Consider the following 72,089-nt stretch of genomic DNA (forward strand, 5'->3'; position numbering starts at 1 on the left):
TACGGACTCTGCAGTCCTGGGTTCAAATCCCAGCACCCCCACTCACTGGCCACGCAACCTTGGCAAGATAATCAAGTCTCCTTTTGTTCCGTTGTACACCGGGACCGATAGTAACCAACCTCAAAGGTTGGAGGGTTCAATGAGTTAAACAGAAAGTGCTTAGAATCATGCCAGGCCCATCGTCAGCACTCAGTAAACCTCTGTAATTAGCTATTGCCATTTATGCTACCATCTCTATTATCTATTTAAATATTTTCATATCCACACAATTTTTAAAAGCTTAAATGCATTTATTGTAAAATAAAATTGTCTCTCACTACCTTAATGGGCAAGCCAAAACTGCTAGCCGTATAAAGAAGCCGTAACTCCAGACATAAACGCGTAAGTGGAAGCACCTGAGGCCCCATTTACAGGGTGCTGACCCTCGTGTTGTGCGGAACCTCGCTGTTCTACATGAATAGAAAGACTCAGACAGGGAGAGACAGGATGGGGGTTGGATGGGGGCTGATTCGTGACTGGTCTGGCTGCAATCCAGATCTAAACACATCACACCATGCCCTAGGGCCACTAGAAAAAAAGCCGTTGGATAAAAGCAGAAACTTCCGAAGCCTGGCCCTTCACAAAGTAGGCGTCTCAAGGCCTCTGCTGTTGTCACCCAGTCTGGTCCTCAGCAGGCAGGCAAGGGCTATGGTTAGGACCATACTTTGCTCCGGCTCTGCCCCTCGGGACAAGTCACATCACCCCCCTGAGCCTCAGTGACACTATTTGCAGGAAAGAGGCATCATATTGATCTATGTCACCCTGTTAAGTTTCATCTTCTAAATAAAATTTTAAAATATTAATAGACAATAAAATCAAGGCCTCATAATTCCTGCCTCTCAGGATTACTAAAGTCACTACAAGATAACTAAGAAGGGACAAAGGTAAGCACGTGCTGTAACCTTCAAACCATCAAAACATTCATGCTCACCGTCTGGCCTTTTCAAGCCAAGAACTATTTCGTGGAAGGGTTTTCATCACTCAGGTGGAAGTGATCTCGCTCTCCAGCCTCAATTTCCTGGGTGAACCATGAAGGCTATATATCAGAAAGCTCTTTAGAAGGCCAAGAAGGAAATGTTAATTTTACTACTTTTAAGCAATTGTTCTTTTTCCTTTTTTTTTTTTTTTCCTGTACTTGAAAACCTGGGCTCCCACCTAAAAATACCTTAAATGTTGAGTTTGAATCATGGTATAAACTTCAAGTGACAGGCTCATAATACAATTAGAACAGCTGCTTATTATCTCCCCTTGTCGAATAATATGTTCGTTAATAGTTCTTCCCTTTCTTACCATAACATTCCCCTGCTAAAAATAAACATAAACACCAAGACCCAGGATGACTGAGAGCTGAACTCAACCTCACAGTGGCCAGTGGCAGCAGCACTGCTTAAGACCCAAGAGATGTGCAGTGAGCATGACCAAGTACAGCCTAATTCAGGGGCCCCCGTACGCCAGGCCGTGCAGCAACAGCAGGAATGAGGGGCCCTGCATGTGATTTATCTGGTGTCATCCTAATCACACCCCTGCACACCGGGTATTATTGCCATAAATCTGCATTCACAGATAAAGTGACTGAGGGTCAGCAAGGTCCCTTGACTTGCCTGCCCAAGCCAGCACAGCGAGGAAATATCAGAAACAGCTCGGAAACCCTGCTCTCCACTTGGCAAATGTGTGGGACTGAGCGTGTGCTGTTTCCCATCAGGGCCGCCCTCCTTGTCATCCTCCTCCCCCTGCTGGCTGCCTCCTGCTCGCTCCAGCATGAGCCTCTCTGTAGGATTGTGAGACTGTGCCTGTCTCCGTGCTCAGAGCTTCTGCCCAGAAGGGCTGTGCTTTCTCCTTCCTGGGGCTGAAACTGTCTTTGTGGAAGGAAGAGCTGGAAAGCCATAGAAATAGCTCCGGTACCTGCCAACGGCCACCTTTAAGCTCTGATGTCACAGTCTCCTACCCAGAGATAACTCAGGGGTTCAGGGAACAAGAGGCCTCCACTTGCAGAACCTTCCTTCCCAAGACAGCGAGGAGTCTCTATCCAGAATCCTCTTCATCCTGCTCCTGGCCTTACCCTCACTTCCCTCGGCACGCTCCTGTCCATTATTCCCATTTATACAAGAGAAGCTTGAAGCTCAAGGCAAGGCCTGCTCTCCAATTCATAGATGAGGAAATTGCACCAGCAAATGTAATAGTTAATGTTATGTCAGCTTGATCAGGCTCTGGCGCCTGGTTGTCTTGGTCAAGCATTAGTTGCTATGGAGATATTATTTAGATATGACTGACATCTACAATCAGTTGACGTTAAGTAAAGGAGATTACCCTCCATAATGCGGGTGGACCTCATCTAATCAGTTGAAGGACTTAAGGGCAAAACTGAGGTTTCTTGGAAAAGAAGGAATTCTGCCTCAAGACTGCAACATAAAAACTCTGCCTGAGTTTCCAGCCTGCTGGCCTACCCTACAGATCTTGGACTTGCCCGCCCCCCACCACTGTGTGAGCCAATTCCTCAAAGTAAAGAAATTTAAATATATATATTTAAATGCATGTTTAAAGCAATAAAAGGAACATCTTGGTTTGTGTATGTCCCAGAGCTATATCTTCATGCACGGGCTGAGATGGGGCACCAACAGCATCCTGAGGGTCTCCACCAGAAGGCCCCCATCTCTCCTCCAGGTGGTGATAACATTCTCCAGCTCTACACAGTGACCATCACCTGAACTGTGATAACTCCTAGCTTTCATCATCTGAACTGCTGATAGTTCCTACTGGAAAGATAAATCCTCCTCTATGTTCCGAAGCTTAGCACTAAGGCTCTTGGGCCTGACCAGCACTGGGACAGTGCATACAGTGTCAGCCCGGAATGCTGAGGTCCCCAGTTCAAAACCCTGAGGTTGCCCACTTGAGCATGAGCTCGTCCGCTTGAGCGTGGGATTGCCAGCTTGAGTGTGGGTCACAAGCTTGAGCGCAGGGTCTCTGGCTTGAACAAGAGGTCACTGGCTCAGCTGGAGCCTCCCAGTCAAGGCACATATGAGAAGCAATCAATGAACAACTAATGTAACACAACTCTAAGTTGATGCTTCTCATCTCTTTCTTCCCTCTCTCTCCCTTCTTATCCCTCTCTCTTTCTCTCTCTCTAAAAAAAAGAGTCTTGGGACTGGCTTGGCTGTCTTCTCTCTTACCTGAACTAATTAAGATGCAACCCACTGTGAAGGTCAAGAGCCTGACCGCCTAGGTTTAAATCCATGTTCCATCACTTGCCTGCTGGGGACCTTGGACAGTATAGCCTTAACCCCTCTGTGCCTTCATTTTTCTAGCTGTAAAATAGTAAAAATAATTCTACTTCCCTCAAAGGCCTGAGGTGAAGATAAAATGAATTAATATACATTTTTAAAATGCTTAGAGAGTGACTAGTGCACAGTACACAGGATATGGAAGTGACCATTAATTAAGTTACTGGGGCTAAGGGTTGGACCGCGCTGGCCCGACAGGCCCGGGGTGCGTACCCCTCTCTGGGAGGCAGAAGATGGTTCTCCAGACAGAAACCGCTGTGCTGTTAACAAGAGAGAGGGGAGTGGAGAGCAGAGAGACCGAAGCAGCAGCTGCCTAACAGAGCCGCCTCTGTGAAGTGCCCCAGTACCTGATTATTCTCTTTCCTGTGGGCACAGACCTGACGTGGAAACCACCTTCAGTTGGAAAGATAAAAAGGTATCCTAATTATGTGCAAGAATAAAATAGGGCAGGCCATTGGTCATATGGCTACACTTTTCTTTGTGTTTCTATCCACTGAAAGTGAAACCAGCAAACAGGCATTTAAAGTCTACCTGTGACTCATCCATTCATTCAGTGGACATTTAATGAGCCCTGGAGGTGGGTTTTCCCTGAAACTTAGAAGTCTTCAGCTTTCTTAGGGGCTCTCTCTTAGATGGGTCTCTCCCAAGGCTGTCTACCTAATTTGGTATTTGTAATTCTATAGTCTGTCATTTAAAGAAGGGCCTCCAAGTTTTATAAGCCTCAGAATCCACAAGGCCTAGATGTGCCCTCTGTGAGCTCCTGTATGTGCCAGGAGAAGTGGCACTACAGCTACAGAGATGAACCAATGATGGTCCTGCCTGCCTTCAAGGAGTGCCCTCTACTGGGGAAGATTGAGAATGAGAACGAGGAACATTTCCCAAGCAAAATATTTGCTATTTATTCATGAACCCATTTCACTGAACCATGTGTGCTGAGCACCAATTATGTGTCAGGCACTGAGAATCCTGGAATGAAAAGTCAGGGAAAGACTCTGATCTCAAGGAGCTTATAAACAATTAATTACTCAATACCAAAGAATTCAGTACAAAAAGATAGGATGGGATGATAAAAAATGAAGAAATGAAGCCCTGGCCGGTTGGCTCAGTGGTAGAGCGTTGGCCTGGCATGCAGAAGTCCGGGTTCGATTCCCAGCCAGGGCACACAGGAGAAGCGCCCATCTGCTTCTCCACTCCTCCCCCTCTCCTTCCTCTCTGTCTCTCTCTTCCCCTCCCGCAGTGAGGCTCCATTGGAGCAAAGATGGCCCGGGCGCTGGGGATGGCTCCTTGGCCTCTGCCCCAGGCGCTAGAGTGGCTGTGGTCGCAACAGAGTGACACCCCGGAGGGGCAGAGCATCGCCCCCTGGTGGGCAGAGCGTCGCCCCTGGTGGGCGTGCCAGGTGGATCCCGGTCGGGCGCATGTGGGAGTCTGACTGTCTCTCCCTGTTTCCAGCTTCAGAAAAAAAAAAAAAAAATGAAGAAAGGAGTACTTTAAATCATTGGTGAGAAAAGGCCCAGTAAGATATACATTAAGAATGACAAAAAGTGTGTGGAGGGGAGGAGGGATAAAAAAAAGGAAAATAAAAAATCTTAAACTTTATTCATGATCAAATCACTAATGATAGTGTTGTTATTATTTTCCTGAAACCATTCTCTGTATGTTATGGGATAAAGCAAGTGAATAATCATGTTGGTTTCTTTGGGAATCCAGAATTTGGGTAGGGAGGGAAAAAGACACCCACAATAAGAGTAAAGAGGTTATGGAAAACTTACAAGTTCTGAGTCTGAATTGGAAGTCTCTGTATAAAGTCAAGATGCATTATATTTCAAAACAAAATGTCACTGGCTCTAACCAATAAGAGGACTAGCAACAATGTTCAACCCGGGAATAATGAGCACCCCAGGGACCCAGACTGGAGTCTCTAAGCACCATTCCCAACCAGGACAAACCAAGGATCAATGGAGAAATGGCTGCTTCACATCTGGGGCAGAAGAGAACAAAGAATCAGAGGAGGAGAAGTGAGAAAAGGAAATCATGAAGGAGCTGCCAACGAATAGGAGGAAAACTAAGAGGGTGAGTACGCACCAAAGCAAAGACAAAAAACGTGTTCTGAAAAGGTGGGAGGGATCCATTGCTTTGCATGTTGCTGATGTGAAAAAGAAAAACAACAACAACAATGCTGACCACTGAATGTGACACTCTGGAAGCCACCGGTGGCCTTGACGGATGTGGTCTCTGTGGGATGGCAGAAGTCTGATTGGAGGAGTGAGAAGAGACTCCAAAGTATAATAATCAAGTACACTAGCATTATTAAAAGATTGTTCCAGAAACTTCTGATGAAGTTTTAAAAAAAATAAAACATCCAAAGGAAAGAGATCCAAATCCTTCCATCTGCACACTCACCACTAATAGGGACCTGGTATTTAGAAAAGGTAAATGAAAAAAGGCATATTTTTTCCTATGCTCCTTGTCAAAATGCAGGCATCATTTCTGCACATGGTGATATCTAAGCAGGAGAGCATTACCCTGGCTCCCCTGACCCAAGTGAGGCAGTGAGTGCCCCATCTCTGAAGGTGATCAAGTTAAGGCAGGAAGATCACCCTTCAAGGATACTACAGAGGTGCTCCAGCCTTGGATAGTGAAAGAGGTTCTGGGTATGGGCTCTCCAGAGCAGGAAAGCACTATGGTCTAGCAAACAGCAGGGGCTTAATAAATGTTCCAGGCCTCACATCTCCTCCAGCTCCAAGATCCTGTGATTCCATGATGTTTGCTTTGGGTAAGGGGACTCCGAGCCCCATCCATAGAGCATTTCTGCAGGTATTTCTCTCCATTGGCATTGCCTCCACTCCATCTGCCAGGGCGTCTCCTGTGCATTCTGCTGCCAGGAGCAGCCACAGAAAAATAAGCAAAAAGAAGCCTTTTATTGACACCACCAGCTGCACACTGAGCCTCAGGCCCTGCTGCAGACCCCAGCCGTGGGATAGTGGTGCAGCAAGCCCACAGCTCATTTGTGCCTTCTTCTCTTTATCACGGAGATGGCAAGGGAAATGACCAGCCCTCCAATGTGCCCTTGGCATTAGTCAGGGTTCTCCAGAGAAACAGACCAATAGGGTAGATATAGATATAGATGATATAGATATAGATATAGATATAGATATAGATATATAGATATAGATATATAGATATAGATATAGATACAGATATACATATACATATAGACACAGACATAGATAGATACAGATAGATTAGATATAGATATAAATATAGATATAGATGATAGAGATAGATGATAGAGCTAGAGAGAGAGAGAGAGACAAAGATTAATATGAGGGGCTGGCTCACGTGATTATGGAGGCTGAGCATTCCCACAATGTGCCATCTGCAAGCTGAAGGCCCAGGAAAGATGGTGGTACATTTCTAATCCAAACCCAAAGACTTGGGAATCAGGGCAGCCAATGGTGTAAGTCCCAGTCTGAGTCTCAAGGCATCATCAGTCAATGAGTATGAGTGATCTCATTAGAGAAATAGCAACAGTTGCACAACTTGGTAAGTTTACTAAAAAGGTATACTTGTATTGAGTTAACTATACAATATATATATAAAATATGCCTCAATAAAGTCATTTTTCAGAGGTGTTGGCACCAAGGACCCCAGTGGAACAGCTGGGAGAAATTCCAATGCCAGGAGAAGAGACAATAGGCGCCCCTGGCGGAGAGAGTGCAGCCCCACCAGCTCGATGGCAGTACCCACAGGAACAGCAGCTTCTCCAGACGTGGAAGCCAATTTCCTCGTGAATACACAGGAGCACCCCAAGGTCCCACTAAATGTTTACAAGGGTTTTGAGGCAAGAAAAAGTTTTGTTCTATTAAGTTGGTAGGAGAAAGCATTAGAAAGGTATGAGTTACAATGAGAACCAGGAAACCATTTGTATCGTGTTTAGAGTAACTTAGATTTACACTTGCTTTGCTTGAAAACCAGGACAAGGTTGGGGGAGACAGAATCCAGGATGTCAAGTGACTGTTTCTCTGCAATTTATTAGTGGTGGCTGGTTGGGTGATCGTGTTGAAATCAATTAGTAATGTCTTCCATGGACACAGCAGTAGGGGCAGCCTGATGTGTGCTATTTGTATATTTACCAACCCTGCTTAGACACTCAGAATCATTGCCCTAGTATGAGAGGAAGGTGGCATAGCTTAAGACACCCGGATGGCAGGGAGAGCGAGATTCAGCAAAGAAGAAAGTCCATAATTCAAAGGGGGCTTCCTGGTCTTCATGCCTGTAAAGCCAGAATAGAATCGTTTTCCCTGCAAGCCTCGTTCACACAGAAAATATGCTAAAAAAGAAACCATTCACTAACACCTGAACCTCTAAGAGCTCTACTGATACCCTCCAACTGCCAGATTCTCATTTCCATAGAAGCAAGGAAAACTACAATGCGAGGAGTCTGCCCCCCAAGTCCCCCAGCCCAGTAGTGCTGTTGGGAAATTTTTCACAACTCTTTATTTTGAAAATGCCTCATCCTATAGAGAAGTTATATTAATAGGATAATAAACACCTTAATTCATCTAGATTTACAGATCATTAACACCATAGTTGCTTATCTCTGTGCCTATATTTATCATTTTTATTTTGAATGTATTGTGTTGACATAGTTTCAAGTGTCCCACTCAGTATAAGACCCTCTGTCTTTCCCTCTGGGATTTGCTATCCTGTTGTCTGTATCTCTGTCTTATGTATATAAAATTTGGCTAATCCCTTCACCTTCTTTGATCCCGTCCCCTCTTCCCCCCTTTATTTTGCTGAATATTTGAAAATAACTTTCAGCATCATGACATTTCATCCATAAGTACTTCCGCATATATTTCCTAACAACAAATACATTTTTTAACATAGTCCATTGTGCAATAGTACCACGATCACACCCAAGAGATTTAACAGTAATACGACAATACTACTTATACGCCACCCATATCAACATCTTCCCAGCAGTCCCAGTATTGTCTTTCCGGCTATTTTTTCATGCAAAATCCAATCAAGGGTCATGTATATTGCTTAGCTGTCATGTCTCTTGAATCTCCTTAAACCTAGAACTACCCACTGCTTGTTCTAACTCTCACACTATTGGTGCTTTTTCAGAATCCAGGCTAGACGTCTTGTAGAAGGACCCCATCTTTTTGAGAGGGACACAGTTCTTCAAAGGGCTTTATCATTTCGATTTCTCTGTGATAGAAAAGACTGTCCCTCACCCTTCTGCCTGTGATTAAGAGATTTTAGTAGGCATCCTCTGCATGACTGACTTAATTCTGATTCTCCAGTCAAGAATAGATTTGGGGCACCTATCTCTTCTCTACACATTTTCCTCATTAAATGTGGTTGCCAGCTGCACAGCAAGCCCCTCTATAGTTTAATCCAATATCAAGTTAAGGTCATCTGGCTGGCCACAGCCCACCCAAAGAAGAGAGGAAATTCACTCAGGTGTGGGACTGTTGATACAATTTTGATGCTTTCCTGAAATAAAATTCATTCTGCCTTATTAATCCCAGCGAATGTTTCATAACTGGTGACAGCTTTGCCCTTTAATTGTTGCAGAATTTTAATTGTGTGCTCATGTTCGCTGTTTAAAATTATTTACCCTGGTTCATCAACACTTGAATCACAGGGACTTCCTCTACGGTTAGAAAAGTAAACTTGCGCCGGGCGTGGTGGCGCGCGCCTGTAGTCCCAGCTACTCGGGAGGCTGAGGCGGGAGGATCGCTTGAGCCCAGGAGTTCTGGGCTGTAGTGCGCTATGCCGATCGGGTGTCCGCACTAAGTTCGGCATCAATATGGTGACCTCCCGGGAGCGGGGGACCACCAGGTTGCCTAAGGAGGGGTGAACCGGCCCAGGTCGGAAACGGAACAGGTCAAAACTCCCGTGCTGATCAGAAAAGTAAACTTGCAGGGTGTGTGATTTGAACACACACAAACACACATACACTCAAACCTTCATTTAGGGCAATATCTCCTAACATGAGCAGGTGCATATCACCTTCACCATTTGGGCCAATATTTGTAATTACCTAATAGTGTTCTTTCAACCAAATTGCTTTCCTTACATAAATAAGTAACTTTTCCAGTAAGACCTTTTGAGATACCACCTCACACCAGTCAGAATGGCGCTCATTAACAAAACAACACAGAATAAGTGCTGGAGAGGATGTGGAGAAAGGGGAATCCTTCTGCACTGCTGGTGGGAATGCAGACTGGTGCAGCCGTTGTGGAAAACAGTATGGAGATTCTTCAAAAAATTTAAAATGGAACTGCCTTTTGACCTAGCCATCCCACTTTTAGAAATATATCCTAAGAGTACTAAATCACTGATTCAAAAGAAGAAATGCACCCCCATGTTTATTACAACATTGTTTACAATAGCCAAGATCTGGAAATAGCCCAAGTGTCCATCAGTGGATGAGTGGATTAAAAAGCTGTGGTACATGTACACAATGGAATACTACACGGCCATGAAAAAGAAAGAAATCTTACCTTTTGCAACAACATGGATGGACATGGAAACTATTATGTTAAGTGAAATGAGCCAGGCAGAGAAAGAAAAATATCAGATGACCTCACTCATTTGAGGAATCCAATGAACAATCTGAACTGAGGAACGGAATAGAGACAGAGGTGGGATCAAAGGGACCAGAGGGAAGGTGGAGAGAGGGAAAGGGGATGAGAGGATGGGATCAGAGAAGGGAAAGAGATTGGTGAAATTATATACACATAACACAGCGTTATAAAGAGCAGAAAAGCAAATCTTGGAGGGAAGGGGAGAGGGCATTGGGGGGAGGGGGGAGGGGGGTGTTGAAGGGAACACGGGGGTGGGGGGGAGTATTCGATGGGACACTTGAATTTATGTAAACACAATAAATTTAAAAAAATAAAAATAAAGAACTTTTATCACTATCAATGGAAAACTGGCATTCTTTTCCATAATCACCTGTACAAATAAAATACAATGACAACCTAGATAATAAGCCAGAGCCTGAGGCCTGTTCTGTGTTGTCTAGTGGAAAGGTCAGCAAGACTTTCCGATGCTGCCACCCTGAGGTCAGCAAGACTTTCCGATGCTGCCACCCTGAGATGTGCGGCTTTGCGTAATTGAAGAATGAGAGGAAACTAAAAGAGCATTGATTTTCACTATAAAATCTGGAGGTATTTCATGCCAGGTCCGGTGACCACCTAGGATGATCTTTTCATGCCCACAGAACAGCACACACTCTCGACTTTGAGAAACACTGGGTTTATTCTTCCTGTTTAGGATGGCTTGGTGTTATTTTATTTACTGTTCTATTCAAAGATCAATTCCTAGTGTTTGTTTGGAAACCTTGGTTATATCAGGTCAAATGGGTGGCTAGATGGTAAAACCTGCAACACATTCAACTAAGGGGGAACTTGATTGAAATTGCCATTTTTGTAGATTGGGAATAGTCTCGTGTCGCAATGGTATATAATCTAGCCCAGGGGTTGGAAACTTATGACTCGCGAGCCAGATATGGCTTTTTTGATGGCTGCGTCTGGCTCACAGGCAAATCTTTAATAAAAAAATAATAACGTTAAAAATATAAATCATTCTCATGTATTACAATCCATTTCCTACCGCTCATGTTCATGGTTTTGCGGGTGGCTGGAGCCAATCACAGCTGTCCTCCGGGACAACACCAAACTTTTTATTGGATAATGCATAACATACACAGGTCATTGTATGGCTCTCACAGAATTACATTTAAAATATGTGGTGTTCATGGTTCTCTCAGCCAAAAAGTTTCCCAACCCCTGATCTAGCCTACCAGCTGCCATCACCGCGATCATCACCCACAATCTTTACCATCTCCAAGTGCCCTCCCAAACATTACCTCCCTTTGTCCCAACATAAACTTGGACATAGCTTTATTTCTGTCTTCCTTTCTCCCTTTCTTTTTACACCTTTTTTACAAATGAGGAAATTCCTCAAAGACAAGAGTGGGGGGGGTCACAAGGCAGACCAGGGGGGTCGGTATGGGCCCCCCCAGGGCTGAAATCAGGGAAACTGACCCCATGTCCTTCCGTTCTATCACAGCTTCTGCTGCCTTCCCAAGTTACCACTGTAAATATCATGTTAAACAAGGAACAGGCATCTGACGTGAATCATGCCCGTTTTCCTGTGGCTCTAAGCCCTCCTACTGGACTGAGTATTTCTCACAATTGTGCCTGATTTGTATCCTCACCACTCATCCTTAAAAAAAAAAAAAAAAAAAAAAAAATCAAGGGGAGGAGGTTAAGGAGAGGGGCATAAAGGGGGAGAAATCTATATCCCGCATAGGTGAGGTATAAAACTGAGCCTCAGGGACATAGATGAAAGTGAAATCATCACCTGGGGGTGGGGAGAAAGTAAAGAGGGACAAATATATGGTGGCGGAAAATGATTTGACTTTGGTGATAAGCACACAACACAATCAACAGTTCAAACGCTATGAAAATGTTCACTCGTCTACGGCCATACCACCCTGAACGCACCCGATCTCGTCTGAAAATGTTCACTCTTATTGATCAATGTCACCCCATTAAATTTAATTTTAAAATAAAAAATTAAAATTAAATAAATTCTAAAGCAGAAAATAACACTTATGTTAAGGGATGTCAAGAGAATTTGAAGAGAAAGTTACTGTTACTGTTGTCACAGCTGAACTTCCTTCTTTCTGCTCTAATAGTAAGTGCATTATTATCCTTTGAGCAACCTTCCCAATCAAGGAATTCTGACCCCAGATTTGTCCACAAGGAGAAAGAAAATGAATGAGAGCCATGGAGACAGTCACCCTGGAATTGCAGAGGCCACCTGCCTTATAGGCTGTGGTCTGGACAATATTTCTCTAGGAAGATCTTAAGCAATGGGGATGTTCCTTTGGGTCCTAGAGGAGAAAGCCACCACCCATGTCTCTGTCTTGGTGTAACCTTCTTCCAGGCAGTGAGCTCAGCAAGTGGGAGCTTGATAACTTGTTTGCTGAGCTGAGCCATTGATTCTCGCTTCTTGAAACCCTTGCAGAGTGGTCAGGGAGAAAAGGTCGTAAATTTGTTCAGCCCAGAAGCTAACACGAAGCCCACTGCCTGTAGCGTAGAGAGAAACAACTTCCAATCTATATAAAGAAGCACTTTCTAATAACAAGGATTTCCAGAAATCCAGTCTACTGCCTTTGATGGCAGAATGAATCACTGTGTACATTCAGGCAAAGACTCCTTGATCATCTAATAAGTGTCCCCTGGACTGAAAATCAGATGATAACAGATCTGAAACATTAGACCTGCAGGGTCCAACATGGAAGCCACAAGCCACGTGTCGCTTTCAAACATATAAAATGGGGCTAATTTGAATTAATATGTGTTGCGAGTGTAAAAAAGACAACAGACCTCAAAGACTTCATATCAATAAAAGGATGTAAAATATCCTGTTAATAATTTGTATATTGGTTGCATGCCAAAATGACAATATTCTGTATATATTTTGTTAAATATATTCCTATAATTCATCTTACCTCAACAAAGCCTAAGATACAAGAAGAAGAATAGAATTCAACTCACGTTTCTCAAATGAAAACGGATGTAGGGTTACAAGCAATACATTCAAAGTATTAAAACACTGAAATGTGATGATTTTTAATTTTTGTTTTTCTATATTTGTTGTTTCCTGTATAAGGATGACCACAATGAAAATCTTGGAGAGATTATTCAAACAAGAGGAGGAATCGAGTCCATAAGATTTTGGAATAAAAATGGGAAGTAAAATTAGCAAAATATGTCAGTATGTTTCATTTTTGGCGAAAAAACAAAAATGAATAAGTATTAATAATGGGGAAAAATTGATCCACCTGTTTCTTTACCTCTTTAACATGGCTACTAGAAAATTTTCTATTGCACGTGCAGGTTGCCTTTGCAGGACGGCGTCCCTTAAGAGTCTCCCTGAAACAGTAGCACAATCTCCAAGTCACAATCCGCAAGGATGAAAAAAATAAGAGAGAGGCCCTGGCTGGTTGGCTCAGTGGTAGAGTGTCGGCCTGGCGTGCAAGGGGTCCTGGGTTCGATTCCCAGCCAGGGCACACAGGAGAAGCGCCCATCTGCTTCTCCACCCTTCCCCCTCTCTTTCCTCTCTGTCTCTCTCTTCCCCTCCCGCAGCCGAGGCTCCAATGGAGCAAAGATGGCCCAGGCGCTAGGGATGGCTCCTTGGCCTCTGCCCCAGGCACTGGAGTGGCTCTGGTCACGGCAGAGCGACGCCCCAGAGGGGCAGAGCATCGCCTCTTGGTGGGCAGAGCGTCGCCCCTTGGTGGACATGCCGGGTGGATCCCGGTCGGGCACATACGGGAGTCTGTCTGACTGTCTCTCCCCGTTTCCAGCTTCGGAAAAATACAAAATAAATAAATAAATAAGAGAGAGAGGGTGTATGGCCAGCAGTCAGGGCCATCATGACCAGGCACATGCAGGTTCTCACTGGATTCGGGCAGACAGTAAAGAAACAGTGAAGCCAAAAATGGTGGGTGTTGGTCAAATAAGTTTGCAAATATGATGTATAAGTTTGCTCGCTTATAGTTTGCATTGGGTGTAGGAGTCAGGCTGTAAGCTCGCTTAGTTTTAAGACTAAGCCTTTCCCACCCTTTTAATACTAAGATCTTTTCAACATCTTTCTAATACTAAGATCTTCTCAAAACTACGCTTTTCCCCACACCCTTGACTGTTGTATATGTGGGGTGGTGCAATCTTAGGAGGAATCCCATTTATGCCTCAGATAAGTGGCTTTGTATCAGAGACTTCCTTATTTGTATATTGGCTTAAAGGCTTTAATTTCTACACTATAAGATAAGGTAGGGGCAGCGGGGGGTTCTCTTAGATCCTGTCATCAGCATTGCGGAGGAGAGGCAGCCAAGATGGCGGAGTGCTGAAAGAGAACCCAGTTTGTGCAGAGTTTGTGCAGAGAGAAGGAGATGGGGAACAGAGGTGAATAAGGCTGGTGCGACCTTTGATTCTAGGAAACTCAGATGAACAGTGGCTTTGGGAGCCCTGAGTAGAAAGGGAAGTGTTTTCCCACTGTGTGTATTTCTTGCCCGCCAGGTGCAAGCTAGGATTAAAGCTAATGACCCACCAGTTCTTGGCTCTGTTGTTTCATTACCGTCTGTCCAAATCAAATGTGAACCTGCATGGGCCAAGCGGCTGTGATGGTGGTCGTGGCTACTGGCTTTACAGTGGGCCATTCCTTTATTAAAGTCTCGCACTGGAAAACAAGCAAACAGGCAAGGAAACACTTCCCTCTTCATTCAGAGCTCCCAAAGCCCTGACACATTATGGTTCCACAACCAGGAGAATCTTCTCCGGTTTCTCCTAGAATCAAAGGCCCCACCAGTCTTAGCGGAGCTCGCAAAAGCCCCTCTTCTCCGGTTTCTCCTAGAGTCAAAGGTCCCACCAGTCTTAGCGGAGCTCGCAAAAGCCCCTCAGCTCCGGTTCCCCACCTGCACACCTTCTCCCTTCTCTACCAACATGGCTTCTTCTTCAGCCCTCTGCATTCTCCCTGCTCTCCCTGCTCTCCCTGCAAAACATGGCTTCTCTCTTTTCTCCTTCTGCTCTCTCATTTCAAAACTTTCTGGCATGAAAACCTCTCCTCCAGCAAACATTAGCAAGACAATGGGCTTTCCCAAGCAGGAAGGTAATTTGCAATTTCACAGACCACATATACCTGACACTGCCCAGCCCCCAATGCAAACTATAAGCGAGCAAACATAAAGATCGTATTTTACAAACTTATTTGACCAACAGAGGGTTAAAGAAGATCTTAAAATGTCCACTCCGCCCTTTCATCACAGATCTGTGCAACACCTTAAAGATTATCTAGTTCAGGAGTCAGCAAAAACTACACCCTAGAGCCCACAGCCTTTTCTGGTTACTGTAGTAAAATTCACATCACATAAAATTATCCACTTTGAAGTTACAACTCCTTACCACATTCACATTCTTGTGCAGGCATCACCTCTATCTAGTTCCAGAACATTTTCATCACCCCAAAGGGAACTAGCACCCAGGAAGCAGTGCCCCGCGTTCACCCCTCCCTCCAGCCCCTGGCAGCCACCGATGGACTTTCTGTCGTGATGGATTTGCCTATTCTGAATAGTTGGTATAAATAAACTCCTACAATATGTGACCCCTAGGGTCTGGCTTTTTCACTGAACATTGGAATATCAAGGTTCATCCCTATTAGAGCACGTATTGATGCTTCCTTCCTTTTTATGACCGCATATTATTCTGTTGTGTCTTTAAACCACATTGTGTTCATTCATTTGTCCGTGGATGAACATTTGGGTTGTTTTCACTACCAGCTGTTTTTGCAAAGATGGTTTTATCAGAATACTACTGCCTCATCGGTTCATTTCTGTACCATCTGTCACTGATTTTCCACAACTATAGACTTGCGTGCTCTTGTAACAGAGACCGAACAGCGCACAAATCCTTACAATTTTACTATCTGGTCTTTTACGTTAAAAACTTGCTAACCTCTGGTCTAGCTAATGCAACTATTTACACACCCATTTTTTAGGTGAATGAACTAAGTCTAAACTACCACCTACCTTCAAAAAACCAGCTTCTTCTCTCTCATGGACTAGATGTTTGTTGCTCCCTACCTCAAATTTTATACGTTGAAGCCCTAAGTCCCAATGTGATAGTATTTGGAGATGGGGGTCTTTGGAAGGTGACTAGAGTTAGATGAGGTTATGAGGATGTGGTCCTCGTGATGGGATTAGTGCCTCATGATGGGATTTGCTCAGGCACAGAGGAAATTCTAGCAAGAGGGGCGGCCATTGGCAAGATAATGAGAGGGCCCTCACCAGGAGCCAAATGGGCCAGCACCCTGATCTTGGCATTCTAGCCTCCAGAAATGTGAGAAAATAAATTTCTGTCATTTCCGCCACCCAGCCGATGATATTTTGTTATGGGAGTCCTAGTATCCTAAAACATTCCTTTTGCTGTAAATGGAACCAACATTTTAGCATCTCGTGGAGGCTACAATCTTTGGTTTTCCTTAGCGTGCATCACTTCAGTCTCTCTCCCCATCATCACAAGGTGTCCTCTTTGTGTCATCCCCTCCCTTAAACCCACTAGTCATTGAACTTGGGGCCAACAGGATAATCTTACCTCAAGGTCACTTTCTCCAGATCACATTTCCTGGTTCTGGGTGGATGCAGCTAATTGAGGGGGCTGCAATCGCCACACTACAGGTGTCCAACACAATGGCGCCCGGCAGGAACAGCTTTCATTCTGTACGAGGTATAACAGCCAACATCTGGGAAGTGTTTATCATGTGCCAGACCCTGTGCAAAGCGATTTCACTCCCTGGCTCAATTATTCCACTCACGATTTACTCTATCTCAGCATATGAATGTGTGACCGCCACCTCCCCGGACCCCAAGTGCCTGCAGAACAATGACACAGGAATGAACAAGTGGCTCCCTCTGAAAGGGGAAGTGGGCCACCGCCCTCCCTCCTCCGCCATCTTTTCTCCTTTGATGATCCATAACCGGATCCCTTACAGCAAGCCATAGCCCTGCTTCCCGAGAGCAGCCCTCTCATCTTCTCCGAGGCTTTCGTGCTGATGGGGACGAGGTTTCAGCATTCAGACCAACTTGGCTGTGTTTCCTTACAGCTCTTTGAATGATGCTAGGTGTGGAATTGGGGGTGGGGTGAGAGGAGGATACAAACAAATTTTTTTTAAATGTCCAAGCTTGGGGATTCTCACCAGCACGTGGTGCAAGTAGAGGTAGTCATAGTAGAATCGTCACAACAACAACAACGAGGACTAGCATTTCTTTACTGAGCACTCTTCGAAGCACTTGACATGCTCGCTCAGTTCAACCCCCCAACAACCTAGCTGGTAGGTACTGAGCCACCCCCATTTCACAGACGAGGAAGCTGAGGCTCATGGAAGATAAGAACCTGGCCTGGAGTTAGGGAGACAGTAAAGAACAGGCTGGGGTTTGAACCCAGGAAATTTGGTGACAGGGACACGATCTGCACATTTGTGTTTTTCTACAACAGGACACCAGGTAAGTTCTAAATCAGTGAATGAGGAAGAAATCACCAAAAGTAAGAAGTCCTCTAGACGAACCTGTGCGTAGTCTAGAAAGCAGTGGGGGGGGGGGGGGGGTAGAGGAGTGTGTGCGTGTACCGCCTCCAGCGTGGAGGGACGGTCAGGCAGGACCCCTGCAGACCCTGGCACCAGCTGTGAGGCTGCATGTCCAAGGAGAGCCAGGCAGACAGCCATCTCACCTGCAAGTGAGAGAACCCAGGCAGGGAGAGCAGCCCGTGCAGAGACCTAGACCGAGAGACACTGATGAGTGAATTAGGTATTGCTATGAATTTCAAACATTCCTTGGGAACGGCTCTTGAGGGCACAAAATAGCGGATGCTTATGTGGACCTCACTAGGTGTCAGACACCGTTCTGGGTACTTCGCAGACCTTCTCTCCAGTGACCCTGCGGCCACCCCGTGAGCTTGGCGCTACCATCGGCAGCTTCTGCAGCCCGTTCCCAGCCTCCGGCGGACAGACCATTTGGGGCAAGCTGCCAAAGTGCCCGTTATGTGGTCACCACAAAGACAAATATTGAAAGTTCCAGTCCTCGCGATTTTCCTTCTCGACGCACATTTCTGGTGCTGCAGAAAATATTTTGACATCTGCTCATAGCCAGTTCTAGCAAATGTGTTTTTCTCTTTCTCGCGCTAAACAGAATGTGAAAATTAAACATAAGGAGTGGACCTTGGTGGTAGAACAAGGACAATGGGCCACCGTGGTTAGAGCACAAACTCTGAACCAGACTGTGGCCAGAGCACTAAACCCACCTCTGCTGTGTGATCTTGGACAAGCGACTTTGCCTCTATGTGCCTCAGTTTTCCCACCTGGCATAAGGGGAGGGGGGTGGTAATCAGGTTGTTATGAGAATGAAATGACTTCACATATACTATAGCAAGGTTCAGCATACTTTTTCTGCAAAGCACCAGATAGTGACTATTTTCAGCTTTGCATGCCACACCATCTCTATTACAGATGAATCAGACCAGGGGCCAGGATTTGGTTTATGGGACTATAGTTGGCTGACAACAAAGCCGGGCTTCACATCTCAACTGTGTGCATCTTATTAGCTGGGTGACATGATGCAAGTTACCGAACCTCTCTGATCCTCAGCTTTCTCATCTAAACCGATGAGACTAGTGGAACCTACTTCCGGGGGATAAAGAGAAGATAAATGAGATGCTGCTTACAGAACCCTCAGCATGGAGCCCGGCATACAGTCAAGACTTGCTAACATCAGTTTTGTGATTAGTAACACAGACTGCTGCCCATTTTCTAAAGTCTCTGCTCAGTCAGCCCTGCCACCTGCAGTCCACCCTCCTTCTCTCACTGTACTGCATTGTAATTACCTGTTTGATGCCTGTCTGCTTGTCCACTACTCTCTTACTGTGAGCTTCTTGAGCCCAAGACAGCAGGGCCTCATACACAGTAGGTGCTCAGTAAACCCCTCTAGAATGGTTACCAGACCTCTTTCCTAAATGCAAGCTAAACGAAACCCAAATATTAATTTTCCCTCTAAAATAAGCCCAAGAAAAGCCAGGCCAAGTGAGATGAATGGCCACCTGGTGGTTGGTCTGCCTTAGACTCATAGAAAACCAGAGTACAATGTGAAAACGGGGTAACAAAGGGGTCCAAAGCAAGTCCAAGGCGAAGGAAGGCATGGAACTCAAAGCCTGTACCTGAGCTCCTTACTTATCCACCATCTCCCTCTCCTTTCCGGGTTTCTTTGTTTCTCCTTTAGTCCGGCACCCCACAGACAAATGCTCCCTCCAGGGGGAAGTTTACTGAAGCAGGTGGTTAGAGAGCCCCCACCCACCCACCCAGAGGTCTTAAAAGGTGAGCCTGAACTTAATGAAGTGTATGTGCTCTCTATGGTAGGCCCAACCAATGTTGAATTACTCTGGTAATAGTTCACCATGGCTTAAAAATAGATTTGGTCACTCAGGGAGCCGGGGCTGGGATGCTTACAGGACCAGAACACAAGGTAGGTCAGCACACCTGGATGTGAGGAGGCTCTGGCTCTGCAAGGGGGCTCTCTGAAGGGATTGTCACCCATACCAGTGCCCCCATCTCATCGTATCCCAGGATCCTAAGTCCCCATCTGCTGCTGTAACAATAAAAACAAATCAGTGATGAAATCATTAAGGGTGTGTCATGTGCTGGCTCTTGGCAAGCAGAGTCTCATTTAAGCTTCACTACAACCCAGTGAGGTGGAAGTCACCCCTATTGCTAAATATTTCTTGGTATCCTTTTTTCTCCTTTTAATAACAGAACCTCCTCCAAAGTTTAGCAAGATGCACATAGATCCTGACCAGGTGGTGGCGCAATGGATAGAGAGTCGGACTGGGATGCGGAACACCCAGGTTTGAGACCCCGAGGTCGCCAGCTTGAGCACGGGCTTATCTGACTTGAGCAAAAAGCTCACTAGCTTGGACCCAAGGTCACTGGCTCGAGCAAGGGGTTACTCAGTCTGCTGAAGGCCCATGGTCAAGGCACATATGAGAAAGCAATCAATGAACAACTAAGGTGTTGCAACGAAAAACTGATGATTGATGCTTCTCATCTCTCTCCATTCCTGTCTGTCTGTCCCTATCTATCCCTCTCTCTGACTCTTTCTCTGTCACTGTAAAAAAAAAAAAAAAAAAAGATGCATATAGATGGAAATGACAAATAGAAATGATATTTCCCAGCCTCCCTTGCAGCTAGATTTGACCTTGTGACTAAATCTAGCCAATGGGAAGTCAATAGAGGTGATATCTTCCATGTCACCTCCTTGGAAGGCATTGCTAGTCCCCATTCATGGGCGTGCTGCTAGGGAGCCCGCTTTTGCCGTACTGATGTTGGACGAGCAACAGAGGAGAAGAAACTTGGAGCTGGCACAGAATACCTTTGCTTTCTTTTCAAAACTCCCCACACTCCTTGATCTGGGTTGTAACTTACCTGCAGAGCACTCTCCGGAAGCACCTCCAAGCACAGTGTTGCATCAGCTGTGTAACAGGCAGAGGCGTTGCACTTTCTGCAAAGCAGGTTTTCCTTTTTATCAAGTACAGGTCCTGCCTTTCCCGGACTACCCTGATGCATGTTTCATGAGTCTGTATCTGGCCAATCTTTTCATTCAATACTGCTTCATCCCATGCCTGAAGGCTCAAAATGGAGTCATTCATCTTTTTTGTTATTGTAGTCGTCTATTTTTCTTTTTTCAATTACATTAGTATTACTACTCACAAAGAAGTGCTTGCCACCTCTTGCTTCTCCTCGGTCTCTGGTTTGGATCATTTTGATGGCACCGCCCACTTACTCAGACAGGATGACATCAGCACTTGAGGCAGCGACCAGAATCTTGTCATCTGCATTGGTTCTGAATGCATCCAGTACACACATCTGTGCTGGGAGGGACATTGCTGTGTTCTGATTTGTTTTGCTACATCCAGTCACTAGGCCAGGTTTTAGAAAGCTGAGTTGAGAATTTGCCTCAATTCATTTCTTCCCAGCATCCCAACGTGCTCTGGTTTTCACAAAGAGAATGGTTCTAATGCCCTGGTGTAAGTGGTCCTCCTCTTGCAAGATGAAGCAGGGGTCTTTGAGTTCAGGGGTCTCATTGCTGGGATCCATGAAAATGCTTTCTAGTTCCTGCAGCTTTTCTTTAAATCTCCGAGTGAGATCTTGCTCAAGCTCATCAAAGCCTGCTGCTCAGACGTTTCTGAAGGAGTCTTTCCAGTAACCCAGAGCATCTTTCATCCGTGCGTGTTCACTGATAATGAGGGTATCATTAAATGTCTGCAAATGTGAGGGGTACAAAAACAGTGCTTTACAAACCTTGTTCCTTTCATCAGTAACACCATATACTTTTTCTAAACTGCAGCAATCCACTGTTTGTATTATATTTCTGTCTTCCAACATTCATGTTTTGAATTTGCGATGAGTTTTCTTGTACCTACCAAAGCTACTCCTTGTTGCTTCCTGCTTTCCTTTGATGTTATACCATGACTGGCCAAGTTCCAAAACCCTCCAATCAAAACTCACCCCACCAGCACTATATGTCATGCCACCCTAACCCTTAAAACTCATCCAGAGTCTGGACCAGATTTGAGCAGTGCCTCCTGTCTTCTGCAAGTTGACTCAGTGTTAAATAAAAAGCTCTTTCTTTCTCAAAGGCCAGTGTCATTGTTTTGGCTCCCCTGCACCTGGGGCAGCAGGCCCTGGCTCTGTATCAATAGAAGCACAAGAAGATGGAGACAGATGCTGAGGCGTCCGCAGGGCACCCACATCTCCTGCCGTAATAGTGCTAGAATGCTTAGTGGTAACTGGTCTACCTCCTTACAGTACAGAAGAGAACAAAGGAGTCTCATCTTGAACAGATCATTGATTCAAGCAGAGTCAGCTCTGATTCCAAAACCACATCTGCTTGATTTTAAAGTACCATTGCCTATAAGATGCACATTGGGTATAACTTAGCAGCTTAAAAAAAATTACATTACATGCACACAAAAGGCATACAAATTTCAGATATGTTAAGAGGTTTAATAGAAAGCATTTCAAACTCTATACACTATGGCTTTGCCCTGCTGTTCCCATAAGAACACTTGCACTCTTCTGACCCTCTGTCCCCATTTGGGCTGAGAAAATGGAGATACTTTGTTTGAAAATCTGTTCTGGCTCTGAAGTTCCGTGATTTTCCATTTCCTTGCAGCATCTTTGTCATGGCAACACAATGCACATTTGCATTTCAAAACTACCCCTGCCTCCTCCACACCTTAAAACAAGCATAAGGATCCCATATTAACATTTAACAACAAGCTAGGCTTGCAACTTTGTGTCCAGGTACCCTCCTGGAGGCTACAAAGGGAGCCACGATTCCTTGTCAATATCTTTAAAATGCACATTTTTTTAATTTTTTTTATTCATTTTAGAGAGGAGAGAGAGAGAGAGAGAAGGGGGGAGGAGCAGGAAGCATCAACACCCATATGTGCCTTGACCAGGCAAGCCCAGGGTTTTGAACCGGCGACCTCAGCATTTCCAGGTTGACACTTTATCCACTGCGCCACCACAGGTCAGGCAAAATGCACATTTATTAATTAGATGCATGAGGGGCTGGCTGGTTTTGTTGCAAGAGAAAAGGAGAACTAACATCTCTTAATTAACTGCGGGGGGCCTAGACATTGCATTAATGGCTTTATTGTTACACGAAAGTCTCACAACAGCTCCAGGAAGGAAATAAACTAAATGTCAGTTGCAAGTTGCAAATCTGAGATAACTCTATTAAAATCGAAGGGAGAGAGAGAAGGAAAAAGGGACAAAGGAAGAATCCCTGTCCCCAGAAGAGCTACCCTCCCCTAGACGTTGGACCACCTGATGTTGCTAAGAAACAAGGCAGGCACACTCTGCTTTCTGATTCCTAAGGACAGAGATGGGATCACCCTGAGAGGAGAGGAAGAAGAGCTCCTTTTCTTTTACTTGATCCATTTCTTTCCCTCTTAAATACTCCCCAGCCTCCATCAGCCAGCCACGCTCCTTGGTGGCGAGATTTATTCTATTATCTGTTCTCTGGCCCGTGTAATTTAGCATGTCGCTTTTTATGAGTCTTTTTCTTTCTCCTTCACTCTGAGAAAGTTTTAGGGAAAAGTAAATCTAGCCTCTTTATAATCCTACATGAATCTCTCAGACTTTGTTTTCCTACTTTGGGATAACAATATAATTAAGCTGCATTAGCACAGCTGTTAGGCAAGCCTATGCATACAGCTAGCAGAGGAGGCTACAAGCTGCCCAGGCCCTGTTAGCTGGGTGACCCCCTGCAATAATTCCACCATTAGAGATTCAATCTTTTGGCTATTCAAAAAGCCATCTGTAAAATCAGATGATCCTGGCACAAGTGACAGAGACCCCATATCCTTCACTAATTCTTTTCTTTTTTTTTATTATTGATTTTAGAGAGAGAGAAGAAGGGTGAGAAAGAAAGAGAAACATCAATTTGTTGTTCCACTTATTTACGAATTCATTTGTTAACCCTGTATGTGCCCCAATGGGGGATCGAACCTGCAACCTTGGTGTATCAGGAGGACACTCTAACCAACTGAGATACCCTGGCCAGGGCCCTTCACTGAGAATATTGAGGGGAGAAAGACTAGGGTTCCTCTTCACAGAAAAACGCAGACAGATGCAAACCCTGCACAGCCTTTGGCCCCGGAGAGAGAGCCCCTGCTGGAACCTGTTATCAGCTGAGGCTCAGGGAGTGAGTGGAGAGACCGACCGGGATTATCTCACCAGAGCAGGAATTGAAGCTCTGCAGAGAAAAATGCCAGACACTCAAGGAGAGTTAGGGAGGTAGGAGGGAACCAGAGTTTAAGGGACAAAGAGGGCAAGAGGATGGAAAAGATAAACTTAGCTTGTTGAAAGATAATCTTGGAGTGAGGAGGAGGAAGCAGTTACCAGAATCTGGAGACAGAGTGGCAAGGAGAGGGGCTGACAGACAGGAGCGTGACCTTCAATCGAGAGATAGAGTTGACCTTAATTGACCCTGCAAGGAGGGAACAAAGAAAATAAGTACATTGACCTCACTCTCCCCCGCTTCTAACATTATTTTTCTCATTTTACAGATGAGTAAAATGAGTGTTGGGCAGATAAAATATATTATGCTCACTTTGTTAAAGATGGCGCTGCCCACATGGAAACCCGTCGCCCAGGTGATATTAATGTGTGTTGGGGGTGGGCTGTGGGCAGGCAGGATCCTTGTAGCCTGGGGCTTGGTTTTAGGTCTAAGCCTTTCCCACCCTTTTTTATGTGGGGTGGTACAATCCAATTATGCCTCAGATATGTGACTTTGTATCAGAAACTTCCTTATTTTGTATATTGGATTAAAGGTTTTGATTTCTACACTATAAAGTGGGGCAGAACAGGAGCTTGCTCTCTTGGTTCCTGAGATTAACATTAGAGAGCAGAGAGCAGAGAGAGGCCACGTGGAGGAGGCCAGGAGAAGCAGCCAAGATGGCGGAGTGTTGAGTGAGAAGCCAGTTTGTGCAGAGTTTGTGCAGGGAGAAGGAAGGAGATGGGGAACAGAGGTGAATAAGTCTGGTGAGCTAGAAACCTTTGATTCTAGGAAACTCGGATAAGTCAGTAGCTTTGTAAGCACTGAATGAGTGGGTTTTGGAGCCCAGTGTGTGTTTTTACTTGCCCGCCGGGTGCAAGCTAGGATTAAAGATGATGGCCCATCAGTTTTTGGCTCCATTGTTTCTTTACTGACTGTCCGAATCCAATGCAAACCTGCATGGGCCAGGCAGCTGTGGTGATGGCCGCGGCTACTGGCTTCACAATGAGGCTCCAAGATGAAGTCCCCTGTCCAAGGCCACACAGCTGAGAAATGTAAGAACCAAAATTTGAACCCAGTTCTTTTCTTCCCAAGGTCACAACCTCAACCCTTAATTCTCTCTCCAGCCAGCCAAAAGGAGCCTGGGATGGATGTATCCCCCCAAAACCTGGATAACTCTATAGTTTGTTGAGATCCAGTCAAGGCCAGTTTACAAAATTTAGTTAATGCCTTCAGGGACTGAAGTGTTGTACCCCCAAAGGGACTGCAGAACTAAATCTTGCAAGTGAAATTGACCAATGGGGGTAATAACACACATTTGGTTCCCACTGGCGTCTTCATCATCAATCATTAAGCAGAGGCGGTCCCTGGCAAGCTCGTCTCAGAAGTATCAGAGAATCTGCAGAGCCTTCACCAATTATCCCAATCTCCCAGGGTTGGAGGGAAGGAGTAAGACCACCCAGGAGTCTTTCATCATTTGTGACTCGGTCCTGCAATGAACAAGAAGCTGGCATGGGTAGCAAGGGAAACGCCTCTTCACCCTCTCTTCTCCCTAAGCCTCCGAGATCCCTGCCTCAGTCTCTAACTGGGCCTGAGGCTGTGCTCCCCTCCCCAGGATGGGGAACAGGCTCGCTTTACAGCCTCCACGGTCAGCTCAGAAGTCGGAGGCAACAAGTCATCAACGCTGACCCATCTGGGACACCTCTCCCCTGCTGGGGATGCTGCAGAAGCCTGATTGCAATCCAAAGCCCCTAAGTGAGCATCCCTTCCAGCCTGGGGCGAGTCCTCCCCAAAGGGAGGAGAACTAGCGGAGAGAGGTCGGTTAGGGCACTCAGCATTTTCAGAGACAACAAATACACGCAGCGGTGATTCTCTGAGCTCTGAAAGAACTCAGTGGGTTTGTTTAGAGTTTATGACCGTGGGGCACACGGAGGTCCCAGGAGGGAGGTGACTCTGGGTTGGGCTGAGCTAGGCTCTGAGGATACAGTGGGAACCACAGAGGACACAAGCCCTGTTCATGGTCCAAAAGAGGAGACAGTGAATAATTAGACAGTCACATCAAAGAGCGTGATCTTGCAACGTGCGATGACTGCTGTGCAGAAGAGGAAGATGGATGAGCAGCTCTGACAGAGGGCGCCCTAGTCGGAGGGTCAGGGAGGGCTCCCGCAAGAAGTCCTGTTTGGAGGGAGATTCAAAGGACAAGGCAGAGCTGACTCGGCGGGAAAGGGGAGTCCTGCGGATGTGAGGGGAGGCTTAAGTGGGGGGACAGGGGCTACCTGTACCACGAGCCACCATTCATGGACATTGATGGGTTCCATGCCAGGTGCCAGGCTCAAGCTTTGCTTGCTCATCTCACTTGATCTTCATGATAACCACGAGGTTGCTGATGGTGTTACCCCACATTACAGATGAGGAAACTGAGGCTCAGAGAAGATGAGTAACTCTCCAAGAGTCCCACAGCTGCTAAGTGGGAGAGCCAGGATCCATACCCAGCCGGGCTCCAGGATGTGTGTGCTTGTCTAGGGCACACAGGGCGTGCTCGGTGCGAGCGGGGTTCCTCGTTACCTGGGCTGAGATTGGGAAGCAGGGCAGAGAAGTGGGGAGTGATTGTCATAGGCTGGGAGCATAGCAGTTTCTCTCTCTCTTTTCTATTTTTTTTTTCAATATTTAGTGTTAAAGCAAGAGTGTTTTGCTGTTGAACAGAATTGGTGTGTGGGGGGGGGGGTAAGAAGATAACACTTCACCTCCCCTAATACCATGCCCAGGTGTCACCTTAGAACTGGAGGGGGTAAGAGGCAGTCTTCAGCCTGCTGTCTTATGGGGGGGGGGGGGACAGCAGAGCTAGGGGCCAGCCCTCCAACAGGGTTTTATGAATGAGGGAAGCAAAAATGAGCATCTCTCCCAAAAGCCCCCAGGTGACCTCCAGTCCCTAGGGCTGAGGACACAATGATTAATGTGTCAAGACCAGGGGTCCCCAAACTACACCCGCAGGCTGCATGCAGCCCCCTGAGGCCATTTATCCGCCACCTCCCCGCACTTCCAGAAGGGGCACCTCTCTCATTGGTGGTCAGTGAGAGGAGCACAGGATGTGGATGCAAAGCGCAGAGTCACTCACGTACAGTACTACTTCCGGTGATGCGGGACACATGCTTCATGGCTCTGGAAGCACATCATATCACTTGTTATGGCTAGCAGTGACAAACATGGAACCAGACATTGACCATCTCATTAGCCAAAAGCAGGCTTGTAGTTCCCATTGAAATACTGGTCAGTTTGTTGATTTAAATTTACTTGTTCTTTATTTTTAAATATTGTATTTGTTCCCGTTTTGTTTTTTTACTTTAAAATAAGATATGTGCAGTGTGCATAGGGATTTGTTCATAGTTGTTTTTTTTATAGTCCAGCCCTCCAACGGTCTGAGGGACAGTGAACTGGCCCCCTGTGTAAAAAGTTTGGGGACCCCTGGTCCAGACCATTCAGCTTTCATTAGAAATTCTGAGCGATCTGCTCCTGTGCCTGGACCACCTCTGATCAGCATGGGCACTGCCCTGGGGCTGCCCTCCGGGACTGAGTGAGCTTTCTTTATTTATACTTTCTAATCTGAGCCCCCTGGGAAGATGGAAGGAAGAGGGGCCTGTTTTCTTTCCGCAAAACCCTTCCACCCCCTTTGGGAGAACAAGAGCAGTGGGAAGTCTCCGAGATCGAGCCCAAACACCTCTGAAGGTATGCAGGCATGGAACAACCGCAGTGCATACATCACAGAGCGCAGTGCGCGGCACTTACACTCCATAAACATTTGCTGTTGTTGTTACTGCCATTATTGTTGTCATCCTCGCCATCATTGTTATTATTATTATTATTGCTATTGGGATCCTTGTGCTACCACTCAGGACTGTTAAAGAAATTAAGTGAGGTGCTCAGTTGAAAGCACTTAGCACATAGTAGAAACTCAATAAATGATATTTATCTTTATGACTGTGATCACTCCACTGAGACATTAATGAAACAACGAACATTTTGGAAAATGTGTCCAAGGAACCTTTTAAAAAAACATAAAAAGATATGTTACCAAAGTTTTTGCAACCTACATGCACTACTGGGCCAGCTCAGAAGAGGAAAGAGAACAACTGGACATTGTGGACCTCTGCTAATGAATCAGCAGCCCAGGCAACCGAACCAGGGACACCTGTGGTCAAAATGCTCCTCGAATTGATCCTATCATCTGCCAAGGAACAACCACTCTCAGCAGGCAGCTGGATCCAAACACTCGTTCATTCATTCATTCATTCATTCAGTAAAGAACCTTGACTTTGGCCCTGTGAGACTCTAAGCACAGGACTCACTAGGCCACGCCACACCTGGACTTCTGACCTCCAGAACTGCCGTGTAAGAACTGGGGTTTTTTGGTTTTTTTGGTTTTTTTGGTATTTTTCTGAAGTTGGAGATGGGGAGGCAGTCAGACAGACTCCCACATGCGCCCGACCAGGAGCCACCCGGCACGCCCACCAGGGGGCGATGCTCTGCCCATCTGGGGCATTGCTCTGTTGCATCCAGAGCCATTCTAATACCTGGGCAGAGGCTATGGAGCCATCCTCAGTGCCTGGGCCAACTTTGCTCCAATGGAGCCTTGGCTGCGGGAGGGGAAGAGAGAGACAGAGAGGAAGGAGAGGGGGAGGGGTGGAGAAGCAGATGGGCGCCTCTCCTGTGTGCCCTGGCCGGGAATCGAACCCAGAACTCCTGCACGCCAGGCCGACACTCTACCACTGAGCCAACCAGCCAGGGCTAACTGGGTATTTTTTTAAGCTGATAAATTTGTTGTGATTTTTTTACAGCAGAAACAGAAACAAATACACCTCCACATGCTGTGAGAAGCCCAAGTCACGGGGAAGGGCACTGAAGGTTGAGACCCCATGAAGACAGAGGCCAGGAGCACCAAGGAGCCGGCTGGGACTTCAGAAGATTGCAGCCTCTGCTTGCATCTGAGCCGTCTTGACGTGAGCGACCCCAAGCCAGAGCCGCCCAGCTGAGCCCAGCCAAGCCGCAGAAGTGGGAGTCAGAGTGCTCAGTTGACTCTTTAAGCCACTAAGTTTCCCAGAAATGGAAAACCAGAACAGTCTAGAATAGTTACGTACCTCATAAATGTCAGCAGATGCAATTTGACTATGATCACCTCTATCTGACAGATGAGCAAACGAGGACTTGGAGAGGTTAAGGGACACGCAGAGCTGGAAAAGTGCCACATCTGTGCCTGACTGCCTGACTCTAGATCCTGCCCTTCCCACGGCACTAGGCTGGCCCGTGACCCCTGAAGCCCGCTCGGAATGAAGGGAGTTGTATTTCTTCAGCTGGCCTCGATGCTGCCGGGCTGTGAAAGGCCATGTCCTGCCCTTCTGCAGCCCGTGAACAGGCTGTGGGAGGGTCATGCCCCGCTCCCCATGGAGACTGTGGCATCGTTAAACTCTCATTTCCTCTCTCAAGGTGCTGCAGGAAGGGTCAGCTGCACATGAATGGTGCCACTAGCAGGAATGGTGCCCGCAGCTCTGCCACCCCCTCCTTTGGCTCTATGATCCGGGAAGCAGGCACAGGGGTCAGTTTCTGTTCCTAGACCAGTGCCTGAGCCAGGGCTGTGGGGCTGCTCACTACGTAGCTTTGAGCCCAGTGGGTTCCTTTCCCCCAGAGCCCGGAGCGCCCAGCTTCCTGAACAGAATAGCAGCGACCAGGTTCCATCCCCCACGCTCCCTCCCGTGGCAGCTGAAAGGCCAGGTGTGTAGCTGACAAATAGTCCAGACTGGGGGCCCGGGGCAGGTCCCTCCTCCTTGGGAAGAAGCCAGGGAAGAGCACAGCAAAGAAAGGAATGTGTTTTTCTCTATTTTCTCTCTTCCCTTCTTTCATCTTCCTACTCTTATCATTTTCTCCCCTCATTTCTTCACTCCTACTCTCTTTTCTTTTTCCTCCTTTTTAAAGTATTATTTTTCAATTCCAGTTTACATTCAATATTAGTATCAGTTACAGCTGTACAGCATGGCGGTTAGACAGCCATGCACTTTCCAGAGGGGTCCCTGAGATCCTTCCAGCACCCGCCTGGCACCATACACAGTTATTACGGTATTATTGGCTATGTTCTGATGCTATACTTTGCATCTCCGTGACAATTCTGTAACTGCCAATTTGTACTTCTTAATCCCTTCACCTGTTTCACCCAGCTCCCAACCACCCTCCCCTCTGTCAACCATCAGTCTGTTACCTATGTGTCTGTTTTATTTTGTTTGTTTTGTTCTTCCCCTCCCTCCCCCCGGGTCCCAGCCCTTGAGGATAGAACCAGCAGGCTGGAAAGTGTCCGCACTGAAGACATGATGCTGAGGGGACTAGATGGAGCCCTTTCCCTCTGCCTCCGTGCATTATAGGGACTGCATGCCCGATCGCCACCGGAGAAGAGGAGCGTTGTTTATTTTGTTCTTAAGATTCCCCATGTAACTGAAATCACATGGTACTTGCTTTTCTCTGATTTATTTCACTTAGCATAATACGCTCTGGGTGCACTCGTGCTGTCACCAAACGTAGGCTTCCCTTGTTTTATGGCCAAGTGGTGTTCTATCGCGTAAATGTACCAGAGCTGCTCTGTCCTCTCTCATCTATCCATGGGCCCTGGAGTTGCTTCCATTTCTTGGCTATTGTAAAGAAGGCTGCCTTGAATATACGGGTGCATATATTCTTTTGAATTAGTGTTTTAGGTTTCTTTGGATATATTCCCAGAAGTGGAATCACTGGGTCAAAAGGCAGTTCCATTTTAATTTTTTGAGGAATCTCCCTACTGTTTTTCACAGTGGTTGCACCAGTCTGCATTCCCACCAGCAGTGCAGGAGGGTTCCCTTTTCTCCACACCCTTTTTAGTACTTGAAGTTTGTTGCTTCACTGATGATAGTCACTCTGACAGGTGTTAAGGTGGTATCTCATTGTGGTTTTGATTTGCGTTTCTCTGATGATTAGTGATGTTGAGCAAGTTCTCATATGTTAATTGGCCATCCTTGGAGAAATGTCTATTCTGGTCTTCTGCCCACTTTTTAATTGAGTTCTTTATTCCCTCTTGACTCTCTCTGTAGATCATTCTCTCCCTCCTCTCCTTTTCATGTACACACACAAAACACACACGCGCGCGCACGCACACACACTCATCCTCTTCATAGCGCAGAATAGAGCACCAATCGGCCATCCCTTGTGGAGTAGAGATCTCAGCAGGCAGGCTCCTTAAAGCTTGAGCTCGGAGAAGCTGCCATGGGCCCCCAGAGGCATCAGCCTCCTCCGTCCCTGTGGGCGCCTCTGTCAAGCACCAGAAGGAAGGCTTTAGGGATAGGTTCCCTCTGCCCATGCCTCACCTCTGCCCTCTGGCTACTCCAGAGGCCTGGATGATGGGCAGGACTTGTGGGCCACACTCAGAAGTCAGCGGCTGGGACCCCACGACAGCCAGTGTTCCCTCCCCAGAGACTATGGACATGCCATTGAAGATAAGGGGCCACAGAGCCAAGATGTCAAAACTCCCCTGGGCTCAGCCTGGTGACTGAGATTTCCTTCCTCCTCCTGCCTCTCTTTCAAGATCTGGAGATGTGGCCAGAGCCTGACATCCTCCAGAGGGCTGTGGACGGAAAATGCATGTGGGGAGAAATTAAGCAGCATCCCTGTGGTCTTAGAGTTAACCCGTGGAAGGTGGGAATTACCAACTCACTCTCTTCTACCATGCCAGCCACGCCCACCCCCTCCTCCTCCCACGCTGCTTCAGAATTGAGCCTTCTCTCCCTTCTGTGCTTTTGTTGTGAGCCCGAAGATGAGGAATGAGCTGTTGGTCCCACACAGCCATCTGTCAGATGTGTCCTTGAAGGGCTAGCTTCTCTTCTGGGATGACCACTATGGTATGGAATTTTAAAAAGATGTCCTTGGGGAGACACCTAAGGAGAGCGATAGAGAAAGCCTGCAGAACAGTCAGCCCGGAAATCGCCACCCATGTCTATCCATCCGGACACTTTGTAAGGAAAAGGGGGTCAAGGGAAATAGTGTCATAAAATGTTTGTCTCCTCTGGCAGTCCTACCAGCAGGCTCCACGGGACACATCTAAACGTCCAGCAGGGCCACCCTCTCCAGATGTGTGGCAGCATAGGAAGGCAGCCGGTAACAGGTAGGACTATTGATAGAATGGAAGCAGCTGTCATATCTAAAGAATCCCTCTCCACATCCTGTAATCTTAGGACAGTGTGAGACCGCACGCTAGCACCACCTGGTAAATATCACTCAGCCCGTTTTACAGAAGAAGAAACTGACACCAGCAGGTGAGGTGGCTGCCCCAGGTCATACAGCTCCTTACTGGATTCAAAAGCAGGTCTCCCCAACTCCAAAACCACAACACTGGCCTCCACCCAGCTGAGGGCCGCCGGCCGACTTCCCTTCAAAGCCTGTGTTCGGCAGTGCCGCCGGAGGCCTAGAGATTCACCCCAAAGCTGGGAGATTTACACAGCTAATTTCCGTTAGGACTGATGGAAGAGAGAAAGAGCCCTTTTTCTTATAATTAGAAAAGAATTCAACCTTCACAGCCAATGAGTCTAATATCTCAGCTTATGTAACCAAAGAAAGAAAAAAAGCAAATGAATATAATTAGGGAAGAGAAAAAACAATGTGGACGACTGGCCGCAGAAGAGATGAGGTGCAGGTATAATGCAATTCCAGACAGAACTCGTTCTGTGCTGCCAGGCAGGGAAGATTTCAGGCCCCGTCAGCCTCAAAGCGGCCGTGTGCCAAGGATCTGTGGGGCGCCAGCTCTGCCCAGCAGGTGCAACATCTCCTCACAGCCCCACGGAAACAGGCCGTTATGATGCCCATCTCAGAGATGGAGAACTGAAGTCCAGGGAGATGATGTGCCCCACCAGTCCGCGCAAGATGCGTTCCATCGTTCGGCACGTGTTCAGCAGGCACCGACTTACCGCATGCCGGGCCCACACCGGGAACACACAGGTACTCTGCAGAGCAGGGATGATCCAGGATCCAAATCTGCACCTGTCTCACACCAAAGCCTCTCACAACCCTTCAGAGTAGGAGCTCAATTGCTATTACTTTTTTTTTTTGACAGGGATAGAGATAGTCAGAGAGAGGAACAGATAGGTAGGGACAGACAGACAGGAAGGGAGAGAGATGAGAAGCATCAATTCTTCATTGCGGCACCTTAGTTGTTCATTGATTGCTTTCTCATATGTGCCTTGACCAGGGGCTAGAGCAGACCGAGTGACCCCTTGCTCAAGCCAGCGACCTTGGGCTTCAAGCCAGCGACCTTTGGGCTCAAGCCAGCAACCATGGGGTCATGTCTATAATCCCATGCTTAAGCCAGTGACCCCGCATTTAAGCTGGTAAGCCCTCACTCAAGCTGTCTGAGCCCTCACTCAAGCCAGCGACCTCAGGGTTTTGAACCTGGGTCCTCCGTGTCCCAGTCCGACGCTCTATCCACTGCGCCACTGCCTGGTCAGGCTTGATCGGTATTTCTTGAATGAATGAATCTCTTGAAAGGTTTCATTCCACCGGCAATGTCCTTGCTCTTGGATAGAGCCCCACAGTGAGCATCCCCCACAGTGGCCTGAGTTAGACGGCCTATGGAAGGTGTTAGCTAATAGAATATTGATTTCTTTAAGAAGCCAAAATGACAGGTTTTGCAGCAATCAATAGCCATAGAGAGAGAGTATAAAGAGAGCACGGTGAAAGCCCAGCTCCTCATGACCCCCAAGCACACCCACCCCCCAGTCCTACCAACTCTCTGCTTTTCTCCCTGCAGCTGAAGTCCTCGGGCCAGAAGTGGAGCAGGAGGCTGGAAGGGAAGTGGCACATTGTGTGGGGGGCTCCTGGGATCTTTAAACAACCCTGGGGTAAAGTCCCACCTCCATCTCATAGAGGAGGAAGCCATGTGAGAAGGGGCTGGTCCCTGGCCCAGTGTCAGTCGGCCACCGAAAGACAAACCTGGGACTTGAGTTTGTGTAACTATAGAGCCTGAGCTGTTTATGTTGCACTAACAGCAAACTGTGGAGCTTAAGGAACGTGTCTCATCATTGAGACTGCCTAAGGCCAGCGCAAGGCCAAAGCTGAGCCCTGCGGGTAGGGTCACTGGGGGAAACGGAAACCGGGAGGAGTAAGGCAGGCCTCACACCCTCGTTCAACAAACCTGTGTTGACCACCCATTATGTGCCAGGTAAGATCCACACTAGGGAATTAGGAATAAACAGAAATAGGCACAGCTCCTACTTTCCTGGAGCTTCTGGCCCAGTGGGGGACATGTGTTAATCAAAAGATCTCACAGATGAATCTAGAAACACAACCATTGCAAGACACCGAAAAAAAAGGTACAGGCACTATGAGAACAGATAACAAGGGAAGGTGATGTTGTCAGGGAAGGTTTCCTGGAGGAAGTGACACTTGAAATGAGACCTCAAAGATGAGGAGTTAACTGGGTAAAAGAGCATTTGGCACAAAGAGTGGAGCATGTGCAAAGGTCCTGAGACAGAATGAGCATATATGGCAAGGGTGAGGATTTTAAAAAAAAAGCCAGTACAGCTGGAGTGCAGACAGCATGGAGAAACTGGTGTCACATGAGGCTGGAGCAGTAGGGAGGAGCCAGCTCACAAAGGTCCTACAGCTCCTGTTAAGTAATTTTGTCTTTATCCCAAGAGAAAAGGGAGCTCACTGAAACATTTTAAATCAGGGAGTAGGGTGAAGATGTACAAGATCAAATGCTGGGCTGCTGGGTGGAGAATGAACCTGGGGAAGAGATAACAGAGGAACAGTAGGGAGGTGAAAGCAGGAGCTGGTGGAGCCTTGTATGGTAACACCCTCTCTGAACCCTTGATTTCAGCCAAGCTGTGAGGGGTAAGCATCACACCTCGGGTGTGTGGAGATATGGCTCTGCTTTCTGCCCAAGGGGACCCGCACATCCTGGAAGTGAGGTGGAGTCAGTGCGCCTGGGCCAACCCTCAACCAATGAGAGATGGGAACTGATGGGTGATGGCCCCTGCCCCCCCCCATTCATTCAGTTCTAAGGTGCATGCTACACAGTTCCTCCAAGAACCCCCAGTAAGACTGAGCTTCAATTCCAGCTCAAAATACACACCCGCTCTGTGGTCTTTTCTCCCTGCCCTGTCTCACTCTCCCAGTTCCCTCACTACTACTGCTTCCTGGGACCCCTCCCCAAATAATCCACCGGGGCCCTCCCTTGGTCTGTAACCTGCACCTGATCAAGCCTCATTTTGGAAAAATATCCAAACAGGGTCCAGCTGTTGTGGTAGAACAGGGAAAACTGAGGGGGACTAGCAGCAGAGTAACAATAGGGGTTCACCAGTGTTGTTTACTCACACACTCACATGCCATCTCATCCATTCATTAGCTCACCTGATCACTCATTCATTCATTCATTCACTCCCTCACTTATTCATCCCTCCCCCCATTTCTTCAATGATTACAGAACCCATGGAAGGATTAAAGAACTTCTCCTGTCCTGGTTTCTATTCTGATCATGGCAGACACGTCCCATTCTGTACCTGTGCGAACGAGACCTCATACCTCCGCTTTTATGCAGAAAGATTTCATTTCACTTCCCAGACAATGAAAGTCCATTAAAGAGTCCATTAAGGAGCTTTTGAGAGAGTGACCTAAAAACACAGATTTCCCTAGGGGTCACTTTCCTGGGGGGAGCTAGGGGTTTGGAAGGATGTCTTAGCCCTGGGTAGCATGTCTAACCTCAATTAAATGATCAAGCACAGTCATTCTTCCACCCACCTCCTTCCACAGGGCAAGTTATTTCTTGTCAGGTGAGAATGCATTTCCTACTTGCAAGTCTATTGTTCACCTCATCTCAACTCTGAAATATCTCAATAATCTGAAGACATCTTCTTGATGAGATCAGCCAATAATTTTGTTTCTCAATTCTATAAGCTTTTTATAGAATTGTTCCTCAATTCTATAAGGCTGTACTATAAGCTTTATTGGATTCACTGTGTCTACCCTCCATTTCCAAATTGTTGTTAAGAGCTACATTTATTGGGCACCTACTGTGTGCTAAACATGTTGTGTTCATTAATTTATTGAATCTGCAGAACAGTCTTATGATGTACATACTATTACTGTCACCACTGTTTTTGAAATGAGTAAAACAGAGAGCCAGAGAAGCTGTCTGTCATCTGGTCAACCCAGCAGGATGCTGGCATTTGAACTTTAGAGCACAAGGTCTTGATTATTACACTGTACGATGGTCCTGTTTATCTCACTCAAAACCTTCAGGGTCTTAAAACAGAGCCTTCAGCAAGGGCAGCCTCCACTGGAACTGGAAACAGGGAATAAGATTCTGGACTGGGGTCAGGGAGCACAGAATTAGGAACCAGTCCCACCTGGGTTTACTAAATGACTGGGAACAAGTCACCAGTTCCTCTGATCTTCGATATCCCCAATAGGTTCTCCAGGATGTGGGCCCCACTGGCCTGTCATTCCCTACTTCTCTATTCCTTCCTTTTACATTCCAGAAACACCCACCCACCCCTGGCTCCCTGTGCCCACTAAATTCCTCGTGCTGCGATGCCTTCGTCCAGGCAGCTCCTGCCTCTTCAGTGCCTCCCCCACCTTCTTCACCTGAAATCATTTTTCCAGTCTCTGCTTGGTCTACGGCCATACCACCCTGAACGCGCCCGATCTCGTCAGTCTCTGCTTGGATGTCACCGTTGCAAGGTATGAAGGATCACGAGGAGGTCTAATTTTAAAACAGACTTGGAAGTAAGTGCCCATGAAGAGGTAGGAAATCGGTGAGCATTCTACCTCCAGAAAGCAAAAATCATCTTATTGGGACATCCATTTGGGGGGGAGTTATCTATTGCTGAGTAACAAGCCACTCCAAAACTTAGTGGCTTAAAATAACACTAGGGGGCGAACACACAATACCGTGTACAGAGATATGTTGTTGAATTGGGCACCTGCAACCTATATAGTTATGTTCATCAGTATCACCCCAATAAATTCAATTAAAAAATTTTAAAAACACTAATTATTTGTTTTATTCCCAGTATATGATTTGAGTAGGGCTCAGCGGGTGCAGGTCCTCTCTGTCCCATGCAACATGCACTGGGATAGCTAGATTAAGGGCTGGACATGACTCCCATGACTGGCAAGTTGAAGCTGTCTACCAGCAGGAACCTCAGCCAGGCCTATAGGCTCGGGACATCTGTTCCTCTCCGCAAGAGACTTGGGCTTCCTCGCAGCACAGTGGCTGGGTTCTAAGAGTGAGCGCAAGGTGGATTGCGTAACACTATTACCTGATCGCAGAAGTCATATCCCATAGCTTCTGCCATATTCAGTTGGTCAAGTCAGACCCCAAAGCCCATCCAGGTTCACAAGGAGGGGACAGAGGCTACAACTCTTGATGGGGCTGTAAAGGGTCTCGAGCATAGCAAGTGGGACAGGAGCTATTTTAGCAGCCATCTTGGAAAAATATCTGCCATGATTTGCACAGTGGTTTTTCTGTGGTTTCCAGTTCGTTGCTTGAGAATTTCTAGTTATTTATTACACCTCTCTGATAGAAACCAATACCACAAAGAAATCAATTCCAGGTAACCCAAGATATTCAACATAAACACACAATGCTGAACTTCCCTAAGACTGCTGGTTCTCAGGGAATATCAAAGGTTGTGACAAAGCCCCAGGCAAGATAAGATCAAAAATCTTTTCTTCTGCCCTTTTTGTTTTGTGAGTTGCCATGGTGATGGAAAGGGTGAACTTAAGAGAAGACTAGAGACGTTATCATAATACTGGAGCTTATAAAATCTATGTCCATGCTCTCTCTCTCTCTCTCTCACAAACACACACATACACACACGGACTTGCCCAAGGCAGATAGAACTGGGATAATAATTGCAGGCACTGGGGATATCAAAGCTAAAAAAAGCAATTAAATCTTTATTCTGCTGGCTGAAAGGCCTCTCTTGGGACCCCAAGGTGACAGTGGGACTGCCTGTCACCTCCTCTAGGAGGCCTTCCCTGCTCTCCAGAGGCTGCCGTTCTGCCTCTCTGCCTCCATCAGTTGCCTTCAGCCACAGATGTATCCAATTAGACTCTGATGTATTGTTTGCACACACACGCATAGCTGCTTGTGCGAAAGAAAGCCCAAGGGGTGAAAATGGTTTTTTGTTGTTAATTTGTTTTTTAATTTTAATTTTCAATTACAGTTTGCATTCAATATTATTTTGTATTAGCTTCTGTCAAATGTTTATAAATTATGATTTTTTGGGGGGGATATAAATTTGTTTAATCTTTTTTTTTTTTTTTTTTTTTTTTTTTTAGAGAGGAGAGAGAGAGAGAAAGAGAGAGAGAAGGGGGAGGAGCAGGAAGCACTAACTTCCCTATATGCCTTGACCAGGCAAGCCCAGGGTTTCAAACCAGAGACCTCAGCATTCCAGGTCGACGCTTTATCCACTGCGCCACCACAGGCCAGGCTAAATCATGTTTTTACACAGCATTTATATATTGTTTGTGAAGTTGGCTTTCCATTCACAAAATTGTTATAAAGTTTCCTGTTTAAAACTAAATTAGGCCTGACCAGGTGGTGGCGCAGTAGATAGAGTGTCGAACTGGGATGCAGAGGGCCCAAGTTCGAGACCCCACGGTCGCCATCTTGAGCGCGGGCTCATCTGGTTTGAGCAAAAGCCCACCAGCTTGAACCCAAGGTCACCGGCTCCAGTAAAGGGTTACTCGGTCTGCTGAAGGCCCGCGGTCAAGGCACATATGAGAGAGCAATCAATGAACAACTAAGGTGTTGCAATGCACAATGAAAAACTAATGATTGATGCTTCTCATCTCTCTCCATTCCTGTCTGTCTGTCCCTGTCTATCCCTCTCTCTGACTCACTCTCTGTCTCTGTAAAAAATAAAAAAATAAAAAAATAAAAAATAAAAATAAATTAAATTAGTATTAATATATAACATGTAAATATATGCCATATTATATATTATTAATAATGTATATTGATATAAATATATATTAATGTATATGTGTTATAAACTTTAGTGAATAAAACATTATATATTGTATATTATATGTTATAGTGCGTATTACATATGGTATATGTTATAATATGTGTGTTGCATGTAATATATTAATATAATTAAGATTTATTAATTAATATATTTATATGTAATATATTAATATACTATAACGTTTCCAGTTAGTATTAATTTAATCATATATTATACATGTTATAAAGTTGTAAAAGTTGGCTTTATATTAAGTAAATAATAGAACATGGCTATGGATATGGCAAAAATACACCAGTAGTATGTGAATGACTTAAGTTTGGGTAATACTGGAAAAATTGATTTTTTTCTTAATATTTGGCTTTTTGAATTTTAACTTTTTGAAAGGGCGACCACTCACCGCCCCCAGGACAGGGAGGCTGCAAGGCGCTGGAGCAGGGTGGAGGTGGGCAGGGGCGCGAGGTGGAGGGGTAGGATGCGTCACCCCCGTGACCCTCGTCACCCCGTCACTCCTAAGTTTCCAGCACCTGAAAGCCAGCAGCCAGCTTGTCAAGGCCCCTCTCTCGTTCAAAAGCCGGAACAGACAGAGACCTACTGTTTACCAGGGGTAGTCAACCTTTTTATACCTCCTGCCCACTTCTGTATCTCTGTTAGTAGTAAAATTTTCTAACCGCCCATGGGTTCCACAGTAATGGTGATTTATAAAGTAGGGGAGTAAATTTACTTTATAAAATTTATAAAGCAGAGTTACAGCAAGTTAAAGCATATAATAATAATTACTTACCAAGTACTTTATGTCGGATTTTCACTAAGTTTGGCAGAATAGTCTTTATAAAAACAACTTACTATAGTTAAATCTTTTTATTTATTCTTCGGTTGCTCCGTTACCGCCCACCATGAAAGCTGGAACGCCCACTGGTGGGCGGTAGGGACCAGGTTGCCTACCACAGGTTTAGATCAAGATGAGCTATTTTAAAGGAAGCAGTTTAATGAGCAGCAATTTGAATTGAGACCAGTTTTAATGTCTTTTTTGTTTTCCACCAACCCTCATAGAAATTGCCACAAATGATGTGTTAATTCTGTTCCCTAGCGAGTCTCCGATATGGCGAAGGATGCATTTTAAATGGTTTGATCAGAATTAGCAACATTAGTCACTGCAAATAGCCTTTTAATTTCCACAGCGCTGCCAAAGGGAGCAAAAATAGAATTGGCGAGGAGGGTTCCAGCAGGCAGATACCTCAGTGGTAGATGAGGCCACATGACTTTGCTGCGGGAGGTCCTGGTGTCTCTCCAGGTGCCCAGGCTGGGTCTGAGCCCCAGCTTCTGACTTCCTGGAGGTGGAAAGAGTTTGTCCCGTCCCCGCCCACACCAGTTAGCTCTGGAGGGAGGGGTGCCACCGCCTTCATGCCTGTGGACACTGCAGAGGGCTTGCCACTCCTTCCCGGAGACCAAAGCCCCTGCTCCTCCGGCTCCAGCTACACCTTTGTGGGTCCCCACGGGCATCTGCTGAAGTTCCTCAAGGGAACTCACGCAACACCTCCAGAGTGACTAACTCCTAAAACAGGCGACAGCATCCCTGTGCTTGAGAGCCCCCGCCCCTTGCACTTAGACTGTAAGGAAGTTCCTCACCTCCACCCACAGGGCCCCGCCCATCTCCACTCTCCCGTTGCTCACTGTACTCCCCTCGTCTGGCCCTTCCGCTCCTTCTAGAGCGCCCCTAGTGGTTCTTGCTAGAGAGATTTTTTTCCACTGTCGCATACCCCACACCACCTCAGGCTTCCTATGGCCTGCTCTTCCTCTTCCTACAGGCGCAGCTTTAAAAGCCACCACCGCAGAGAGCCTCCAGGGCTACCACCCCTCCACCACCCCGGGTACTCCACACACCCTGGGAAGGGGAGTGATCTCTTCCCCACACTGTGGATGGGAGGACTGGGGCTAGCAGAGGTTAAGAAAGTTGCTTGGCACCAATGGCAGAGCCGAGACTCAAACTCAGGTCTCTCTGACTCCGAAACCCCAAACTTTCCAAAGGGTCCTTTTAGGAAAGGCAAGACATTTTGGTATGAGGTCAGACCCAGTGCGGCTCCAAGCAAGAAACTATATCCCCCTTGGGCCTGCCTCTCTTGCCATTTGCAAAATCAAAGTCATGAAGCACCAGCTCTTCTAGCAGCTCCTGGGCACTCAGCTGCCTCTGTGAGGAGGGACAGGCAGCTGTGGGAGGGGTCCTCATTTTCTCCTTTTCCCAAGAAGAGTGGCCTCGGCAAAGCTGCTCCACGCAGGGGCAGCTGCTGACAGTTATAAAGCCCACAGTTCCCAGCTCTCCCCAAACAAGGGGAGAGCTTGTCAGAGCTACCTGCTCCCTCGAGAGCCATCTGGTTCCTGAGAGCCAAGATGTGGCAAAGGCCCCAGTTCTCTGCCAGGTGGCTGGGGGACTTTAGAAGGCACAGCCCACCCTCAGCTCCTAACAGGTCAGGAGAGCTCACCCCATTCCCCAGGCCCTCATCCCAGAACCCACCACCTTCTGCCTGATCTGCTTATTTATTTAGATGATCTGCTTATTAATGTGGCTCCTGGCCTGGTGTCTCCTCTCTAGACCTTAAACTCCACAGCAGCAGGGGTCTTTGTCTATTTCTCTCACCAACATATCCATCTGTGACACATAGTAGAAGCTTCAGTAAATACACTCTGAATGAATTGAATGAATGGTCTTGGGGGTCCCACCATTATATCCAACTACGAGAGTGTCCATTCATTCCCCCCTAACGGGCATGTTAAGAGGAGGTATTGCTCGGTGAACACAGCCTTTCTAGGAGCAATGGTGAGATGCCGGCGAGGTGACACAGTTAGTGGTTAGGAGACTCCCTGGATCTGAACCCCAGCTCCAGCAATCCCCGCCTACGCTCTGTGCAGCTCTGGGCAAACCAGCTAACCTCTGTGGGCCTGGCTCCCCTCACCTGTAAAATGGATGTGGTAGACAGACTAATGGCCCCCCAAAGACACATTACGGCAAGAGACTTTGTAAATGTGAATAAATTAAGTTAAGGATCCTGAGACGAAGAAATTATCCTGGATGACCCAGATGGCCCCGTGAATCACAGGAGTCCTTATAAGGGAAGGGGGAGGCAGGAGGGTCCGACGCAGAGGAGGAAGGAGCAGAGGTCAGAGAGAAGAGATTGGAAGATGCTACACTGCTGACTTAGAAGCTGGAGGAAGGGGCCACAAGCCAAGGAATGCAGTCGGGCTGCAGGAGCTCCAATCCAAGGCCAGGAACCAGATCCGCCCCCAGAGCCCCCAGAAGGAACCCAGGCCTGTCAACACCTTGATTTTAGCCCAGTGAGACCATTTCAGAATTCCAACCTCCAGAGCTATAAGATAATAAATTTGTATTGCTTGAAGCCACTGAGTTTGTGGCTTTTGTCCACCACAGCCATAAGAAGTTAAGACAATGGGTATAATAATGGTGCCTGCCTCATGGTGAGGTTGGGGGAATTAAATAAAAGTTAAGACCACAGGATGCTTAGCATGGTGCTTAGTACCCAGCAGGTGCTCGTTCAGAGTTACCCCGCAGTTTCACAGCAAGACCCTGTCTTCCCAGCCTGCCTGCTGCCACCCACGAAGAACAATGCCATTCTCCAGGGATGCTGGGACCTACTTCAACCTCCACCTGTTACCCACCTGGGTGGGTACCTGTGTCCTGCAGTTAACTCACTTAAATAAACATCAGGCCTTTGAAGTCAAGCAAGCTGAGGTTCAGGTCCTGGCAATGCTGTTTCCCTATCGTGCTATCATGGGTAGGTCTCGGGACCTTTCTCAGCCTCATCTTCATCATCTGCAAAATGGACACATTACAACTCCCACAATGTGTTGCCAGGAGGCAAGAACACCCACAAAGTGCTCAGCAGCCCACAAAGGGTGCTGTTGCCATTACCACCATCAACAATGGCAAAGCTCGCAACTGTGCAACAACAGAACAGGTGTCTTGTGAGGTAGTGAGTTCCCTGTCACTGCAAGGGGCCAAGCGACATCCTAATGATCACTCATCCCAAGATGAATGGCAAAGGGCGGGGGCAGACTGATACAAAATATCACAGCAGAACAGGCAGGGGAGAGGAAAGTATCTTTGCAATCACTGATTGCAATCCTTCATTTTATAGAGGGTTAAATTGAAGCCTAGAGTGAGACAATAGAACCCCCTCTGCGAATCTTGCCCCCCCCACCAGCTCTCTGAACTGCAAGCAGCCTTTGTTCCTTGGGCACCTCGCCCACAACTGCACTTAGAGCCAACTGTCTCCTATTAATATTAATGCGGTGGAAAATTAAACCAGGCTAGCACATGCTGCTTTCCAGCCCATAACCCCCTGGGCTGAGCAAGGGACTCATTGACCACTAGGTGCCCCTGGCTTAGGACGTATTACAAAGCCCTGAGCCAGAGGAAAAAGTGACATCTGACTGGTCTGCATTTGGGTGAGGAAGATCACAGAGGGGAAGACACAGATCACACAGGGGAAAGCTCATGAGCCACAGCCAAAGGGACTACACTTTTTATGTCCCCACCCAAGGCCCTTCCCCTCCCTGACATCCAGGAAGAACCATCAGAGAAAGATTCTCTCCCAGAGTCTGCAGAAGGAGGATATCCCTGATGACGGCTCTCATCACCATCACCATCATCAGCATTGTCACCACCATCATCCTCATCCTCCTCATCAGGTGAGGCACAGGAAACACCCATTCACGGAGAGTCAATAACCTGCATTGGAACAGAGGGTAAAAATCGACCACCTTTGCTCAGAGTGATGGGAAGAGCACGGTGCTAGGCATCTGGCGTTCAGAACCCAGGTGCTGGCTAGGCTCTAAGCAATGTGACCTTCAAGGAGGGTTTCTCAGCATTTGGGGTGGAATCATTCTGAGTGGCGGAGGCTGTCCTGTGCACCGTAGGATCTCAGCCCATCCCTGGCCTCCACACGCTACAAGCAAGGAGCATCCGCCACCCTCCACCCAACTGTGACAACCAAAATTTCTCTTGACGTTGCCAAATGTCCCCAGTTAGGTCAAAACCACCCTTGGCTAATAGAACCACAGCCTTAAGAAAATAAGTCGCTTAATCTGTTAGTCTTGGTTCTTCTTCATCTGTTAAATGATATTCAGAGCTCGGGTCCCACAGTCAGCCGGCCTGGGTCTGAATCACAGCTCACCAAACACGACTCGCATGTCCTTTGTCTCACTACACCCTGGTTCCCTCCTCTATACAGTGGAGACAGTAATCATGCCTACCGCATAACATCATTATGAGAATGAAATAAACGATGCGCAGAAAGTGCTTAGCGCAGAGGCTGGCACGTAATTAGAGCTCCAGAAATGTACGCTGTTATTCTTGTTACGACTAACCAATTCGCAGACACAGAACAGGACTGATGTAAACGTTCTGGTGAGCCTAACTCAGGCTCTTGTTTTGGTTAGAGTTCACTTGGCTTATAGTTCCTTCTCCGCTGCTCTGCTCGGCCAAACCTGGGCAAGAAAAGAAAAGTTCCCCAGGAACCGCCGCAGGACAGACATAGTCTCCGGGGCTGGCTTCCCTGCATCTTGCAGAGGAAGTCCCCTGATTTGATTTCTAGAGTCCTGCTGACTGCAGACCTGAAAGAGTTAATGTTGCAGTATTTTCAGCCTCGCTCTAGCCCTAGAAAAGAGAGAGATGCGGCAAAGAATTCAGGGGTTTTAATACCCTTCACTCTGTTCATTACGACTTTGGTGCATTTGGTCAGCACATTATGCTTTTTTATCAGAGATCTGACATTTGCTCGGGCTGGGCCAGGCAGAGAGAGTCGTCGTGTTGGATAGTATACAGAGAATGATGCGGAAAGAAAAGGAATGCACACACTCTGGAAAGAGGAAGTAATTTTTCATTGACAAAAAATAATGCTGCTTCCTTCCTCTAGGACGGTCTCAAGGAAGTATCTCATGGTCCCTGACAAGGATGGGCAGGTGCAGCAGGAAAATGGGGTTCTGTACCAAAAGAATCGGGTGCTCTATTAATCGTGTCCTTTTCTATTCTATATTTTCCAAGCTTTGACATCTTTGGAGCCTTGCTGACCCAAGAGGGACTACCCCTCCCAGGATTGGCTGATGTCAGAAGGCAGCAAATGACTCACCTGAGAACACGCATTTCGTACACAAACCAACCAATCCAGAACCCACGCCCCAACCACCTCCTTATCAAGCTCTTACACTCCCGCTGGCCATTGTCCCCTTGCCTGAATCGCCCCAGGGCCAGGTACCAGACAACTAGGGGCAGCCCTGTGAAATTCAGTGGACAGAGCCACTGCAATTATTCTAACTAGCCACTGCTAAGCTTGCTTACCCTGCCTCCCCAAAACCAGTGCTAATCTAATGTTCCGTGACTTTGGACAAACCTCTTCTAGCGATGCTTCAATATCCCCATCTACAAAATAGAAGTAACAATCCCTTCCTGTTGACAATACGGTAAAGTTAAAAATGAATGTCAAGTAGTGAGATTAGGGTCAGTAATTCCTCAGAGCCCCACCAAGGGGCAGTGGCGGTAAGGGGTATAAGGAGGTATGAAAGAAAAACAGGATGGGTCTCTGGACAGGGGCACTGAATGACAGAAAAGAGTCATCTGGGATGTGAAGCCACTGCAGGGATGTGATCTTTCCCCGCCCCGCCTGCTAGTGGAACCATGATTGTGTAACAAAGAGGGGTCCCTCCTACGAGCCCAGCCTGAGAACCACAGCCAACACCTCTTCCCAGACCGGAAGTAGGAGCCCCAGGCCCATGGCAGGGCATGGACAGGAAAAGCCAAGGCATCCTCTGGGCTCCAGTACAAATGTCCCATACAGTCCTAACATTCTACATCACCACCTCTCTGGGTCTTGGTCTTCTCGTCCCTGGAGTGAACCATAAAATAGGTAGCCGCTAATATCCAGAGACGCTGCAGGGCCCGAGGGGGTAACACGCTCAAAATCAACATCTGTGTCAACGGCAAAGTGCTGCACAAATGAGAGGGTAGGAGTGCCTCGTTATCGAGCGCTCTGCTTCCCCCTGGTGGTCCTCAGAACCGGCAGCTCCGGACACTCGATTCAACGCCGCAAAATTCCCCCGACTTCCCTGTCCACTTCCTCAGACCCTTACACGCTCAGAAAGCATCTGCTCACACTTGGCATTCATTTACTTGCAGGCCATACCTCAAGTCCATTTTTGTGAACTGAATCGTCCTGACACCTGAACTATTCATCAGATAGCCTCCTAAGAATGGCACTGAGGAATCAGCCACAGCTTAATCCTGTGGCACCCAGCAGATGCCCAGGAAACACTGGATTAACTGGGCTGACTCTCAGAAACATCCAATAATTCATTCGATTCCTTGGCATGGCTCGGTAAAATCCACAGAGGAGATTTAAAAAAAAAAAAAAAATCAATGCAAAACCAAAGTAAGAATTCATACTCTTGAAACTTAGGCATCCAACAGATGTCTCCCTGTGCCTACAAACTAGAATGGTGACATTTGAGAGCAGAGCAGAAGCAAAACTTATATGCAGTTACATGCATGTCTCCCTACACGTATTTGTGTGGGTATACAAGTGTCCCTGAATACCCAAGGCATGGAGAGGGACATCCCGGGGGAAGTGCTTGAGCTCCTAGAGTCAGTGCAGATGTGACTCATTAAATTAAGATGAGGTCATATGGGAGTATGATGGTTCTCGTAAGAAGAGAAGAGGAACAGAGACACACAAGGAAAAGGGGCCAGGTGATGATGGGACAGACACTGAAGTGATGCAGCTACAAACCAAGGAACTGCAAGAATTGCTGGTCACCGCCAGAGGCCAAGAATAAGTAAAGAAAGATTCTAGAGTCTGCAGAAGGAGGCTGTCCCTGCAGGTGGCCTGACCTTGACTTCTAGCCTCCAGAACTGAAAGCCAATGCATTTCTGCTGTTTTACGCTACTAGGTTTGCGGTCATTTGCTACGGACGCCAGAGGAATCAGATACAGCATCTCAGTTCAAAATGTCAGGCAGAAGCTGCACATCCAAATCTGTACATCAGAACCCCGGGTCATTACCCTCTCCTGCCTTCCTGACTTTGCATAGGCTGTTGCCTCCACCTGGAAAGCCTATTTGTCCCTTAATCCAGTGGTCCCCAACCCCCGGGCCGCGGACCGGTACCGGTCTGTGGACCATTTGGTACTGGTCCGCAGAGAAAGAATAAATAACTTACATTATTTTCGTTTTATTTATATTTAAGTCTGAACGATGTTTTATTTTTAAAAAATGACTAGATTCCCTCTGGTACATCCGTCTAAGACTCACTCTTGACGCTTGTCTCGGTCACGTGATACATTTATCCGTCCCACCCTAAAGGCCGGTCCGTGAAAATATTTTCTGACAAAATTCTACTTCATTTTTCAAAGTACAACTCGGATGTCACTTCCTCCAGGAAACCTTCTCTGATCGTCCATACCCCTCACCGCCACCACTGCTCCTGTGCATTCCACTGCTGTGGCACTTGTCCCTAATGTGGGACAGTGGTCCGTTCACGAGCTAGGAGCCCCCCCCCCACTGAGCTAGGAGCCCACAGGAGCCAGAACTTGCTTTTTCATTTCAGTATCCCCAGTCCCCCGCCTATTGGCACAGGACCCCTCCTCAGAGCTAGAATTCAGCTACACTCTTGATTAAATAGCTTTGTCTTAGCTGTAACTGTAATATTTTCTTCCTCTTGTAGAGGAAGCAAATATGACAAAATGTTAACATCTGCTAACTTCAGAGGGTGGGTGCATGGGTGTCACAGTATTTCCTGTACTTCTCTGAAAATTTGAAACATTTCATAATGAAAATGTTCTCAACCTTCCAAACAGAATGTAACGGGCTATCTTGGGACACCCAGTCCGTTGGGGCCTAGGTTCTATTGGAAAAGGCATTTCTAGTTCCACACATGTGCCTTCAAACACATTTTAAGAACTCAGCTCATTCACGTGTTTGGGAAGAAGTAATATTTCTTGAATACCCTCCAGGCCTCCTTAATTATATTATTCTGTTTTCATTGTTACCACAAGCCTATGAGATTAAATGATTAATCCCTCTTTTTAGAAGAGGAAACTGAAGCTCTGGGACTTGTCCAAGGTCATACAGCTAATAAATTTTGGATCTGGGATTGACACCTAGTCCGTGTTATTCCAAAGCTAAACAACAGTAGCAGAAAGGAACGTGGCCTTACTATGTGCCAGGCACGTAGTAGTCTCTTTCAGCCTCACACCAACCCTGTGAGACAGGACCTGCTGTCATCGCCATCCCATTTTACAGATGAAGAATATAAGACGCAAAGAAGTTGAGTAGCTTCCGCATGGCACAGTTGGTCTGTGGCAAAGCCAGGATTTGAAATTTTGCCACTTAAAATAACAAATATATGGTCTCACCTGGAGGCTAGAAGTTCAAAATCCAAGTGTCAGCAGGTCCATCTCCCCTCTGCAAGCTCCAGGGGAAATCCTTCTTTGACTTTTCCTGTATTGTGGTGGGTACCAGAAATCCTTGGCATGCCTTGGCTTGTAGCACCATCACTCCAGTCTCTGCTTCCATCGTCACCTGGCCTCCTGTGGTGGCAGGAAAGGTGGTGCCCTGAAGCAGTGGCAGCCCGGACATATTTTGCTGTAGGAAGACCCAAAAGGACTTGCTAATGGACTGGCTTTAGATGAGAAAAGAGAAATTGAGGATGACCTAGATTTGGGACCTGTGTAGCCTCATAAGTAGCATCTTTTTCAGATACAGGTATGGCTTGTAGGACAACAGAGTGGGACAAGATGAGGACTCTGAAATCCTGTCTGGGCCATGTCACGTCTTGATGCTAATTAGACTTCAAAGTGGAGGAAGCATTTTTATTTTTACAGAGACAGAGAGAGAGTCAGAGAGAGGGACAGACAGATAGGAAGGGAGAGAAATGAGAAGCATCAATTCTTTGTTGTAGCTTCTTAGTTGTTCAGTGATTGCTTTCTCATGTGTGCCTTGACCAGGGGGCAACAGCACAGCAAGTGACCCCCTTGTTCAAGCCAGCGACTTTGGGCTTAAGCCAGTGACCTTGGAAAGCATTATTTTTAAGTGTGAGGCAGGGAGGCAGAGAGACAGACTCTTGCATGTACCGACTGGGATCTACCCAGCAAGCCCCCTTCCAGGCAATAATCTGCCTATCAGGGGCCATTGCTCTGTTGCTCAGCAACCAAGATATTTTAGCGCCTGAGGTGAAGTCATGAAGCCATTCTCAGAGCCCGGAGCCAACTTGCTCAAATAATTCAAGCCATGATGTGGGAGGGGAAGAGAGAGAGAGAAAGGAGAGAGAGAAGCGGGAGGAGGGATAGAGAAGCAGGTGGTCACTTTTCCTGTGTGCCCTGACAGGGAATCAAGGCTAGTACTTCCACATGCCAGGTGGATGCTCTACTACTGAGCCAATGGGCCAGGGCCAGAGGAAGCAATTTAATTCAATTGAAGATAAAAGTTGGGAGTCATGGATGTGTAGATGGGATTTAAAGACATGGGACAGTCTGACCAGGTGGTGGCGCAGTAGATAGAGCGTCAGACTAGGATGTGGAGGACCCAGGTTCGAGACCCCAAGGTCACCAGCTTGAGCATGGGCTCATCTGATTTGAGCAAGACTCACCAGCTTGAGCCCAAGGTCACTGGCTCGAGCAAGGGGTTACTTGGTCTGCTGTAGCCTCCCGGTCAAGGCACATATGAGTAATCAATCAATGAACAACTAAAGAGCCGCAACAAAGAATTGATGTTTCTCATCTCTCTCCCTGTCTGTCTGTCCCTATCTGTCCCTCTCTCTCTGACTCTTTCTGTTTCTGCCACAAAAAAAAAAAAAAAAAAAAAGACACGGGACAGAACGAGGGGTAGAAGAGGGACTGAGCACAGGGTGGGGCATGCACACACTTAGCGATCTGATAGGAGAAGAGAGTCAGCAAAAAGAGATTGAGCAACAGTGGGCCACACTGAAGGCAGAAACCCAGGATAGTGCAGTGTCTTAGAGAACTAGAGAAAAAGCTCTGTTTCCAAAAGAGGAGGATGATCAAAGTGCCACGTGCTGCTTCCTGGTAACCTAAGGACAGAAAATTGACCACTGTCTTTAGCAAGGTGGGGACGCTTATTTCAGGAAAGTCAAAAGCTTGATTGGAATGGATTTAAGAGAGGAAAAGAGGTGAAGAATAGAAACTATGAATGTAAGCATTTCTTTTGAGACTTGCTAGGGGAAATGAATCAGAAATAGGATTTTAGCTGACAATTGATATGGAATTATAGGAATTAGAGCAGGGGTAGTATGTTTACGTCCTTGTAGGTGAGCTGTATTATGGCATGATGCCAACGAAAATGATCTAGGAGAGAAGAGAAATTCATCAGAGTAGGATGAAAGGAATAGCTATAGAAAAAATGCTTTGAGAGGATAAAAAGGATGATGCCTGACCAGGTGGCGCAGTGGATAGAGCATCAGGCTGGGATGTGAAGGACTCGGGTTCGAGACCCCAAGGTCACCAGCTTGAGCGCGGGCTCATCTGGTTTGAGCAAGGCTCACCAGCTTGAGCCCAAGGTCACTGGCTTGAGCAAAGGATAACTCGGTCTGCTGTAGCCCCCCATCCTAGTCAAGGCATATGAGAAAGCAATCAATGAACAACTAAGGAGCCGCAATGAAGAATTGATGTTTCTCATGTCTCTCCCTTCCTGTCTGTCTGTCCCTTTCTCTGACTCTGTCTCTGTCACCACAGAAGAAGAAGAAGAAGAAGAAGAAGAAGAAGAAGAAGAAGAAGAAGAAGAAGAAGGAGGAGGAGGAGGAGGAGGAGGAGGAGGAGGAGGAGGAGGAGGAGGAGGAGGAGGAGGAGAAAGGATGAAGTCTAGAGTCCAAGACCATAGATAGGAGCATGTCTTTCACTGTCATAGAATAGAAGGCAGAGAATATGGGTCAGGTGCTGAACATCAATCCCACGCCACACTCTGTGCTCATGAACAAAGCTTAGTTCCTGCCCTTGAGAATTTTCACATCCAGAAAGAGCAATGGCCAAGTCAACAAACAACAACATTTCCACACAAACAGAGCAGTGATGGCGTAGGTGGTGGGGAACTATACAGGCAAGGGGTCAGGAAATCCATTGTTTGCTGAAATGTTACGTCTTGTTAAAATTCATATGTTGAAGCACTACCCTCAATGTGATGGCATTTTGGAGGTAGAGCCTTTGGGAGGTAATTAGGTTTAATTGAGATCATGAGGGTTGGGACCCTAAGACAAGATTAGTGTCCTTATAAAAGGGAAGGAAGGAGGAAGGGAGAATGGGAGGGAGAGAGGGAAAGAGAGGATCTTTTTCCATGCGCACGCTCCAAGGAAAAGCCATGTGCTCACACAGCAAGAACGGGGCTGTCTGCAAGCTGAGAAGAGGGCTCAAACTAGGCTGGCTCTGATCTCAGACCTCCAGCCTCCAGAGTGCTAAAGAAAAGAAAATGTTTATTATTTGAGCCACCCTGCCTATGGTATTTTGTTATAGCAGCCCAAGCTGACTAAAACAGAAGAGTTCTGGGCCGACATCTGAAAGATGAATAACAAATAAACCAGTAAAAGGAGAAAGGACTACTATACTCCCAGCAGAATGGCTAGAACTAAAAAGACTGACAAATCCGAGTGTTGACAAAAATGTAGAGCAACTGAAATCCTCATCTGCTGCTGGTGGGAATCTACACTGATACACTTAGAAAAACTGTCTATAATTTTTTACAAGGTTAATCACAGACCTATCCTATAACCTAAAAATTCTACTCCTGGGTTTACATCGTATAGAAATGCACCTATCTGATCCAACAAAAGACATACAAGAATGTTCACAGTAGTTTTACTGGTTTTAGCCCCAAGCCAAAAAAAACCACTGAATATCCATCAATAGGAGCATGAGAAATAAATGTGGTCAAGTCATTTAATGGGATGTCACACAGGAATAAAATGAACACAAATGGCAGGGAGAAGGTATCGGTTGGAAAGGAACATGAAAGAATTTTCTGGAGCAGCTGCATATAGTCCACATCTCAACTGGGCGGTGGTGACACAGGTGTTTACATATTCAATATTCACCAAGCTACATACAAAGTTATACACATTTTACACACACAGCATGTATGTTATAATTCAATTTTTTAAAGTTTTTTTAAAGAAGGGATGAGTATTTTTTGCTTCAGGCAAAAAAAAAAAGGAATACAAAGACTAGAAGATGAGAAAGAGTCTAGTATATTCTCATATCTAGAAATACTTCCATGTGGCTGAAAGAAGGTGACCGCAGGTGAAGCGTGCATTCATGAGGCTGGTCGGCAAATGGGGGACTATGTCCAGAAGAGCCCAGTTGACAAAGATCTGAATTCTGGATTTCTCTATAGCTTTTCACAAAGTCCAGTGGGCAAGCTTCCAACCTCTAAGAGCTGCCAACCAGAAAGAGCCCACTGAGGCAACCTCTTGGAGGTAACCATTCGTCCACATGCACGAGGAACTAATGACGTGATTTAGGGTCAGTGGCATGGAGGGAAAAGTGCTCGAGCCAATGACAGCTGATGAGTGGGGGGAGGGAAATGGGGAAAAGGTCACCATCTCCCTGTGCATTTATTTATTCAGCAAGGGTGTTCATCCTGAGGCCAAGGGACACCCTGAGGGCAGAAGGGAAGGTGACCCCGTGACGGGAAGCAGAGGGACCTCAGCGGAAATGCCAATGACCGTCTGCTCTTGTCCCATTATCCCAGTCCCCTCTACGTGTCTCCTCAGCAGTAATTCTTTCTGCTCAGCCCAGCTCACCACTCCCTAACTGCGAAGTGGCATCCCAGCATTCTGCATTAACAGGCCGTGGCTCTATTCCACTGTACATCTATTTAACTGCTCGCCGTGCCTTCCTTTAGGGAAGGAGGAAAATTTTAAGAAGGTGGGAGTAGGGGTGAGGGGGGACCTGTTAAAGGGTGTCAATGAACAGGTGCAAGCTTGTTCGTCACAGAGAATGCATAAATCTTTGAAATTAATTTCACTGATGGTTCGTTTTTCATTAATGTTTTCCTGGCCATAACAAAAGCAACACTCTATTCTCCGGCACCCCAGGGGACAAAGACACATTCTTGGAGAGCAGACCAGATTCAAACACTACACACGAATTCCCAAAGAAGGACCCCAAATATCTTAAAGAGGGGCAGGACCCATGGGAAAGGAAGGAGGTGGTCCGAGACAGACCCTGGACCAGGAGCCAGAGGTAAAGATGCAAGTCCCCTTCAAGCCACCTGCTAGTGGAGGAGGCCAGAGCAGGTCGCTAGCCCATCTGAGCCTCGGGTCCTCTCAGTGAATGGAAAGAAATGATACATCACAAAATGTTTGTAAACATGAAACACGCCAAAGGTGAGGGGAACAGCTTAGTAAACGAAGCGCTGACCTCATATGTACTCATCAAGGTTTGGGGTTTTCATACGTTTGATTTGGACAGATAATCAAACTCGATTCTGGCTAAAATCAGAGTGATTTTTCAAAGAGAAGAAGAGAAAATGTTGTTCAGGGGATTCAAGGGCGGCCAAGGAACGTGGGCAACCTGAGCTCATTGACTATTTCTTTTGTTCATTATGAGCTCCTGCCACGTTCCAGGTAGAATTTTCGGTGAAGCAAACAAGACAATTATCGCTTCTGCCCACGCTGAACATACAGCCTAGTGAAGATGTCAGAGATGTAAACAGGCCATTATAATCTTTCCTGGTAACTGTGATATTGAGTAAATGCCGGTGACTGATGAGAGCACAGAAAAGTGTGTGTCAGTCAGCTTATATTGTTACATTTCTAGAGTCACTAAGTAACACTAAGTGATTGGGATCCTGCTCCACTGGGGCAGCTCTGCTGCAAGCTACAGGGCTGCCAGGGCCACAGGGCCACAGGGCCTCAGGTGACTACACTCAACGCCTTTCATTCCGCAGGGACCAGCATTTACCCACAATGCATTTTTCATGGCCATGACGTAAAGCCTTGTATCCATCAGAGGAAGTTTAAATGATAAAACATTAAAGAAACGTAACTTGTCTTTTTCTCCTTCGAAAGCATGCACAAAAACTGAACGAAGCATTGCCAAGGGAAAACTGGTTCAGACATGCTTGTGCCATAATAACCGATTTACGGGTTACTTATCTGTCCCACGCCATCAGCTTAAAGTACAAGATGTGGTTAACAGTCCTTGTTAATATTCTAATTATGTGACTCTGGAAGCATGAATTGGTTCAACGTTTTTGGAGGGCAGTTTGACGGTACCTCCCCAATTTTGAAATCTGTTTACCTTTGAACTCAGGGCTTCAACTTCCAGAAAGCCGGTTAACAGAAATACTTGCTCAAATACATAATAAAGGTCTGAGTGTTCATTGAAGTACGTTTGCTGCAGCATTGTATGGAAAAGAGCAAAAGAAATGGGACCAACTTGATTGACAACTAACAGGAAACTGGTTAAAAAGAATGAGGTGGGTACTGCCGTTCTTGTTTCCAAGAACCTCCAAGGCTGTCGTCCAGTGATAAGTCACTGAATGGCACAAAAAGCACAATGACATATACAGTGTGTCCGTAAAGTCATGGTGCACTTTTGACCGGTCACAGGAAAGCAACAAAAGACGATAGAAATGTGAAATCTGCACCAAATAAAAGGAAAGCCCTCCCAGTTTCTGTAGGATGATGTGGCAGCATGTGCACATGCGCAGATGATGATGTAACACCGTGTATACAGCGGAGCAGCCCACAGCCATGCCAGTCGAGATGTGGACAATACAGAGGAAAGTTCAGTGTGTTCTGTGGCTCGCTAAATTTGAATCCGTGACCAAAGTGCAACGTGAATATCGGCATGTTTATAACAAAGTGCCACCACATAGGAATAACATTACTCGGTGGGATAAGCAGTTGAAGGAAATCAGCAGTTTGGTGGAGAAACCCCGTTCTGGTAGGCCATCAGTCAGTGACGAGTCTGTAGAGGCTATACAGGATAGCTACCTAAGGAGCCCTAAAAATCTGTGTGTGAGCCCATATCGAACTGCACTGAATAGGTATGAAACTGGGAGAGTTTTCCATTTATTTGGTGCAGATTTCACATTTCTATTGTCTTTTGTTGCTTTCCTGTGACCGGTCAAAAGTGCACCATGACTTTATGGACACACTGTATATTTTCTAAAATATACTATCTATATCTATTGATATCTGTAGATACAGACGTGTTTACACCTATATCTACATCTATGTCTGGATCCAAATCTGTATCTACATAGATGTGCATCTATGTCCATCTCATCCACAGCTATAGCTCTCTATATCTACATCTGTCTATAGTTACAGGTGACTTTACATAATGCAGGTTCAAACTGCACAGGTTAGCTTATCCATGGAGTTCTTTCAATACATCTCTATATGTATTTTCTCTTCCTTATGATTTTCTTAATATTTTTTACTTTGTTGTAAGATTATAGTATATAATACATATAACATACCAAATATATGTTAATCAACTGTTTATGTTATCAGTAATACTTCCAGTCAAGAGTAGGCTACTAGTAGTGAAGTTTAAGGGGCATCAAAAGTTACAGGTAGCCCTGGCCGGTTGGCTCAGCGGTAGAGCGTCGGCCTAGCGTGCGGAGGATCCGGGTTTGATTCCCGGCCAGGGCACATAGGAGAAGCACCCATTTGCTTCTCCACCCCTCCGCCACGCCTTCCTCTCTGTCTCTCTCTTCCCCTCCCGCAGCCAAGGCTCCATTGGAGCAAAGATGGCCCGGGCGCTGGGGATGGCTCTGTGGCCTCTGCCCCAGGCACTAGAGTGGCTCTAGTCGCAACATGGCGATGCCCAGGATGGGCAGAGCATCGCCCCCTGGTGGGCGTGCCCGGTGGATCCAGGTCGGGCGCATGCGGGAGTCTGTCTGACTGTCTCTCCCTGTTTCCAGCTTCAGAAAAATGCAAAAAAAAAAAAAGTTACAGGTAGAGCCTGACTGGTGGTGGTGAAGTGGATAGAATGTTGACCTGGTATGCTGAGGTCCCAGGTTTGAAACCTCGAGGTCGCCAGCTTGAGCATAGGCTCGCCAACTTGAGCACGGGGTTGCCAGCTTGAATGTGAGATTGTGGAAATGATTTCATAGTCACTGGCTTGAGCCCAAAGGTCGCTGTCTTGAGCCCAAGGTCTTTGGCTTGAGCAAAGGGTCACTGGCTCGGCCTGAGCCCCCTGGTCAAGACACATATGAGAAGCAATCAATGAACAACTAAAGTGACACAACTATGAGTTGATGCTTCTCATCTCTTTCCCTTCCTGTCTTTCTCTTTCTCTGCCTCTTGCTAAAAAATAAGTTATATGTGAATTTTCAACAGCACATTGTTCAAGGGTCACCTGTATATCTATCTGTCTATATCTATATCCATATTTTCATAATTGTCTGATAAAGGAAATATTACCAAGAAGGTGAAGAGGAATTTTCACTTTTGACTCTGAACATTTCTGTGTTGTTGGAGATTTTTATATACTTGTATATTACTAATGTAATTTTCAGAATTTGAAGGATCCTGACCCCATCATATGTCTAAGGGAAGAAATCTTTGTCCCTGTGCCAGAGACAAAGCCATGATCGCACCCAGAAACGTCAGTCCTGGCCAGTGTCACAGGAGAGAGAGGAGTGGGGACCTGGGAGTAGGCTATGCAGGAATGCAGAGAGCACACCCTGCCTGAGGCCACGCCCCCCCCAGCCCAGGGCCAGCTCCGCCTAGCTAAGGAGGACACTGACTGGCACACAGGGCACTGGCAGTGTGTGCCACTTCTGAAAGGAGCACATGATGAGGATGCCGTCAGAGAGCCACAACATTCCTTGGGTCCCCAGTATGTTGGCAGAACACCTGAGGATGGCCCCATCAGTAGCTGAGTCAGAGCTGGACCGGAAAGATGATGCCTCGTTACCTTGAGTGAGCCAAAAAACTAAGGACCAGAGAGAAACAAGGACATCTCAGTGAGGAAAGGTGGTGGCACACAGCCAGGAACCCATGAGGCTTAGGATCACTGTAGCCCCTCTGTTAGAACTTAGACACAACCTGGTGAGAAGGGCTGGTGGGGACCCCACAGACGAAGGTGGCGGCCCACCAGACAATGAGCTGATGGCTCAGTACAGGCATGCAGCAGCCTTTCCCACCCACCAGAGGCCACGATCAGAGCACTTCCCACCCTGCAGTGTGCACGCACACACACATGCACACACACATGCACACACGCATACCAAGGCTGTGTCTCAGAAGCACACTCTGAGAAAAACATTCAAGTGCAAGTTGTGTATGGGGGTTAGGACTTCAATGTCTCTTGGAAGGGATACAATTCAGCTAATGACATCCCCTCAGCACTTCCAGCCAGGCACAGGCCAGCAAGGAAGCCCTCCCCTGGGACCAAGGGGACACGGATGGGACGGCAATAGCATCACTACAGCCTCTGAGCCTACGAGGCCTCCTCTCCTGATGGCTCTTCCAACGCAGAGCAAATTGGGTTAAAGCTGAAATGGCCATCAATCCCTCGAGCATGACTAAAAGATTAAGAGTCATACCTGAAAATCAAAAACTGAGTGTTTGTTGGGGCCACAGCGTGCTCAACTGCCAAGCAGCGATCAGGGCAGATGAGTGGCTGCATGCCGGGAAGTGCCTCCTAATGGCCCTTCAAATCATTTCATTAAAAAGTTGCCGCGATGTCTATGGCTGAACCCGAGTCGTGCTGGGAAGGCCATTAGGTTAATCAAAATATGAGGACAGCTCACCATCTACTCTTAATTAACAAATTAGGTCCGACTGCTGACTCAGCAAAAGGCAGAGCTGGCCAATGACCCTTGGGGCCATCGGAGTAATCAGGGCACGCTGCCATCACTGGCAGCCAATCGGAACTTAGAGGAGGAGCTCAGCGCTGAAGGGAGGGTCACTCTCCCTGTAAGCAAATTGGAAAAGCTCCATGACGGCGCTTTAACCACCAAAATACCTGCCATTCTCTAACATTTGTTTATCTGTCTTCCCCGCACTAACACGTAAGCTCCATCCGGTGATCACCCATCCTAGTTCACACAGGACTGAAGAGTGTCCTGTGACAATGGAACTTCAGTGCTTAAACTAAGACCGTCCCGGGCCAACCTGGACATTGGGTCACTTTAGCAGCATGAAGCAAAGATTTGCTCTGTTTTGTTCATGGCCGTATCCCCAGGGTGACAATGCCTGACACAAAGCAGGCCTTAAATAAATATTAATTAAATAAAAACATGGATGAACAGCCTGGCCCGTGGTGCGCAGTGGAGGGAGCGTCAGCCTGGGACACTGAGGTTGCCAGTTTGAAGCCCCGAGAGCGCTGGCTCTGGGCACAGGCTCATCAGCACGGCATCACTGGCTGGAATGGGCTAATCAACCACACAGTCTCAAAGCTCACCAGTTTGAGCCCAAAGCTCGCTGGCACGAAAAGCCCAGCCAAGGTCACTGGCTTGAGCAAAGGGCACATATGAGAAGCCATCAATGTACAACTAAAGTGACACAACTGTAAAGTTGATGCATTTCATCCTCCCTCACTTCCTGTCTCTCTCTCTCTCTCTCTTTCAAAAAAAATGAAGAAACAAATGAATGAGTGAGAATATAAATGAAGAAATTAATAAACAAAAGAATGAATAAGTTGGTCCCTCTCTCCAGTTCCACAGGGTAATTCATTCAAACAGCCTGGAGAATATTCTTCCATGCTTTGCTTTAAACAAACACACACACACACACACACACACACACACACACACATGAGTACACACATAATACAGAGGCTCTTTCTCCTAAAAAAAAAAAATCACACCACAGGCATGAACCAGAAATTTGCTTTTTCACTTAGCAATATATAGCCCATCTCTTAGATCAATAAATATAGATCTGCCTAATTCTTTTTAATGGTTCATGTTGTGCCGTAACACTAAATGTGCCCGAATTTATTCTGTTTTTCACCTACTGATAAAGGTATGTTTCCAATTATTTCAGGGCAAAAAATACACCAATACGTATCTTTGCACACATATCCTAATATGCTGGCCATTTTGTTTATAACAGGACAGATTCCTAAAGGTCAAGGGGACTGTGGGTCTTTAACTTAAATAGATAGGCTGAACCCTGTGTCACAGGCTGACCTGTATTAAGACAAAAGAGAGAAAGTCTTGCCTAGCTTGTCCCGGCAAGACTGTCAGGCAAGAAATTCAGTAGCTAAACAGCTCAGATGCCCACTCCCTCTCAGAAATAAGTATACCCAAGGGATTGCTTACTCCCTGAGGATGCAAAGAAAAATACGTGTGGTTTTCCTGCTCTGGTATTATTCTAGGTCTATCATCTGTTCCAGCTTTAAATAATTCTGCAAGAGAAGAAAAATTAGCTCAATTCTACAAAAGAGGAACTGTGGGTCAGAGAAGCGACTTGCCTTGCCCAGGGTCCAACAGCTAGTAAGTGATAACGGTGAGATTTGAACGTGGGTCTGGCTGACCCCAAAACCATTTTCACTACACCAGTGGGCTTGACCTTGGCTATGTTGAAATCACCTAGAGCTTCAAAAACCCATAGATGTGCCTGACCAGGCAGTGGCAGAGTGGATGCAGGCGTCCCCAAACTATGGCCTGCGGGCTGCATGCGGCCCCCTGAGGCCATTTCTCTGGCCCCTGCCGCACTTCCGGAAGAGGCATCTCTTTCATTGGTGGTCAGTGAGAGGAGCACTGTATGTGGTGGCCCTCCAACGGTCTGAGGGACAGTGAACTGACCCCCTGTGTAAAAAGTTTGGGGACCCCTGTGAGCGTCGGACTGGGATGTGGAGGACCCAGGTTCGAGACCCCAAGGTTACCAGCTTGAGCGCGGGCTCATCTGGTTTGAGCAAAGCTCACCAGCTTGGACCCAAGGTCACTGGCCGAGCAAGGGGTTACTCAGTCTGCTGAAGGCCCACGATCAAGCCACATATGAGAAAGCAATCAATGAACAACTAAGGTCTCGCAACAAAAAACTGATGATTGATGCTTCTCATCTCTCTCTGTTCCTGTCTATCTGTCCCTATCTATCCCTCTCTGTGACTCTCTCTCTGTCTCTGTAAAAAGAAAAAAAAACAAACCCACAGATGTGGATCCTTACCCCAGAGGGCCTGATTTAACTGGTCTGTGGTGTGGCCCTCTCATCAAGGCTTTAAAAAGCCAAGTGATTCCAGAGAGTCAGCCTAGCGTGCGGAGGACCCGGGTTCGATTCCCGGCCAGGGCACACAGAAGAAGCGCCCATTTGCTTCTCCACCCCTCCCCCACGCCTTCCTCTCTGTCTCTCTCTTCCCCTCCTGCAGCCAAGGCTCCATTGGAGCAAAGATGGCCCGGGCGCTGGGGATGGCTCCTTGGCCTCTGCCCCAGGTGCTAGAGTGGCTCTGGTCGTGGCAAAGCGACGCCCCGGAGGGGCAGAGCATCGCCCCTGGTGGGCGTGCCGGGTGGATCCCGGTCGGGCGCATGCGGGAGTCTGACTGTCTCTCCCTGTGCAAAAAAAAAAAATAAGAAAAAAAGAAAGAAAAAAAAAGCCAAGTGATTCCAATGTGCACCAAGATTGAAAACAGCTTCAGGACACCAGTGACTCTCCTCCCCTCAGGAGAACTTGTTAGAAGCCCATTGCTGGCCCCAAATGCAGTGTTGATTCAGGGAGCCTTGGCTGGGGCCCCATAACGAGCATTTCTAAACAGCCCCCAGCGATGCTGATGCTGCCGGTCTGGGGTCCCTGCTTTGTAAACACTGCCTGACCAACCCGTCTGTGATGTTTCTCCCCATTTCCCACGATGGGAAGAATCATGGAGTACACAAGTCCTCCGGCAAAGGCGGCTAGCCACCGCAGGCAGGCAGATGGTCTGCTTCACAGCTTCTGTGAGGTTCTAAAGGCTAAACAGTGTCATGGGTGGGTCCTCAGGGCTGGAGCCAAGCCCCGTCTGACCTTTTTTTTTCCACCTGGTATTTCTCATGTGCTTCAGGGACCTGCCTTTAATTAAATAAAGCCCTGGGGGTTTCCCCCCATCAATCCCTCTATAAACACATACATACTAACCAAAGGCGTGATAAAGGGAGCACACTGAACCTCCCGCCTGCAACATGGGCTGAATCTTCATTTTATTCCATCTCCTGGGGAAGGGGGCTGCTCCTGCTGAGCTCCCGCTGCTGCCAGCCTACTCCGGACAGCTCGTTCTGTGCCTTCCTCTGAGAAAACTGCCTAGATTCAATGGGCAGAAAAGACACTTGGAGGTCATCTGGGCCATCTCCCCTAATCTTCCATCTCCTGACAGGCGCAGCTAACACGGCTTCCCGACTGCACAGACTCTTAAAGGAAAGCGGTCTCTCGGCGCCCCCTGCTGGCTAAATTAAAAATGGCTTAGAAGCCAGCGCTGCCAGAATTAACAAGATTTCTAAGGTCTCTGTCCCCCAGGGTTGGCAGCTCTCCCTGCTTCCTTCTGTAAGATGCAGATTTCCCTGAAAGGAGCCTTAGTTTTTCCAAAACTACCTTGAGTACCAGCAACATGCCTACTTTTTCATATGCATATTCCTACCTAATTTCCGCAATTGTACCACAGAGGGCTTCATAGACATCCAGTATCTCAGTAATTCCAAAGCCTAAAATAGTTACATTCTGTTACTTTCCAGAAAAAGTGTGCTGATCCCTGGTCTACTAGGGAAAAAAAGGAGGCTTAACAGAGAACTGGTTTGCCTCACCTGTGGTGGCACAGTGGATAAAGCATCGACCTGGAATGCTGAGGTCGCGGGTTCAACTCCCCGAGCTTGCCTGGTCAAGGCACATGCAAGAGAAGCAACAACATCTTGATGCTTCCCACTTCACCCCAAACCCCTTTCTCTCTGTGTGTGTACTCTCTCTAAAATCAATAAATAAAATCTTTAAAAATAATAAAACCAAGAGAGAGCTGGCTGAAGTTGAGCACCCATTATATGTAGATTTCTGTGTGAAGCACTCGACCCACATGATCACGTTAATCCCCAGGACAGCCTGATAGGCCACGCCGCTTACCCACATGTTACAACTGAGGAAGATGAGGCTCAGAGAAGTCAATCAACTTACCCAGCTAAGAGGCAGCACAGCTGGGTTCACACTCAGGTCTGACTTTAAAACCTACAGGCGGTGGCGCAGTGGATAGAGTGTTGAACTGGGATGCAGAGGACCCAGGTTCGAGACCCTGAGGTCGCCAGACTGAGCGCGGGCTCATCTGGTTTGAGCAAAAAAAAAAAAAGCTCACCAGCTTGAACTCAAGGTCACTGGCTCGAGCAAGGGGTCACTCGGTCTGCCGAAGGCCCGCGGTCAAGGCACATATGAGAAAGCAATCAATGAACAACTAAGGTGTTGCAACACACAATGAAAAACTAATGATTGATGCTTCTCATCTCTCTCCGTTTCTGTCTGTCTGTCCCTGTCTATCCCTCTCTCTGAAAAAAAAAAAAAAAAATACAAACTCACATTTAATTCTACACTGCTCACAAAAGTTAGGGGATCAGAGAATGTACAGATCAGTACTTTCAGCCTTTTGTATAGTGCATTTTCACCAATAGAATAAAAGTCGGTTTTGCATCTCATTTGCATAATCAAGTAACTTTCTTTGATTTGTCCTTTGCTTTTCTGATGTTCTTGTTTCATATAAAAAACACTGAGGAGCCTGGCCGGTTGGCTCAGTGGTAGAGCGTCGGCCTGGTGTGCAGAAGTCCCGGGTTCGATTCCCGGCCAGGGCACACAGGAGAAGCGCCCATTTGCTTCTCCACCCCTCCCCCTCTCCTTCCTCTCTGTCTCTCTCTTCCCCTCCCGCAGCCAAGGCTCCATTGGAGCAAAGATGGCCCGGGCACTGGGGATGGCTCCTTGGCCTCTGTCCCAGGCGCTAGAGTGGCTCTGGTCGCAACAGAGCGACGCCCTGGAGGGGCAGAGCATCGACCCCTGGTGGGCAGAGCGTCGCCCCCTGGTGGACGTGCCAGGTGGATCCCGGTCAGGTGCATGCGGGAGTCTGACTGTCTCTCCCTGTTTCCAGCTTCAGGAAAAAAAATAATTAAGTAATTAATTAATTAATAAACACTAAGGATAAAATTTTTGTTGCATCCACAAAAACACTTGTTCTTCCCTAATTCAAGTGTGCTGATCTCGAATCTGACATTAGTTTTTCTCTATAAGCTACAGGTTTTCTGCAATTCAAGATTTTAGGTTTTCATCTTATTGTAAAATTTTCAACATTTAGTTTAACATAATGAAGTAGAATGTCTTCTTGGGCATCATCTTTGTGAAAATATAATAATTTATATAATGCAGTAAATACACTAATACACTAAAAGATATGATTGCATCAGAATTTGTCTACAATTTCTAAATAGAACATATTAAAACACTTATTTTAATCATAAAATTTGTGCAAAACTTATTTAAATTCTATTCAGGCAAAAATTTGCATTTGTAGCTCTTGCGTTTATGTACTTGTTGAGGACAATCTCGTTTGATGCTCCAGCAGTAGTCTGCTCATCACTAACAGCTCCAAGATTTTCAGGAAACTTATCAAGGTGACTGTTCAGGAAGTGAATCTTAATGCTCATGTTACATCCAATGTCATGGAAAGCCAACAGCATCCTTTGAACCAGAAGTTCATAGGTTTCTGCTTTTTTGTTGCCAAGGAAGTTCTTTGTAACTGTCCCAAAAGACTGCCATGCTGCTTTCTCCTCCTTATTCATTTTCCTGGCAAATTCTTCATCACATATGAGGGTTCAAATTTGAGGTCCGTTGAATACACCTGCTTTTACCTTCTTAAAAGACAAAGCAGGAAAAGCAGAAATAGTATGTTGAAAGCATTCACTTTCTCTATTCAAAGCCTGAACAAACTGCTTCATTAAGCCAAGTTTGATGTGAAGTGGGGGGAAAATGATCCTGTCTCGATTAACTACAGGTTCATTCACAATATTTTGCATCGCCACTTCCAGAGCTTCATGTTTCAGCCACTCCTTCTGTGTCCAGTGTTTCTCCTGAGCTCAGCTGTCCCACAAACACAGAAAGCAAAAATACTTCGTGAAACCTCTCTGTTGTCCTAGCAGGAAATTTACTATTTTAAGATCCACACAAATGATCCAGTTATGCTTCTCATACTTCAGAAAGTTGATGGCCCTGGCCGGTTGGCTCAGCGGTAGAGCGTCGGCCTGGCATGCAGGAGTCCCGGGTTCGATTTCCGGCCAGGGCACACAGGAGAAGCACCCATCTGCTTCTCCACCTCTCCCCCTCTCCTTCCTCTCTGTCTCTCTCTTCCCCTCCCGCAGCCAAGGCTCCATTGGAGCAAAGATGGCCCGGGTACTGAGGATGGCTCTGTGGCCTCTGCCTCAGGTGCTAGAATGGCTCTGGATGTAACAGAGCGACGCCCCAGAGGGGCAGAGCATCACCCCCTGGTGGGCATGCCGGGTGGATCCCGGTCGGGTGCATGCGGGAGTCTGTCTGACTGCCTCCCCGATTCCAGCTTTGGAAAAAAAAAAGAAAGAAAGAAAGGAAGTTGAGTACAATTTTTATGTCATTATAATCTTCTCGCAGATGAGTTGAATAACCCATTGGAACCGCTTCATAAATACTACCGTTTTGTAGTAGAACACATTTCAGACTCCATTTAAAGCTGTCAAGAAATAGCTGCCATTCTGTTGGACTGTAAGAGGTAACACCGAGCTGGCTGAGAAGACTACTGATATCATGTCAGTAGACAAAGTGTTTGTCTTCAGAAAAAAAGTCCACAAAAACTTGTTCACGCTTCCTGAAATGGGATACTTTAGCTGACTGGTCATGTCGGCTTCTTCTGAGGCCTCTCTCTTTGGCTTGTGGATGACCGTCTTCATGTTTATGTGCTCTCTCCCTCTATTCGTGTCTATGTTCAAATTTCCTCTTTTTATGAGGACACCAGTCATATTGGATTGCGGTCCACTGTAATGGCCTCATTTTAACTAAATTACCCTCCAAAAAACCCCTCCATCTCCAAATACAGTCATATTCTGAGATAGGGGTGTAAGACTTCAACATATGAATGGAAGGAGTGGGAAACAATTTAGCCCATAACAGAGTTTTAGGACAAGTGTGTCACCTGACTCTTCTGTCCTACAGAGTCCGCCTTAAGGGCCAGGAGGTAAGAAGGCCCAGAGGCCACTGAGGGGGACTGGCTGATAATGGCTAGAGCATGGCCCAGCCTAGCTGAGTGGGATCCTCCCATTCAGCAGTGAATTGATCACCACAGTCACCAGGGTAATTGGAAAGAAGCAGGGTACAGGGCAGGTCCTGAGGACTTTATTTCAAAAGTGACCCCACAGGATACAAAATACATATCCAGAAATCAATTGCATTTTACACACCAATAATGAACCATCAGAAAGAGAAACTAAGAAAACAATCCCATTCACAATTGCTTCAAAAAGAATAAAATACCTAGGAAAAATTTTAACCAAGGATGTAAAAGACCTGCAGTTAGAAAATTATAAAACACTGAAGAAGGAAATTGAATAAAATATTTAAAAAGTGGGAGCATATACCGTGTTAATGGAGAAAAAGAATTAACATCATTAAAATGTCCATATTACCCAAAGCATTTATAGATTCAACACATTCCTATCAAGGTACCAATAGCATATTTCACAGAACTAGAACAAATATTCCAAAAATTTATATGGAACCACAAACGACCTCAAAAAGCAATAGCAATCTTGAGAAGGAAGAACAAAGTTGGAGGAAAAAAATTACCTAGTATCAAACTATACTACATAGCCATAGTAATCAAAACAGTATGATATTGGCCGCCCTGGCCGGTTGGCTCAGTGGTAGAGCATCGGCCTGGCGTGCAGAAGTCCCGGGTTCGATTCCCGGCCAGGGCACACAGGAGAAGCGCCCATCGGCTTCTCCACCCTTCCCCCTCCTTCCTCTCTGTCTCTCTCTTCCCCTCCCGCAGCGAGGCTCCATTGGAGCAAAGATGGCCTGGGCACTGGGGATGGCTCCTTGGCCTCTGCCCCAGGCGCTAGAGTGGCTCTGGTGGCGACAGAGCAATGCCCCGGAGGGGCAGAGCATCGCCCCCTGATGGGCAGAGCGTTGCCCCCTGGTGGGCGTGCCGGGTGGATCCCAGTAGGGTGCATGTGGGAGTCTGTCTGACTGTCTATCCCCGTTTCCAGCTTCAGAAAAAAATGAAAAAATAAAAAAAAAACAGTATAATATTGGAATAAAAATAGATACACAGCTCAATGAAACCGAATAGACAGCTCATAAATAAACCCACACCTTTATAGCTGATTAATACTTGACAGAGGATGCAAAAACATCCTATGGGGTAAAGATAATCTATTTAATAATTAGTGTTGAGAATATTGGAGAAATATGTGCCAAAACAATTAAACTAGACCACCTTCTTATACTATATACAAGAATAAACTCAAAATGGACTAAGACTTAAATGTTACTTGAAACCATAAAAATCCTAGAAGAAAACATAGGCAGTAAAGTCTCAGACATTTCTTGTAGCAATATTTTTTCTGCTCTATCTCCTCAGGAAAGGGAGAAATATCAAGGAAGAAAAAATAAACAAATGGGACTAACATCAAACTAAAAAGGCTTTGCACAACAAACCATCAAAAAAAGAAAAGACAACCCACTGAATTTTAATACATATGATAAGGGGTTATATCCAAAATTTATAAAGAACTTATACAACACAACACCAAAAAAGATCCTCACCGTTGGCTTAGTGGTAGAGCTTTGGCCCGGCATTTGGATGTCCTGGATTTGATTTCCAGTCAGGGAACACAGGAGAAGCTACCATCTGCTTCTCAACTCCCCACCCCCCATAGCCATGGCTCGATTGGCTCAAGCAAGTTGGCACTGGGTGCTAAGGATGGCTCCATGGCCTCACCTTGGGTGCTAAAAATAGCTTGGTTGCCAAACAATGAAGAATAGGCAGAGCATTGCCCCATAGGGGACTTGTCGGGTGGATCCCAGTTGGGGCACATGCAGGAGCCTGTCTCTCTGCCTTCACTGCTTTCACATAATTAGAAAATAAAAAACACCAAAAAAAAATACAGACACACAAAAAAAATTCCATTTAAAAATGAGCAAAGGATCTGAATAGACTCTTCTCCAAAGAGGACATACAGATAGCCAATAAATATATGAAAAGATGCTCACTGTCACTTATCATTAGAGAAATGAAAATTAAAACCACAATGAGATAGCACTTCATACCTATCAGAATGGCTATCATCAATAAATCGATAAACAAGTGTTCATGAAGATGCGGAGAAACGGACCTTTCATGCACTGTTGGTGGGAATGCAGATTGGTGCAGCCACTGTGGAAAGCAGTATGGTGTTTCCTCAAAAAATTAAAAATGGAACTGCCTCATGAACTAGCAATTCCACTTTTTGGAATATATTCGAAGAAACCCAAAACACTAATTCGGATGAATATATGCACCTTTATGTTCACGGAAATGTTCTTTACAATAGCCGAGATTTGGAAGCAGCCCAAGTGCCCATCAGTAGATGAGTGGATAAAAAAGCTGTGGTACATTTACACAATAGCATACTACTCAACTGTATAAAGGAGATCTTACCCTGTGTGGCAGCACAGATGGATCTGGACATCATCATGTTAAGTGAAATAAACCAGTCAGAAAGACAAGTACCATATGACCTCACTTATATGTGGAATCTAATGAACAAAGTGCACTAATAAGCAAAATAGAGGGAGACCCATAGAAAGCAGGCTGACAGCTGTCAGGGGCGGCAGTAGAGGGATATAGCAAAAAGGAAAAGAGAGAGAAAACAACTCATGGACATGGACAGCAGTGTGGGGATTGCCGGGGAAGGGGGGTGAGGGGAGCTAGAAGAGGGAAAAGGGGAGATACATGATGATGGATGGAGACTTGACTTAGGGGGGTTGGACACACAGAGATGTGTTGTAGAATCGTGCACCTGAGCCTGACCAGGCGGTGGCGCAGTGGATAGAGCGTCGGACTGGGATGCGGAAGACCCGGGTTCCAGACCCCGAGGTCACTAGCTTGAACGTGGGCTTAAATGGCTTGAGATAATAAAAAAAAAAAAAAGCTCACCAGCTTGGACCCAAGGTCGCTGGCTCCAGCAAGGAGTTACTCGGTCTGCTGAAGGCCCACGGTCAAGGCACATATGAGAAAGCAATCAATGAACAACTAAGGGGTCGCAACGGCAACGGAAAACTGATGATTGATGCTTCTCATCTCTCTCCGTTCCTGTCTGTCTGTCCCTATCTATCCCTCTCTCTCTGACTCTCTCTCCATCTCTGTAAAAAAAAAAAAAAAAAAAAAAGAATCATGCACCTGAAACCTGTATAATTTTGTTAACGAATATCACCCTAATAAATTTAATATAGAGGAAATAAGTGAGCCCCCACTTGAGGCTTTGCAGAGGCGTGAGATTGTCTTCAGTAAGGGCTTTTCAAGATGGCTTGTCTGAGCCCCCTCTCCCCCCACCCTTTGGAGGCAGTACTTCCGCACCCCCGCCGGGGTCTGGCCTCCAGCCCGGTGGTCTTCAGCCTCAAATGCACAATGCAGCCACCAGCCCCAGCAATGCTGACTTAACTGAAACACTTCTCCTACTGCCCCAGCCCCAGATCTGAACAGAAAATGACCCCGTCACAGAGAACATGCTGGCATTGGATTCTGCCCAGCTGTGTAACTGTCTAAGTGTTCTCTGTCTCTCTCTGACTCTGTTTCTCTCTCTCTCTCTCTCTCTCTCTCTCTCTCTCTCTCTACCATCACAAGCAAGAGCCACATGAAGTGTCTCCAAGTCCCCTCTGGGTTCCCATCCTGCCCGGGACCCCTCCCTGACCCCTTCCTGGCCTCTCCCTTGATATCCCCTCCCCCAGTGAGTGGTCACCTCTCCGCCCTCTGGCTTCCATCCCTGGGTCCTGCGCACCACTGGATCTGGATGGCCTTTCTGGCCACATATTTATTTCATCAGGGCCCTTTGCCTGGTAGGTGACCAAGAAGATGTGGGATGAGGATCAGGAAGAGATGGAGGCTGTCATGGGTTGAAGTGTCCCCTTAAAATGCATGTCCAGCTGGAACTTCAGAATGTGCCCTTATTTGGTAATAGCATCTTTACAGATGCTATAGTTAAGACGAGGTCAGCCCTAGACAGTCATGCAGTGGATAGGAGTACCTGGGTCACCAGTTTGAGTCCCAGTCAGGGGGAAAAAAAAAAAGATGAAGTCATATTGGATTGGGAAGGGGAACTAAATTCAATGACTGGTGTCTTTATAAGAAAAAGGAAATTTAGCCTGGCCAGGCAGTGGAGTAGTGCATAGAGCAGGGGTCAGGAACCTATGGCTCGAGAGCCAGATGTGGCTCTTTTGATGGCTGCATCTGACTCACAGACAAATCTTTAATAAAAAAAATAATGTTAAAAATATAAAATATTCTCATGTATTACAATCCAGTCATTTCCTACCGCTCATGTTCATGATTGTGGGTGGCTGGAGCCAATCACAGCTGTCCTCCGGGACAACATCAAATTTTTATTGGATAATGCGCAACTGTACACGGGTCATTGTATGGCTCTCACGGAATTACATTTTAAAATATGTGCCATTTATGGCTCTCTCAGCCAAAAAGTTTCCCGACTCCTGGCATAGAGCATCAACCTGGGCCACTGAGGACCCAGATTCAAAACCCCAAGGTGGCCAGCTTGAGCGCAGGGGGTTGCTGACTTGAGCATAGGATCATAGACATAAACCCAGGGTCGCTGGCTTAAGACCAGAGGTTGCTGGCTGAAACCCAAGTTCACTGACTTGAAGCCCAAGCTAGCTAGCTTGAGCAAGGAGTCACTGGCTCAGCTGAAGCCCCCCCATTCAAGGCACGTATGAGAAGCAATCAATGAATAACGAAGGTGCTGAAACTAGGAGCTGATAGTTCTCATCTCTCTCCCTTCCTGTCTATCTCTCTCTCTGTTCGCTCTCTCTCTCTCACGTGCTTGCTAAAAAAGAGAGAGAGAGAGAGAGAAAGAGAGAGAAGGAAATTTGGACACAGACACATAAGGAGATGGAGAGAAGCAGCTATAACTCAAGTGAAACCAAGAGTCCTTGTGGCTTAGATTAAATTTAGTTTTAAATCCTAGGTCTAGAATTCACATATCTCTCTATATGCTCCTCAGAGACCTAGCCTTTCCCTTGAATAATCACCAACCCCCGAGGCAGTACCTCAGATCTGACTAATGGTCACAAGGTCTAGGCCACAGGCAGGCTCAAGATAACATCTTGACCTAAGCTATGTTTCAGTTCCTGAGCTCTAGGATAGAATGATCCTCTGACTACTTTTCCATGAGACCAGACAGATGGCCGCCAAATCAGACCTCAGAGCTGTCCCCAACACCTGAAGGAATTATTTATTACCCTTACCTCACCTCTGACCAATCAGCTCCCAGCACGGCCCTGAACCCCTAACCCCCAATGTCTTGTGGTTTTGCCCTGTACAATCTGTAACCTACACAACCATCGGGGAGTCAGATGCTAAGCATTAGCTCCCAGCCTCTGGATTGGCCAGTTCAATATTAAACTGTTGTTCTTTCTGCACCGCTAACTCCTGCTCGTGCATCTCTTTGGGCCAGTGCACTCAGGCAGACGGACTCAAGCACCGGGGTCCCAGTAACACAGGGAATGCCTAGGCTTGCTGGCACCACCAACAGGCAGGAGAGAGGCAGGGCACAGAACCTCCAGAGAGTTGAAGTGACCCCTGTAGACACGTTGATTTTGGAATTCTAACCTCTAGAAGTTCGAGATAATAAATTCCTGCTGTTTTAAGCTGCTCCATTGCTGGTCTTTTGTTTCAGCAGCCCTGGGAAACTGACAAGAGTCCGAAAGTGGAGCGCAACAAGAACAGACCCAAATAGACCTCAAACAAAGCCGGCCTCAGATCTACAACCAAGGGGTAGGCAACAGCTGGAGAAATTGGTCTCCAGCTGCCAACTGAGAGATACCAGGAAGCACACACACACTTCACGGGAGTCCAGATGTCCAAATGTGGGGTGCCCCAGAAGGATGTGGGAACTGGGAGGTTTGCATGGAAGATCCAGATGTCCGCTCTCTTGACCTCAGTGTCTTCTTCCTGAAATGAGGTGTGATGTGGATGGAAGGCAGGCCAGTGTAGACGCCATAGCCACTGTGCAAGTATGACGTAGGCACCGCTCTGGGCAGGGGAGGGGAGGAAGGTAGGATGGACTGCAGGTTGATGGCAGGATTTCATCCAGTGCTATTCTAGGACAGAGCTAAGACGAAGCCTCCTGCTCCCCCAGCAGCACCCCCAGCCCATCTTTAAATGCCTAGCTCTCCCTTTAGTGTCTGTAGCATGTGGACGCCTCATCAGTGGGGTTTACTTTAAAGATTTTAATTAAAAGGCCATCTTATGTGAGCTCCCACTGATATTCCCAAAAGAGAAGGCACAGTGCAACATGAGTGACTCTTTCTTCCCCAGCAAATTCCATAGAAAAACAGCATCAAGTGCGGGGTTTTTTTGTTGTTTTTGTTTTTTGGGGGTTTTTTTGTATTTTTTCTGAAGCTGGAAACGGGGGGAGACAGTCAGATAGACTCCCGCATGCGCCCTACCGGGATCCACCCGGCACGCCCACCAGGGGGCGACGCTCTGCCCACCAGGGGGCGATGCTCTGCCCCTCTGGGGCGTCGCTATGTTGTGACCAGAGCCACTCTAGCGCCCGAGGCAGAGGCCACAGAGCCATCCCCAGTGCCCGGGCCATCTTTGCTCCAATGGAGCCTTGGCTACGGGAGGGGAAGAGAGAGACAGAGAGGAAGGAGAGGAGGAGAGGTGGAGAAGCAAATGGGCGCTTCTCCTGTGTGCCCTGGCCGGGAATCGAACCCGGGACTCCTGCACGCCAGGCCGACGCTCTACCACTGAGCCAACCGGCCAGGGCCTCAAAGTGCAGTTTTTGACAATTCCATATTCTGTCCTCCTGGAAGAGGCTTCCAGAAGGGACATAATGGTTTATGTTTGAATGGGGGCCACACCTAAGATTAGGAAAATCTCCTACACAGGCAGTGGACAGCCCGTCCATGGAAGGGCCGCACTGGACCATACTGATCAGGGCAGAGGCGTCAGTTACCGTTAGCTCCCCATGTATAAGACATACTTTATTCCGAAAAATTCGGGGTCTAAAAACTGGTTGCGTCTTATACAGTGGTTGTAGACTTTTTTACTTGCATTTCTACTTTTTCACACTTGTTTTTGTGCTCATTGTTGAAGACAGTGATTCGTCATCAGACACAGATGAG

General features: G+C 46.7%; 1 non-coding gene and 1 pseudogene across 1 annotated transcript; both read right to left on the reverse strand.

The window, feature by feature from the left end:
• Positions 1 to 20,223: 20,223 nt before the first annotated feature.
• Positions 20,224 to 29,150, reverse strand: LOC136335721 (antiviral innate immune response receptor RIG-I pseudogene; annotated as a pseudogene).
• Positions 29,151 to 30,019: 869 nt separating this feature from the next.
• LOC136337085 (small nucleolar RNA SNORA57) lies at positions 30,020 to 30,164 on the reverse strand. Its single transcript, XR_010731796.1, has one exon. It is a non-coding gene; the product is annotated as a small nucleolar RNA SNORA57 (small nucleolar RNA).
• Positions 30,165 to 72,089: the final 41,925 nt, after the last annotated feature.

The sequence above is a fragment of the Saccopteryx bilineata genome, chromosome 4 (assembly GCF_036850765.1).
Source record: "Saccopteryx bilineata isolate mSacBil1 chromosome 4, mSacBil1_pri_phased_curated, whole genome shotgun sequence".
Lineage (NCBI taxonomy): Eukaryota > Metazoa > Chordata > Mammalia > Chiroptera > Emballonuridae > Saccopteryx > Saccopteryx bilineata.